Source organism: Cnephaeus nilssonii (genome assembly GCF_951640355.1).
Source record: "Cnephaeus nilssonii genome assembly, chromosome: 9".
Lineage (NCBI taxonomy): Eukaryota > Metazoa > Chordata > Mammalia > Chiroptera > Vespertilionidae > Cnephaeus > Cnephaeus nilssonii.
Window position 1 is genome coordinate 74,645,999 of NC_137080.1, and position 72,089 is coordinate 74,718,087.

At 37.4% G+C, this 72,089-nt stretch overlaps 1 protein-coding gene across 1 annotated transcript; it reads right to left on the reverse strand.

Moving 5' to 3' along the window:
- Positions 1-2,937: 2,937 nt before the first annotated feature.
- GFRAL (GDNF family receptor alpha like) lies at positions 2,938-58,570 on the reverse strand (the record flags this gene model as incomplete). Its single annotated transcript, XM_079781622.1, has 8 exons — positions 2,938-3,010; positions 5,407-5,479; positions 5,567-5,662; positions 39,732-39,982; positions 47,519-47,849; positions 48,679-48,735; positions 55,625-55,777; positions 58,438-58,570. The coding sequence occupies 8 exons, from the start codon at positions 58,568-58,570 to the stop codon at positions 2,938-2,940; spliced, it is 1,167 nt and encodes a 388-aa protein (XP_079637748.1).
- Positions 58,571-72,089: the final 13,519 nt, after the last annotated feature.

Here is a 72,089-nt window from a genome sequence, read left to right on the forward strand (position 1 = left end):
ACTCACAGAAACAGTGCCATTCTGTGCAGGGAAACACCAGCCCAAGGTGGGCCCTCCTGGAGGGACTGAGGGGAATATACCCCCATCTCCTGCCATTTCTCACCATTGGCTGAACCCACTGGAAGCCAGAGGAAAAGGGAGCCTATATTTCAGATTGGTCAGCCTCCTGGGATGTGTGAGAAGTAGATACAGGTGGGAACGGATCTGAAGCTAAGTGGCATGCTGCCCTTTTGCATTCCAAGTTCATCCCCCTCCTGTCGGAGCCAGTTTTCTAAGTAGCACCATAGTTCGCCTCCCGCCGTAAATCAGAAGCCTACTCTTCATCTCTGCTGCTGCATGGCCCTTACAACACAATTTCTCTGCAAACATGTAATCCCAAATCCCCATCCCTTCTGTTTATGACAAATTTATGTTCATTCCCTACTCATATCACCACCAGTTCTCTTCACAAGACTCTACTGCCACTCCTCCTACCTTTTCTTAGCAGCCTCTATCGTGTTCAGAAATTATTTTTTTTTTTACTTCTTTGTTTTTTGAATCTCCAAGAGGACTCTGTTCAGTACGCTATCTCCAGAACCTAGTACAGCGGCTGGCACATACAGTGGCTAAATAAATGTGTCGAACAAATGAATTAACGCAGGCTTTCACTACTGGTTAGCTAAACATTACAGTACATTTGTAGGCAGTCTCCTCACCATCAGTTTTGTCATCTTAGGTCCATCGCTTACATGTCTGTCAGCATGCTTTTTCTCATTCATAAATCTGATGATGTCACTTCCTTGTTTAAAATGTTTTTTGGCATACAAGTGAAGCAATCCATTCATTGAGCAATTTTTATTGAACTTACCCTATGTGTACAGGAATGGAAATCAGAGATGAGCCAACAGATTCAGAGTGCTTATAAATTGCAGCGAGGTGTAGTAATACATGGTACAGACAGTGCTGAGCAAGGATACCTGACCTCTGGGTGGGGGAAGGCTGTTAGAAAAGGGCTCCCAGAGGACAGAACAGTAAAAGGTGCAAGCCAAGTCCTGAAGAGGTTCACAAACCAGATTTAGAATGTCCCAACTCCTTAGCATCATGTTTAAGAAACTTTACTGTCTCGGTCCTGATGCATGTCTTATATTTTATGTTTTATATCCCATATTATTTTAATTCTTTTCCACTGATTTTTAGAGAGAGTGGAAGGGAGGGAGGAGGAGGAGGAGGAGGAGGAGGAGGAGGAGGAGAGAGAGAGAGAGAGAGAGAGAGCGAGACATCGATGTGAGAAAGACACATCGATTGGTTGCCTCTTGCACTCAACCCAATCTGGGCCTGGGATCAAACCTGCATCCCAGGTATGTGCCCTTGACCAGGAATCGAACCCATGACCCTTTGGTTCGTGGGCCGACACTCTAACCACTGGACACCACCGGCTAGGGCTTTCCCATATTATTTTAATTTGCACTCCTTGCTCTAGAGACAGCTGCCCATTTAGAATTCTCTAAATACTTCATGCTGATTCCTGTTTCTGCAGTTCTGCCCAGAATGGCTTGCTCACTCTTGCTAGCCTAGGAGACAAGATTGTTTCTAAGGGAGTCCTTCTCCTTCATGCTCTGTCCTTCCCTTCTCTGCTCAACGCAAACATATTTCTAAAAGCAACTTGATTTCTTTCCTCAGCTTTCCAGAGAGGAGTTCACGTTTTCCCAGGTGTTAGCAAGCCAAATTAAATGTCAGTTTTGGAGATGGAAATGCCCACATTCTCTTCACTTAAGAGTGTTAACAGCCACTGGAATGTGGAGAACTCCTTGAGGGAGATTTATAACTCACCAAGTTATTCCTTCCTGTTTTAAAAGATAAAGGATGGTTTTTTTAATTACTCTGAGTAAACATAGCCAAATGTTAACTTCAAATGTAATTTCATGTAGATAATTTGATCTGAAGTGTAGTGAACAGCAATAGATGACATCAAACAGAGAGAAAATGTTTGACCTTTAATTGTAAATACAGAATGTTACTAATTATTTGTGTGCATGGGTTATTGACTATCTGTGCCTCTGTTGATAAAAAACACACACAATACCTCAGTTATTCTTATCAATGGATCCAAATATGATTGCAGACAGAAAGCGTATATACATCAAAAACGTAATAAACATCTTTTCCATTTTTTTTATCACAATTATACTCTGATGTCAAACCAAGCCAAAAGTCACAATTTGGAAACAATAAAGTAACAAGTATCATGTTACCTTGTTATTGCAGTTCATAATTAGCATAGAAAAAATTAAATTCATAAATAAATAAAATATATTATTAAGATGCACAGATGTTTCAACCAATTAGTTGCTTTACAGCTTTATGAATAAAAAATATAGATATCAAGTTAAAAAGTAAAGTTTAACAGTATTAAATTTTAAAAAACCCAAGATACCACTTTCAATTTTTAAGACTAGTCATCTAAATAAATATGCTTAGGAATTTAAAGTCAATGCTAATAATTTATCTAATTTGTATATAAGATATACAAACACATACTAGATATTTTATTAGCATTTTTTAGGCAAGTTAATGGGGATTTTTAAAATTGATCAGAAAAAAATCCTGCTAACCATGTCATATTATGACATAGCTAATTACCATTTTGTGGATTCAAATTTATCACACAATAAATCATGTAGACTGTAATTTAAGCTAACACTTTTTGCCTTCAAGGGCAATTCTGTAATTCTGTATTGATCTCATAAAAGATACCACTATTTATTTATAGTTAATAATTTCTAAAGAAAAAATAAATCAAACACCTGTCATATTATTATACCTTACATTATTATCCTTAATGATACAATATTATTAAATCCTTCTCAACATTTTCTTTATTGATGACGAACAGGATATTCTGTTGACTGGCTAGAAAGACTTGATTGAAAGGAAGTGATTGTTAATGATCCCAGATTCTTAATGAACCATGAGTCCTCCAGGTATTTGGCTTGGTGATGGATCTCTGGTTTGAGTTGATATTCTGAAGGTTCTACATAAAAGTAAAAGCAAAAGTTAACAATATGCCAATTTAAGGATTTTAAAAATGTATGTGTGCTTATATTTTTAGGTAGATTCTGTGCCTGGAAGGAAAAATGAATCAGCTTCCTGAATGTAAAGACCCAATAGTAGAAGGTTCTATGATTTTTCTAAGAGGTCCTAGCATTGAACTATGATTTCCAAGTAATCATTTGCAAAAAGAAAAAGAGCCATTTCTTTTCTCAAATATTTGTGTTTTAAGTTATTGGGTTCTCTGCAAATTTCTTTGAAGACTTAGGGCTGTTTTAATTTAGCATAACATGAAGCAAATGCAGCCATGTTAATCTTTGCTGCGGAAAGGTGTTCACATGGATGAGATGTGACGACCAGGTGAATGGCACTCAGCCTTCTTTCACTGAGAAAGCCTTATTTATCTGCAGATGTGCGGTAACACGGGTTTGGTTGTTAATGATGCTTTTGTTTTACTTTATTCTTCCTTGCTATGATGACTTTTACTTTTATCATTTTCTTGACCCAGAGTGTGGACCATTCGGATTACAGGTAGGAATCAATTTTAACTTGTATGGAAAATAATTTGTAATTAAATGTAATATACTTAACAATATGAATGAGTTGCTTTAAAAATACATATTGGAGTACATTAAGATTTTTGTCTATAACACTTTACTGCCATTGTCATGCAGTAAAGGGATATGCCTATTTATGTAGGCAAGAAAAGAGGTAAAGTTACAGCTGATACACAGGGAATTTTAAGTGACCATCACCTTATTTATCTGTGGCACAACAGTACAACAGTAATCTGTGAAAACCCATGGGCCTGTGTGGCAGATGTGAACTTGATACATTATATGTGAGGCTAAAAAATAAAGATTGAGAACCATTTAAAGTAAGAGTTTTGCTAGAGAACCATTTGTGCTAGAGAACCAACAATGTCTGTGATGGACTATCTAGGCAGGCCCGGTGTCTGAACAGTGCTCTCAAATATTTTAAACCACATAAAGAAAAGTTGAATAAATTCCCAATTCTATTTTCCCCTTGAAACGGACTCTAATTATTTGGCCTTTAAACTTACCTTAGAATCCAAGGAATATCTTCTCATACAAATACGACTTTTCAGGCATTGGAGGAAAGCAGTTTGTTTTGGTACTGGTATTGTTAAGCATCAAATTAAATGTTTAGAGAAGGTGGATTAATTAGGTGGATATGTTTAGCTGGCATTGCTGTTAAAAATAAATATTGAATGTCCATAGGCAAAGCATACATTCTTCATGTGCCTGCCCCTTGGTATAGCCACATTCCTTCCCACTTTCATTTTATCTGCTATTATGTGAAGCACTAGAAGTCTGAGGTTTCTGGAGGAGCAATATATGTACATGCATGACATAGTTCACTCTGTCTCCCCCTCTGGATGTCATGAGATGAGAGATGCCCATTGTCTCACTAATTGCTAGCCCTAATTTTACTGATCCATGTATTTTATGTTTGTTTATACACACACACACACACACACACACACACACACACACACACACATACACATATATATAATTTCTTCATTAACATTTATGATACTCAAATTATATACAATGATATACATAGGTATATGAATTAGCAAATCGACATCAATAATATTTAAATATGAGGTTATTTTTTAATTAAAGTAAGCAACTGCACACCAATTTATATCTATTTGTGAGTGGTCAATAAACTGAAGATTTTTAAACCCTAAACATTTAGAAATCCAGAGACAGCTGTGACTCTAATCTTCAATCTCACATGCCTCCGGAATCATTACTGCATTTGAGCAACAAAGGCAGCCAAGAAAAAGGATTTGGAAAGAGTGAATTAAAATGTCAGTCAGAAGTAATGTCTTCCTAATGTGAGGAAGTAATGTCTTCCTCCTTGTGAGGCCTCCAATTATACTGGCCTGGATGCTTGCATATTAAAACATGTATAAAATTCATTAGCATGTAAGAGATGTGAATGAAGAGGACACCTTTAGGTAAATATAAACTGTAGGAAGTACCCAACAGGTCCATTATGTAAGCTGATTAATCCTGCAAGTGATCTGAAGCAGGAAGACAGCAAAGTTCAATTTGGATTTCAAAAGAAAACCCGGGAAAAGATTGATAACACTTTAAATGGGGGAACAATACATATGCGTTTGTAAAATGCAAGGTAAAAAATTCCCTTATGATCACATTTCCCTTACATATGATGACTGAGAATAACGTTTCCATGGACCCAGCCCACATTAAATGTTGATTTAGTAGGTCTTAATGGAGAAACTTGCATTCTCGGGCCCTGTGTGAGCTCTGCCATGGTGAAGTGTGTTTTAACAGGGCTGATTCACTTCCAGCCCTTCCCTTCTGAGTTGTATCCAGTTACCTCAGCTTGAACAAAACCACGAGAAGGATTCCACAGGTGACTGTCATGCACATGACGGCATAAATCACTTCTCCTAGAAACAAGATTAAAGGAAAATTACTGGATTTCTACAGAGAATAAATAATAAAAAAATAGTACAGAGGTTTGATGTTTAACTGACCGTTGAAGGGGGAATGAAATGCATTTAGAGTTATTTCCTTTGTTTGTTTTCTTTTTTGCAATGCAATGCCTTTGACATTAGACAGAGCTGAATAATCTGAAAGAAAATAATGAAAATAAGATTAAAGCATAAAGGAAAAGCATTATTTTTATCCCATGGGTTGTAATTTGCTTTATATTATAAGGCAGCAACTTATTTCTTTTTTTTAAATAAATCTTTATTGTTCAGATTATTACAGGTGTTCCTCTTCCCCCCCCCCCCCCCCTAGCTCCCCTCCACCTGATTCCCCACCTGATTCCCCATGTCCTTACCCCCAGCCACTGTCTTCATCCATAGGTGTAAAACTTTTGTCCAATCTCTTCCCACACTCCTCAGACCCCCTTCCCCCTGAGAATTGTCAGTCCACTCCCTTTCTATGTCCCTGATTCCATTATATTCACCAGTCCATTCTGTTCTTCAGCCTTTTTATTCATTTGATTTTTAGATTCACTTGTTGGTAGGTATGTATTTGATGTCTTTTTGTTGTTCATAATTTTTATCTTTACCTTTTTCTTCTTCGTCCTCTTCTTAAAGAATACCCGGCAGCATTTCATGTAATCCTGGTTTGGTGGTGATGAGCTCCTTTAGCTTTTTCTTGTCTGTGAAGCTCTTTGTCTGACCTTCAATTCTGAATGATAGCTTTGCAGGGTAGAGTAATCTTGGTTGTAGGTTCTTGCTGTTCATCACTTTGAATATTTCTTGCCATTCCCTTCTGGCCTGCATAGTTTCTGTTGAGAAATCAGCTGACATTCGTATGGGTACTCCCTTGTAGGTAACTAACTGTTTTTCTCTTGCTGCTTTCAAGATTCCCTCTTTGTCTTTTGCCCTTGGCATTTTAATTATGATGTGTCTTGGTGTGGTCCTCTTTGGATTCCTCTTGTTTGGGGTTCTGTGCGCTTCCTGAACTTGTAAGTCTATTTCTTTCACCAGGTGGGAAAAGTTTTCTGTCATTATTTCTTCTAATAGGTTTTCAATATTTTACTCTCTCTCTTCTTCTGGCACCCCAAAAATTCGGATGTTGGTACGCTTAAAGTTGTCCCAGAGGTTCCTTACATTATCTTCATATTTTTGGATCCTTTTTTCTTTTTGTTTTTCAGGTTGGTTGTTTTTTGTTTCCTCATATTTCAGATCTTTGGTTTGATTCTTGGGGCACATTGATCTACAGTTCAGTTTCTGTATATTCTTTATTTCAGACAGTGTATGCTTAATTTCTGACTGGTCCTTTTCCATTTTTTTGGCATTCTCATTAAGGTACCTGAAGGTCTCATCAAGTGTCTCAGCAGTTTTTAGAAGATTCTTGAGTAACCTTTAAATGTGGTCCTGAACTCCATGTCGTCCCGTAGTTTGCTTTCCTCCATTGCCCCCTTTTGTGACATGCCTCTGTGTCTCCACATTTTGGCTGCTTCCCTGTGTTGATGGAGTGGCATTGTGTGGTAGGTGACCCACAGGGGCCAGTAGCTCAGCCTCCCCAATCACCTGAGGTGGACGGTCTTGGTACACCCCTTTGTGGGCTGAGTGCAAAGTCTGGGTGTAGTTAAGCCTTGATTGCTGTTGGTACCCTGGGAGGAATTGTCCTCCAGGTAAACTGGCTGTGGGGACCTGCTGTGTTTATAATGGAAGAACTGCTGTGCTGGAGACATGCTTATTATGGTGAACTTGTTTCAGTGGGGCTTTGGTGCTCACTGAGTCTGCCTGTTGAATGTGTCACTTATGGATGTGAGGAGTTGAAATCTGTGTCTCACACTGACCAGTAGGTACATTGGCTTCTGGATCTCCAGTGGGGTGCAGGTCAGCTACTGTCTGAGGTCACCCTGCAGGAGCTACAGCAAGAACTACAGTCCTCTCCTCCCTGCTTGGGTTTTGTAGATTATGGAGCTGTCTGAACAGGTTTGCAAGTTAGCAGCGATAGTGAAGGCCATTCATATGCAAAAGCCACTGTTTGGAGCTTGGGTGAGTTTGTAGGTTGTGCGGGGCGGGGTCTCAGGGCGTCACTAGGCTAGGGCATGGCAAACAGCAATGGCTGCAAGTCAGCCATCCCGTGTCTCCAGCCGCGTCCCAGCGTCTCGTGCCCCAGCACAGCAAACAATTATTCTTCCACGTCTCATACCCCAGCGCAGCAAACAATTATTCCTCCGCGCAGCTCCGCAAGCAAGCCACCTTCACTTTCCGACCCAATGGCAGACAGTCCGAGAGCTTCTCCCCGTAGGAGTTTGTGTCTCATGTGTCTCCCCTTCGGGTTGAAGAAAGCAACACCTGCCGCCAGCCAGGATCCGCCGCTAGCCCATATAGCGCACTCGCCCCCGTACCTCAGCTTTTCAGTGTTTGTGCACTGAATGCTCCTCACTCTTTCCATCTGGTTGTAGAACTTCCACTCAGCCAGCCCTCCCGTGGCTCTGGGTGATAGACGTTTTGTCTTTTAGTTGTAGTTTTGAAATTGTTGTGCACGGCCACAGTTTAGGTGTGTTTACCTACACCACCATCTTGGGTTCTCACAGGCAGCAACTTATTTCTATGTTACTATTTAATAAAATATAATAGACTAGAAGCCCGGTGCACGAAATTCGTGCACGGCAGGGGGTTGTCCCTCAGCCCAGCCTGTACCCTCTCCAATCTGGGACTCCTAGAGGGATGTCCGACTGCCCGTTTAGGCCCGATCTTGGTGGGATCGGGCCTAAACGGGCAGTCGGACATCCCTCTCACAATCCAAGACTGCTGGCTCCCAACTGCTTGCCTGCCTGCCTTCCTGATTGCCCCTAACTGCTTCTGCCTGCCAGCCTGATCACCCCCTAACCACTCTGCTGCCAGCCTGGTTGATGCTTAACTGCTCCCCTGCCAGCCTGTTTGCCCCCAACTTCCCTCCTCTGCCAGCCTGGTCACCCCTAACTGCCCTCTCCTGCAGGGTTGATCACCTCAAACTGCCCTCCCTTGCAAGCCTGGTCCCTCGCAACTGCCCTCCCTTGCAGGTCAGGTGCCTCCCAACTGCCCTCTCCTGCTGGCCATCTTGTGGTGGCCATCTTGTGTCCACATGGGGGCAGGATCTTTGACCACATGGGGGCAGCTATATTGTGTGTTGCAGTGATGATCAATCTGTATATTATTCTTTTATTAGATAGGATAGAGGCCTGGTGCACGGGTGGGGGCCAGCTGGTTTGCCCTGAAGGGTGTCACAGACAAGGGTGGGGGTTCCCTTGGAGTGTGGGGCGGCCTGAGCGAGGGGCCTGTGGTGGTTTGCAGGCCAGCCACGCCCCCTGGCAACCCAAAGGGAGGCCCTGGTATCTGGAATTTATTTTCCTTCTACAATTGAAACTTTGTAGCCTGGAGCGGAGCCAAGCCTGGGGCTCCGGCAGCCATTTCTGTGGCAGTTAATTCACCTTCTACAATTGAAACTTTGTTGCCTTAAGCTGGTGGGCCCGGCCTGGGTGTGCGGAAAGCTTTGCTTCCCCTGTTGCCACCGGCAACCCTGGCCTGCTCTCTCAAGCTCCATTCTGCCACCATTTGTTTGAATTTGTTTACCTTCTATAATTGAAAGTTTGTAGCTTGAGTGGAGGCTTAGGCCTGCAACGGCTATGGAAAGCTTGGCTTGCTCTGTTACCTGGGAAACCTTGCTCTCTGTGGCTGTAGCCATCTTGGATTGGGGTTAATTTGCATACTCGCCCTGATTGGCTGGTGGGTGTGGCTTGGCTGGTGGGCGTGGCTTATGTAGCGGAGACTTTTATGTACAAAGTTTCAATTGTAGAAGGTGAATTAACTGCCACAGAAATGGCTGCCGCCCCAGAAATGGCTGTCGCCCCAGGCTACAAAGTTTCAATTGTAGAAGGAAAATAAATTCCAGATACCAGGGCCTCCCCTTGGGTTGCCAGGAGGCGTGGCCGGCCTGAAAACCACCACAGGCCCCTCGCTCAGGCTGCCCCACACCCCAAGGGAACCCCCACCCTTATCTGTGACACCCTTCAGGGCAAACCAGCTGGCCCCCACCCCTGTACCAGCCCTCTATCCTATCTAATAAAAGAGTACTATGCAGATTGATCATCACTGCAACACACAATATAGCTGCCCCCATGTGGTCAAAGATCCTGCCCCCATGTGGACATAAGATGGCCACTACAAGATGGCCAGTATGAGAGGGCAGTTGGGAGGCACCCGGCCTGCAAGGGAGGGCAGTTGGGAGGGACCCGGCCTGCAAGGGAGGGCAGTTGAGAGGGACCAGGCTTGCAAGGGAGGGCAGTTGGAGGTGATCAACCCTGCAGGAGAGGGCAGTTAGGGGTGACCAGGCTGGCAGAGGAGGGAAGTTGGGGGCAAACAGGCTGGCAGGGGAGCAGTTAAGCATCAACCAGGCTGGCAGCGGAGTGGTTAGGGGGTGATCAGGCTGGCAGGCAGAAGCGGTTAGGGGCAATCAGGAAGGCAGGCAGGCAAGCAGTTGGGAGCCAGCAGTCCTGGATTGTGAGAGGGATGTCCGACTGCCCGTTTAGGCCCGATCCCACCAGGATCGGGCCTAAACGGGCAGTCGGACATCCCTCCAGGATTCCCAGATTGGAGAGGGTACAGGCTGGGCTGAGGGACACCCACCCACCGTGCACGAATTTCGTGCACCGGGTTTCTAGTTTCCTTATAAAAAACCCTTTTTTCAAAGCATAATTAGAAAAAACAATCACATTTTATAAGATAGTTATATATGTAAACTAGGGGGGAAAAAGACAGTAACTTTAGGCTGCCATTGGGATATTGAAAAATATTCCTTCTTTACATGAGTGATGGTTTTAATATGCTTTTAATGATATTTTATTTCCCTAAGATCCAGTGTATTTATGAATTCTTACAAAGGAGAGCCCTTAAACCAATCACCCTGTTCACTTCTCTACTCTGATATTTCAATATCTAGCTTGACTTATTCCCATTATTCTGTTTCCCTTTTTTAACCCCTTCAGTTTCTATTATCACCTATTTTCTACTCACTTAAGGGCACCTCTTGGCCACTCTGTGATCCTAGTCTTCATAGCCATGTTTTGCAAAACACATTTTTACCTTACTTCACAAAACACAAGATGAAAAGATGCAAACCTTAAAATTAATTGATAAAGCTATTTTAGATGACTTTTATTAATAACTTTGAAGTGAAATCACCCCTAGTCTTGAGTCAGTTCAACACAAATACTGCCACACATACCAATAATCCAATTTCTTTGATGATGATGATCCAGATGAGTTTTGATGCATAAAAAAATAAGATAAAGCCTTCACTTGCAGGAGGTTTTGCTATCATCTGTCATACATGCTTTGTGCATTTTGAGACCTGGAAGTCCAAGTATGGGTAGATAGTTTTTTGCAGAAATGAGTGTATCAAGTAGCAGGATAGTATGTCCCACGACAACTAGTGACGGTAGGCTCTGAGCGTGAAGGGAGATGAGAAGATACATTACCATCAGTTACATTTAGTCCATTCTCTACCCAGGAATGCTGCTGTTCAGAGGCCAGCTCTTTGGAAACCAAGGTTTGAGGTCTATATTTTGGATAATTGGTAGAAAGCACAGGATACAGCCTGTTTCATGTTTCATATCAGTTACCAAACTCTCAGGGTGGGTCCAGGAGAAGCAGCCCAATGTAAGAGCTAGAGAAGTAACTGAGGATTTTGTCATTAGAAAACCCATTCCCAATGAGTTTAAACTCTAATACAGTTAAGACATTTTTTGTTCAAGATTTTTAAATCCCCAACTCACATATTGGGTTATCATGTAATGTTCATAGAAGTTTGACCTTCTTAGAAACTAAAATATCAACTTCTGAATGTGAAAGTGGTAGAATTAGATAAGGCTTGTAAAAAATGTCCACTTTTATGGTTATAAAATAAATTTTGTCATACACTATAAAGTTGAAATGGAAAATTTGAGCTATTTCAAATAATACCATTTTTATAATAGCAGTCCTTTTAGGAAGAATTAGTTTTATTCAAATTAAGCATACAGATTTTTAAATGAATTATTATAATAAAATTATATTTGAGTTAATTATGAATATGAAGGATAAATTATTTTGCTTTTTTAAAATTCAGTGGCATTTTGTGATCTTTTAGACAGATCCATGGCCTAAATGTAAGTGTATATAATTTATATTGATTATTCAAATGGTGCTATAGTTTTCCTTTATGAAATTCTATCTCTAAGTACATTTGGTCTAGTTAGGTATCATGATTTACCTTTGCATAAGATAAAAGGTATTATTTTGACAAATTAGACTATCTTTTATATATATGACTGCCTAAAGTAACTGTTAAACATTTCACCTAACAAAGTTTAGAAAGAATCATCTCATTCACTAAATTTCACTCACATGGAACTCATTAACAAGGTTATAATAGATCAACGACAGAAATGCTAGCTAATGATCCCAGTGAAAATTTTAAAGTGTCTAGCAATCACTCCACAATCTTTAATATTGCACCCTAGGAGGATACCAAATATCAGTTAGAGAGATTAATGTTACAGAGGGTTTCTTGGCTACTGAAGCCCATTGGAGATTCTTCCCCAACCTTTTATAAACAGTGAGGTTTACAGTGTTTTATAACCATGAAATTAAAGTCGTCAGACTTAATAACCAACCTCAGTCCCACACCATCTGCTATATTTATAGATAAACACTGTCAGTGACTTGTTTATCTTAACTTGCTCCCTAGAGGAATTAAACACTGTTATGAACTATATTGTAAAATCCCTGTACATTTGATGGGAAATCAAGATTAATTTCAGCTGTACATTAAGAACAAATTTAAATAGTATTCTTCCCAAATGAGCCACAGAGATGTCATTATTTCTATTCTTTTCTTCCAAAATCCTTGTGCAGAAGTGGCTGATGGAGACCAAAACTCTATTTATATGAAATGGTAAATGTAATGTAAACAATGTGGTGGATCACATATGAAATAATGACTTAAAAATAAATGTCAGAATACTTGAAATAGAAATTAAATATATCATAAACTGCAAATGTGTAAATCTTCAATTAAAATTTTAATTTAAATATAACCTAGAAGGGTCTGCTTGGAAGAACTATTTGATAAAATGAAAATTTTCATAGAATAATTTAAAAATATATTTTGTAATTCAAGGATTACCTTCTTGCATATCCAAGGGTTGGTGCCCTTTATTAGTGTTAATATATTACATTTCTAATATGGTCAAGATTGTTTTTTCTGAAGGTATATAAATTCCCAAATAGAAAATGAGGTTTGAGTTATTTTATCTAATGATCAGGAATGAAATTTCATATATAATGGACTATTTTGATCATTGTTGTCTGAAAGCCCCCTTCTAAAATGTACCCCAGAAGCATTGATATTGGGACAAAAGGAAAATATATAAGCATCTTTTTAAATTTGAAAAATATAATACATTAGTAATATGATAAACCAAAGTATAAACACAGATAATGAGGATTCAATACCACTACTGCTAGAACTTACATTGTAGAACTAAACCAACAGATAATATGCTTGCCTAAACAATCATGATCTGCATCAATAAGGCATGCTCATTTATTTAATTCACAAACTTCAAAGGAGACAAAACCATGTCTTAGGTTTATTTTCTACACTATGGCTAAACACATGGTGGTTATCAATCAGGGGCTGCAGGAAGGGGAAACCTGGAGGTATTAGTCAAAGGGTACAATGTTTTAGTTATACAAGATGAATAAATCCTAAAGATGTACTGTACACTGTGATGCCTGTTGTTAGCAATATTGAATTGTACACTTAAAAACTGGCAGGGAGGGTAGACCTCATTTTAAGTATTCTTATCATACACATACAAAAATAATAAATACAGAGAATGGAAGGAAAGTTTGGAGCTGATAAATATGCTTACGGTATAGATTTTAGTGATGGTTTCATTGTGTGTACTTATCTTCAAACTTATCAAGCTGCATACATCAAATATGGACAGCTTTTCATATATCAACAAAAACAAAACAAAACAAAACCCACATAAATGAGTATGTATGCACTCCAGAACATTCATCTTGAGTTTTGACCTGAGCCAAAGAGCTCAGAGTTAGTAAATGATTATACTGATGGTCCCTGGCGTCTGATGGTTTGACTTAAGCTTTTTTGACTTTATGAATGTGCAAAGTGATACACGTTTAGTAGAAACTGTGCTTGCAATATCCTGGGCTAGTAATAAGTGGTATGATACTCTCCTGAACTGGGCAGTGGCCACAAGATGGATTTGCCCAATTGTAGGTTAATAAGTATTCTGATCACACCTAAGGTAGACTAGGCTGTGAAGTAGGTTGGGTATATTAAATGCATGTTCAACTTATGATATTTTCAATTTATGATGGGTTTGTCAGGACATAACCCCATCCTAAGTCTAGGCGCATCTATTGACAAGCCTGGCTCTTTGATCCTTGGTTGAATGACAGTTTTGTTCACGTCTTGTAGATTTGTTTGCTGATTATATATATATATAAATATATAAGATGTAACAGGTAACATGTAACAATATAACATATAACATATAATAGTATATAATATACATATATATAACTGTACTAATAAAATCTCCCAAATGTTCTGCATTCTTCTTAATAGTTTCTGCAAATAATGAAATAGTCACTGAGGTAGCAATGGGAATGTAAATTATGGTATTTCTAATAACTCACACTAGATTAGATCAATAAAGTATTATGGTTTTAGAAAGAAATAATTTTACACCTTAGAATTAAAAAACACACACCTGTCACCTGTAGCTTTGGGTTCATACAAAACATACGTAAAGATACTGATAGAGCCTAACCAGTGTGGCTCTGTGGTTGAGCATTGACCTATGAATAAGGAGGTCACAGTTTGATTCCAGGCAATGCCCCAGTTGCAGGTTTGATCCTCAGTAGGGGACTTGCAGGAGGCAGCTGATTGATGATTTTTCTCTCATCATTGATCTTTCTTTTTCTCTCTCCCTCTCCCTTCCTCTCTCTGAAATAAATAAAAACATATATATTTTTAAAAAATATATTGATAGAAAGTAGGAATAGAAGATTTCTGGCTAGAGCATCCTATATAATAAAAGACTAATATGCAAATAGACCAAATGGCAGAACAACCAGTGGGCGGGGGGGTGGGGCTGGTGAGCGGGTGGTGCCAGGCCAGCTAAGGCAGATGCCAACAGGCAGAGGGAGGGGTCAGCGATCGGGGGGGGGGGGGCAGCAGGATGATGGGGGATGGGTCCAGCCACTCACCAGCCGGTGCCATCCCCCTGATTGTCCTGCCAGTCTCCTTCCACAGAGGGAGGCCACTGGCAGCAGCAGCAATTGGCCCTCTGGTCACCTCCTGCAGAGGGAGGCCAGACTGAGGCTTAGGCTCGCTCCCCGGGGGAAGCAGGCCTAAGCCATCAGTTGGACATCCCCCAAGGGCTCACAGACTGCTAGAGGGCTCAGGCCAGGCTAAGGGAGCCCCCCCTCCACCACGAGTGCACAAATTTTTGTGCACCAGGCCTCTAGTATATCTATAAATACACAACTGTAGTAGAATTACAAAATTGGGTGGGACTTCTTAGATTATCTAATTCAAATTTTATTGTAATAATCCATTCCTCCTCATTCTTGACAAATAGTCATTACCATTCCAGGAATGAGCCATTTAAAACCTTTTACCTTTCTACTATTACTGATGGTCTGTTCTAGTTAAAATAGAAAATATTTTGCTAGATTAGTCTTTTATGGACTCAAAATGATAAATATCCTTTCTTTTTTTGTATCGCTGTCTAGCTCTTGGGCTGCTTCATGTATGTGTGTGTTTGTGCAGAGAGAGAGAGAGAATGAATCACACTGTAAGTATTCCACATAACTCAACAATTTCAAATTAGAATATGAATCTTCTGTTTATTTTTAAATGCCAATTTTTATTTAGTAGGGCTGGAATAAAGCAGGTGATGCTGCTGCTGCTGCAAGAATATATATATATATATATATATATATATATATATATATATACATATACATGTATATATATATATATATATATATATATATATATATTTATTTATAACTATATATTTGTATATATGTCCATAGAATGGAAGAGAAAAATGCATGTACATACACACGCAACACATAATGCTTTAGTTCTATACATATGGTGCTTAATGCTTTACAAGGCACTCTGACAAACACTTTAATTTTAGAGCTAGTCAAATAAGAGGAATTATTAATAAAGAATAAAGAATATCAGACTCAGACTAGTTAGTTGTCTTGTTCAAGATCACAAACTTGGTAAGTAGGGGAGATGTGACTTACAGCAAAATATCCTACCAATGATATGTAATATACCTCCTAGAAACCATAAAAAAAAGTAAAATACTTTTAGCTTTTCCAACGTGGCAGACAATTGGACTAGGCAATACATTTGAAAAAATAATAGGAACAAGTTGTATTTGATAGTGTTGTACAATAAGAAGCACGTAATAGTACTATCTGATTGCAAATGTTCATGATTATATATGTTTCTGTTGCTGAAATTCACAATAGAAGTAACATTACAAATGTAACTAAAGCATCTGAAATGCCTCACATACACCTGTAGGACATTTTAACCTGCACACACCTCTGACATTACATCATTTTCAATGTAAGCAGACAACTCAAACACTTTAATTTTAGGATTTAACAGAAATATAAAAAATTAATGCTGCAATTCTTAACATGGGTTATCTTAGACCGGGATGGGGGATGTCCAGCTTGTGGGCCATATTAGGCCTAGTGAAATCATTTGGTCTGGCATTAGGGGTGAGTTAGTTAAATGACTGACCAAATATAGCAGGATGATTTTTAAGTTGATAATTTTTATGGCCTGTGAATGATGTTATAAATATCCAAATGGCTCTTGGCAGAAAAAAAGACTGATATCAAAATGAGCATTTTCTCTTTTTACAGATGTAGAGTTGGGACCAGATAAATCTTTTCAGCATATTCATCAGGCAAAGGACATACAAAGAATAATTCACAAAAAATCAGTGTAACTGCTTAAAAACAGACTTGGCTATATTTTTGGTTACTATAATCTATATCTACATTGATACAACTTGAGTAATAACTCCCCTGTTTAAAACTATCTATGTCTAGAATGAGTTTATTGGAAAAAAATGTATTCCCAAAACTGAAGTCATTTTTACTTTAAATTATATTATGTAAGCACTAAGAGAGCTTGGAATAAAACAAATGTCAGATAAAAATTGGACTATTTTACACTATATTTTAATGATTTCATAAGTTTATGTTTTCATATGTGGAGCTTTTGTAACATACAAAATTTTTATGAAAAAAGTATCTATGACAATAACATTAATTGTCTACATAGTTTCCTGATGTCTCCATTTGGAATTGAATGATTTACTAATGTGTACCCTTTTGGAAATATATAAGACTTTACCTGGTTGGCTTATGTAATTTTTTAAAGGCTGATTAAAAACACCAAAGAAAAGGAGAGAAGTAAAATAAGTAAAAGGGAAACATTTTGGAAAGCCTTCATAGTCATTTGGAATGATAAGAATTCAGAAACTCTCTTTCCTGTACATAAATTAGCAAATATTCAGAAAAAAGCTGAAAGTATGATATATGTTGTTAATTCTCCTTAGACAGCAACCTTCTTGAGAATTGACACCACAACTATCTAATTTACAGTATAATGTGGCTACCGCAATGCCATTCCCATGTGATTACCTAATGGCCAAAAAAGTATATATTAGCAACTTGCACATTTGGAATAGCACATCTGTCACTGTATGGTGACATACACTGTGTAGTATATAATTATATACCAGTCGTTCTCATCTTAAATGCCATCAGCCAAGAGTCGTCACATTAAGTGCCAACACTTTTCATATATTATTACCATTTCTTAAAATATAAATCTAATGTCCCAACTGCAATGCATATGGTTTCCTAATCCATTAAAATGTGCCTAACTATTTTTTCCTGGGCATTAATTCTAAGAATCTAGTTTGTTTACTCTTTGCCCATTAGTAAACAAACTTTACTAATGCTCTAAGAGTAAGCATCTTCTTCATTGGATTAGGAGATGTCTAAGTGGACACAGTAAATTCACAATTTGTTAGAAGAGGCAAAATTATCTAAACTGTATCCTGTAAAATACTAGTTGGTTCTGTAGAATACCTTTATACTTTTATGTGTTAGACAAATAAAAGATCCCATGGGTAAACATAAGTAAATGATTTTTAAAATTCTAGATTAAACAAAATGAGTTGTATACATTTACTTGCATCAAGTGTTTCTAGTTTTCTGTGTGTTTTTTTTACTATGGTAGATGGACATACTTTACCTAAATGTATTTTCCCCATGGGATATATCTTGGAATCTATTTAAAAATCTTGGAAAATATGGGTATATGTGGTTGATAGACAGATATTTATATATTTTGGGTGGGCATAAGGTATTTTTTGAGGATTCTTATCTTAATCAACAGAAAGTCAGAAAACACAATACATGTAGGTATTCATTTATAATACTTTACTAAGCACGCACATTCACAAGGACCTGACACCACAATTTTTCTTATTCTCTATTCCTAGGAGTCAAACAAATTTTTTACCCTGTGGTTTGGGAGATTCCTTACTTCCCAAATACTACTCCTATTGCCCCTTGGAGAGGCTGGTGTGATGCAACATTAATTCCATGCTTGCTGCCAGTTAATCTTTCATTCTTCAATGTCTTAACTTGTCCTCAGGGGATATGGCAAATTTAGCATTTTCCCTCTGCTTTGGTGACCTATTCCAGCAGAACTAGAAGGAGTTCATGGATCATTTATACCCAGTCACCCATAAATGTCTACAGGACCATGTGGCAGAAACCACCCTATTTGTACCCAAGTACAGATGTTCCAGTTAAGTAATCACTTCCCACTTCAAAGGTAGCACTATGATAATCGGTATGGGGCACATTTGTAGGGTAATACAAGACCCTGCCCTCATGAAGTTCTCGATTTAGTTTCAGGTAAAGGGACTAATATGAATAAAGTGAGGTGGGAATAAATGAGGGGCAACTAAGCACACATACCCAGAACACATACCAGCCTTATTTCCTACCATTCCTCAAATGTGTGCCTTTCATGGGTCATTTATACCTAGTCACATTTGGTACACATTTGAGACATGGTGGGGAATAAGACTGGTGTGTGTTCTGGGTGTCCTTGGAAATCAGAGGAGGGAGTTTAGATGTGAAAACAGGATCCAAGGAGAACAAGAGCTGCCTTTTTGCACACAGAAATAACGTGGTCAAGGCACAATTTGGTAATGAGTCTACTCATGGTAGACAGACTGGTTTGGTGGGAAGATCTAACTAGGAAGCTACAGTAGCAGTTTAGGTATCAGAAAATGAAAACTAAAAATAGGTGGTGGAAGCCAGAGCAGAGAACAAAACAAATATAAGTGCACATTTAAAATAGAGAACTTTTTGTTGGAAAGCATAATGGTACAGAATATCATACCACAAGCATGTGAACAGAGATGGATTAAAACCAGCTCTGCCTCACTCCAGCTCTGTCATTTTAAGCCATGTACTGAGACTCTGTCCTCTTATCTTTAAAATGGGATAATGTCTACCACAAAATGTATTGCTAAAAATCAAATATGACAATATATAAAGAGATTTTGGACCTGTGTTTGGTACAAAATACGTGCTCAATAAATGATATCATTAATAAATATTATATTAACTTGTATTTGATATTGAATATGCAGAGGTAAATCAAAGATGACTCCGGTTCTTGGAGGGACATGATGTTTGAATAGCTTTGGCATGAAGATGAAAGAATAATAGAGGAGAGAGCTACAATGTCCTTCTCCCCATTTTTCAAACTGAATGCACAGAGAGAACATTGACTTTTAGAGTCAGAAAGACTCCATCATTCTCTTAGTTGTGTCATTCATTAGCCTTGGACAAGCTAATTCAACCTCTGAGTCTCATGCTTCTCATATGTAGAAGGGGAATTGAGATTGATTGTATTATTTTGCACAAGGATTCACTCCTCTTTCACTGTAATGAATTACATACCCACTGCCTGATGCCACATGACTTAAAGCATCAATTTTTGTGGGAGGAGTACATTTACTAACCCACTGACATTGGGCTTGAACTTGACTTGAGTTATTAAAAAAATGTGATCAGCAATGATGTATGTTATGTTCAAGCAGAAGCTTAAGAACAATTGGATGGCTTGCCTTTTTTTAAACTGTGCTATAAAAATGGCACATTCCAAATAGTGGTGACACCTTTAACCTGAGTCTAGAAATGGGTCACAGAACCTCAGCTGTCAACCCACAGCTGCCTGCAGGCGCCATGACCTAGAAATCAAGATGCTGAAGTTTGGAGAGTGTATGGAACTTCATAACCCAGCAACAGCAGCCTAATCTATTAGGACCACATTATTTTTACTCATACACACCTTTAGGTTGCAATACAAGATATTAGGCCATTGTAAATATGAATTTTCCAGGTGTTTTGTCACTTTAAGTAAATCCCCAAAGGCATAATGAGAATTAGAAACAAAATAATTTTCTAGTAAATAGCATGAATGAGTGAATATAGTAAGTATAGTCAAGAGAGGCCAACCTTTGGCTTCAAGCCACAGATTCAAGTCCTCACTCTAAAATTTGCTAACTATATTACCTGAAGTATTTCAAAACAAACAAACAACAACCAAAAACCCTCAACAAAAGACTCTCTGGTCCTAGCTGGTTTGGCTCAGTGGATAGAGCGTCGGCCTGAGGACTAAAGGGTCCTGGGTTCGATTCTAGTCAAGGGCACATTCCAGGGTTATGGGCTCCATCCCCAGTAGGGGCATGTAGGAGGCAGCTGATCAACGATTCTCTCTCATCATTGATGTTTCTATCTCTCTCTCCCTTTCCCTTCCTCTCTGAAATCAATAAAAATATATTTTTAAAATGACTCTCTGTGCCCCAGTTTCCTATTATATTAAATGAAGAAAATAATATTTATCAACTCATTGTCAGGATTAAATGAGACGAAACATAAAATATCCTGTAGATGATAGACATACAATAAAAGTTATTACTTAAGTTAGAAAGGTATATTTCATTATGGTTGCATATCAGTATTAACTATGCAGCATTAAAAATGAAAGAGTTCTAGGACTTATCACTATAATTTTTTAATTTAATAGGTCAAAGGATAAGTGGGGATAAAGTGCTGGATGCTGGACATTCATAATTTCAAAAAGCTGTTTATACCATTTCGATGCATGGTTGGGATGGAGAACCATTGGTAGAGAATGGAAAATTCATGATGTTGGAGGTGAAAGAGAGAGAAACCAGATTTCAAACCACATTGTGGTAGGATAATGGCATACAAGTACTTAATGAGAGAGAGAAGAGGTCAGGGATTTCTGTTTAATAGATAAAGGCTTTTGAAAAAATCAGCAACTGGTGGAGAATAACCAGATGTAGGGATAGTAACTCTTAAGCCAGTTTTACCAATTAGAGAAAAATTTATTTGGTTCAGTAAGAGATCTTTCCACCTCAAAACTTCCCTTTCAGCTACCTGGCAGCATTAAAAGAACAAAAACAATTAAAAGCAACAATATTTCCATTGTAGAGGAGTGGTGCTGGAATGGAAGTTAGGGCCAGAGAACAGTGAGAGAAGTGGACTGGGTCGGGGCAGCCGTGTAGAAGTGTTGGAAGGCACAATTAGGGTTGTAGACATATGCTCAGTGTACATTTTCAATGTAATAACTACCATATGTACTTAAAACAAAATGCCATTGTATGTTGCAGCCTGTCTGTTACCCGAGGAAGAGTGAGTGAATAGAGATGCAGGTAGTGACTCATGGCTGGCATGGAAACTTAAAACATCAGCAGCAGCATCTTCCTACACAGACCCCGGTGGCACACAGCAGTATATCATTAAGTTGCCCTTTGAAAAAAGCCCTAAAATCTGATTTATATGGTCTCCCACTTTTCAGATTGCCTTGACCCCCAACTGAAATGGACATACAACCAGGAGCCCGTGAGCTCTGGCCTCTTCTTGCCGTTGGATTGCTTTGAAATCCCCCATCTTATACTGACAATGAGTGTCTGGCCACCCAAGGCAGGGGCTAACATCATAATGACACCTCAGTCCCATAGTTCTGGCAAACTCAAAGCGTATTAGGAATTGGGAATTCTCAGACTCCAGCCTCAGTGGCAAACAAAGGAAGCCATTCCACCCTAAACTGGAAGCTGGCAGAAGAGAAAGAGACAATGAGGAATAGTTTCTGTCTCAGAGACATACTCTCAAAACATCAGCAGGCACTCCCTCTACCTCACACAGCATTCACTCTGCATTCTTTTATCTAGTTTGAAAACCAACTTGTTTACTGTAATCGGTACCATAGGAGCCAAGTAAATGCTTTCGAAAGAATAATAGATAAGAAGAATAAAAATTATGTTGTTCCCACTCTTACAGTTTACTAGATATCAACATGATGTTAGAGCATTCTTATAACTTGGAGACTGAGAGACTATTTGCTGGTGTTTGCCATGCTGTAAAGGGTTTCCTTGAACCCATGCAAAGAACTCTAGAAGATGCTTTGAGACAATCTGATACTAATGGAAGATAAACTGTCATTATCAATGGGTTCTTAATAAATCTGTACTCCTTGCTCACCTATCTCATTTTTTTGGTCTAAGTACCAAATGTTCTTTTTTTTTCAAAGGAGTCCCCCTTTAAGATAATATCCCAGCATGTAGGTGCCAGAGCAATAACTATTAAGTGCCCACATATGGTGTTTTATGGGAATACATCTGATGCCATTATATTGTTGTCACAAGAATACTTGGCTCTTTAAGCCAGGAATACACATGCTCATAATAAATGATTTTATGACTTCACATACACAATCATGATGCACAGAAAGTATAAAGGAAAGGCTGCTTATTTTATGCAGCTTTGGCAGCAACTCCAGCCCCAATTATAGGCAACAAGGGGATTGATGAAGCCAGTGAAAGCATAAGGGTGGAAAAATGGAAAAGATAACACTATGCTTTCACAGACTGAAGCCTTTTATTGTTTGGATTGTAACAGTATTGTTTTGTTGTTTTATTTCCTTCCATGATCTTAAATGCTCCTTCCTTCTCTAGTGATTCCAAAATGTGAGTTGTCTCGCTCATCAATGGCAACTCTTTAATCTTTTCTTTTGGCTCAGAACAAACAACAAAGGTAGTCATGGATGATTCATTCCATCTTTCATGCTCAGTGGCAGACTCTTTCCCCTCCCTTAACAACACCTAAGCCTGTAAGATGGAGTTGGGAGAAAGTGAAGGTAGGAGACAGCTGTTCTCCTGTTGTTTCTACTGAGGGTATGTACACTGCAGTATTTCCAGATTACAGTCGTGTGAAGCATTTTCTGCAAAATAGGAAGCCAAGCCAAATTTGCTGGCTTTCAGGTCTGCAGACAAAATGTAAACCAGCTGGATTTTATTGGGAACTTTTGCGCACAAGTAAACCTAGCGGTGAAACTGAAGCCAACGTTTGCCTCCAATGGAATGGGCTGTGTCTTTAGGGGATACCCCCACCCCCATGTCTCTTCCCTTGAGGGAGTGTTGAATTTTGAAATGTCCTGGAGAAACCTGCCAGGTGATTTCTTAGAGGGTCTGATTGGCATATTAGCCAGTGAAGGTGGATGGTGCAACCAGATCAGGTGCCGCTCTTCAGAGTGGTTAAGAGGAAGCAGGGTCTCCCCCTGAAATCTGATTTTAAATTACCCCAGTTAAAGCAGCTAATGTTTCCTTATACACATGTACTTATAAAAACAAAAGCCAGCCGAAACCGGTTTGGCTCAGTGGATAGAGCGTCGGCCTGCGGACTCAAGGGTCCCAGGTTCGATTCCGGTCAAGGGCATGTACGTTGGTTGCGGGCACATCCCCAGTAGGGGATGTGCAAGAGGCAGCTGATCGATGTTTCTCTCTCATCGATGTTTCTAACTCTCTATCCCTCTCTCTTCCTCTCTGTAAAAAAATCAATAAAATATATTTTAAAAAAAAGCCAACACACACACACACACACACACACACACACACACACATACACACACACACATTCACTGAATCTCTTTCACACATGCCTGGTCAAAGTGCCAAATAATGGCCAAATTATTGGTTTGGTATACAGAAGTTCCATACCATATTTTGAGTATGCCTTATGTGAAAATTTTCATGTTCCTTCCTTAGGAACATGCCATTTTATAGATTTAAGCATATAAGTAGTAGAAGCAAAGAAACATGCCCTACTGTGATTATTTAGTGAGCCTCAGACACATTATTTATAAAGCTATTTGGAGTTTGGAAAACAACGAGAGAAAAACCTTTTACTCCAAATCTCAATTTAGAATTCTGAAAGAATGAGTATTTTTTCAAGGGCAAAGAAAGAACTGAAAAGCCTCTCTTAAATTTTTGGTATAATCATAGGAAGGAAAAGTTCTTGGCAGACTACCGGTCTTTTGGCATTTAAAAACAAAACAAAACAAAATACAACTACTACAGAGCTGGCCCTGTACACAGGCAGTGTGGATGTTTGTTGAAAATTTACTGGCCTCAAATACATCTTCAGCCACCGAATAGTAGGTCATGACTAACATCAGAGATAACCTATTTTTGTTAAACTATTATCAAAATTTAAAATTTAACATGTAAGAAACCTGTATTTTAAGGTAAGGGTACCTGATTTCCTCTGTACCACCTAGTATATTTAGACATCAAACTTATTTCCCAGACTCTTGCCTTTTTTTTAATCTTCACCTGAGGATATGCTTTTTTAAATTTTTTTTTAGAGAGAGAGGAAAAGAGATAGAGGGGAAAAAAACGATGTGAGAAACATCTATCTCTTGCCTCCCCTACTTGCCCCACCCAGCGATCTAACCTGAAACCTTTTGGTGTATGGGAAGATGCCCCACCAACTGAGCCACCTGGCCAGGGCAGGCTCTTGGTTTTATATTACAACATACTGTCTTCCATCAAACCCATTTTCAAGGATTCTCTCTTCTTATACACACACATGTTCCCTGGAAGATATAACATTTATAATAAACTGATAATTGTAAATTTTAAATCATTAGATGAGAAGACTATACAGGCAGTTCTCGGGTTACGTCAGACTTGACATATGTCATTTCATGGTTATGTTGCCATCTCCCATTTATTTATTAAAAAAAAAAGTTCCATCATTTCGACGTATATACATATGTGCTTTAGGTTTTTTTTATTATTTATTTACCACAAGTAAAGGTCAGGAATTGTTATCTTTATTTTAGATTTTTTTTACTGTTTCACTTCATTACTGCTGTGTATGTGCTCCATGTGAGTGACGTAGGTGCTTATGTAGGTGGGTTCGGACTCACAGCGAAAATCACGTTACGTCACACCGTAGGAACGGATCTCCGATGTAACCTGAGGACCTACTGTATTATGGTTGTTAAAATCAGTTTTTGGTGCTCAAACATGCCATGTTTAAATTCTGCCTCTATTGCCTTCTGTGTGATCTGAGATAAATTACTAACTTCTAAATATTAGTTTCCTCTTGGATTAAAAAAAAAAAGAGCACCTGCTTCATATATTGCTTGTGAAAATGAATCAAAACATATAAAATGAATAATGTTAAACACATAGCACTCAAGTAGGTTACAGGACTCTGAGTCAACAAAAGACAAGTAAGCTAGCCTTCATAGCCAGGGTATAGCTTGAAACTGGCAAGCAACATCTTTATATGTTTATTAAACCTTAATTTGAAGGCATTATATCTTATATAGCTTCAGTTTCTTCCATGTTATTTTGCAATGCTGAGATGAGTTTGCAAGCAGATCTTTTAAAATGTTCCTTGCCGTTTTTCAAACAGTGGGATTATTTTCAAGCATCTGTCCAGAGCTTGCTACCATTAATATTAATGCAGTGTTTTAAAGAGCTGCTTCTGGCTATTAGTCATTCAATCTATCTGAAGTTTCTTTGAGGTGATAACATGCTCAAAGCGTACCAGCACCTGATAGTCCCTGCTTTCCAAAAGAAATGATTTCAAAGAAAAGCTAACTGCACCAAAGAACATCTATAGGCTCTACCTCTCTATTCTAAAGACTGGCACCTTCCAAGACAGCCCCAACTACAGCATCATAGAGGTTACACCATTCCTCATGGTCTAACCTGGCTACTGAGTCTGACTGCTATCCTTGGGAGGTTAGGCAAACCTCGGGGAAATTCAAGGGTTCTGCGATTTTTCTACGTGTGAAGTTCTGATGAGATGCCAAGACAAAGTGTTCCTTAAAATTGCAAAAGTTAGCATGAAAAATAGGATTTGCCCCAATACATTTAGGTTTCATTTTGGAGGTTCAAATGAGTAACTTTATCTAACAACTGATTTTCCTCCTCACCCTTTTTTTGTTCTTTACCTTGGAGCCTTGGTATGGAGCTCACATTCTGCATTTCTAGCTGAATACCCTGTGTTGCATGATGAAGCTCCAGTGAGGATACTGTTCTGTTTTCTGACGCATGACTTTTATCCGTCACAATCATTGGTTATCCATGTGGACAGTAAAACTGTGGGGACAATGAAAGTTCTCCCGGTGATCCATGTTTACTTTTTCATGTTTGTAACATAACAATCTTGGTACTAATGCATCTGGGCTATATTAATAATTTATTTATACATAACAAAAAGCAGACATCACCTCACTATTCTTTAATCAAATCCAGTGCCTCTCTGTTGACTCTGGGGATGTTTTATTGCGTGGGATAAATGGGAGGTGATGAGATCTGTTGCTCCACTGACTTGGTAAGCAAATTGAAACACATTGAAGAATCATGGTTCTAGGGATGGTGTCTCTTTTGGAGTTCTGAGACCAATTCTAATGTGTGTGTGTATGGGGGGGTCGTTTTCCCCACAACAAGCAATTTTAGAGATACCACCTGGTGTCCTACAATTCAATCCAATTCTGACACTACCTACCCAGAAGTAACCATATTCCACAGTTCTTCAAGGCCATTCCTTCCCCCCTCATCCCCCGAAAGACACCAGTTGCAATTTCAGGTTTTTACTTATACTTCTGACCAACTGGCTATAAATCAGTTTCCAACAACCCCTCCAAATCAGGATGCCAACTGCATGTCCAAGTTATCTGTACTTCAGACTGGCTATAAATGAGAGGTTTTCATGACCTCCTCCTCAGATTTGATTAATTTGCTAGAATGGCACACAGAACTCAGAGAAACATTTTACTTACCAGATCACCAGCTTATTATGAAAGGATATAACTCAGGGACAGCCAGACTGAAGAGATATACAGGGCAAGGAGCTTTTATGCTCTCTCCAGGCACGCCCTCTCCCAGCACCTCCACATGTTCATGGACCAGAAAGTTCTCTGAACCCATTCATTTTGGGTTTTTATGGAGGCTTATTACATAGAGGTGGTTGATTAAATCACTGACCAGCCCCTCCTTTTCTCTGAAGGTTGAGGGATGGGTACTAAAAGTTTCCTCTAATCACTTAGTGGGTTTCCCCTGGCAACCAACCTACATCCTTAGGTTACCTAAGAGTTTCCAAAGGTCACCTCGTTAACATAACAAAAGACACCCTTATTGCTCTAACCACAAGAAATAATAGGAACTCTATGCCAGGAATAGAGTGGAAAACCAAATGTCTTTTTCTTAGTATAAGTCACAATATCTCAAAACAACCAATGCTGAAATTTCTTCAATGAAGGCACAGAAGTATGTGCTTGTATTGATGATTCAAGTAAAGAATTCAGGAAAAGAATCAATTGATTCCAGGAAAGAATCAATCTTTTCTCTAAGCCAGTAGTTCCCAAAGTGTAGTACCTGGACAAACAGTATTTGCAACACCTGGGAACTTGTTAGAAATGCAGATGCCCAAGTTCATCTCAGACCTGCTCTAAGCCACTATTACAGGAAATTATAAGGACATGCTTGAACTTTTTCATGACACCAAGAAACCTAGTGTCCATAAAAACGGATTATTATATTGACACCATGTATCCAGTTGATTAGGTTGATCAATTTCTCAGCAGTAGACAGAGATATAAATTATTTAATATATCTTAAATGGTCCTTAAGAGGTTATCTAGGTCCACACTATTCAAAGGGTGATTCCTGGACCAACAGCATCACCTGGGAGCTCATTAGAAATGCAAATCTCAGGCCCAATTCCACAACTACTATATCAGAATCTGCATTCTTACCGGAAACCACTTTATTCTTAAACACTTTAAAGTCTAAGACCAGTTGTGGAAGTTCACCATCTACCTAACATCACTCAAAGATATATTTAAGAAGTCACTCATCCTGAGAAAATATACCTTAGATCTTCCAGAAATGAGTCTGTCTCCAGTACCATCTGTATGACATCATAATACTATGCAAATATTATTTATTTGCATGATTTTCCATTTCCTCAAAATCTGTAGTAAGAGTTTCTATTTACTTAATTTTACTATGTTCTAGCTATTTATTTACATACATTGACATACATTAACATATCAAACCTTTTTACCAGCATTCTGGTTTAGGATTGATTATATTTTTCACTTCACAGACACAAAATTGAGGCAAAGAGAGTCTCTTGTTTATAGTTACTTATCTTGTAAAAGGCAAGACATTATTTGAATCCAGACATGCTAGTGCCATATTGTGTTCTTAGGGCTATGATCTCTAATAAAATCTATTAACACTTTCAAACATTGCATCTGATTATTAGAGTAATTGTTACTGATCATGGTTTTTACCAAAATTCATGTGGAGCTGAGGAAAAAGGGAGGAGGAAGGGGCCCTGTTTATATTTTAGGTTTGAAAGCTAATAAAGGTTAAATATATTAATTTATTCATGAGGCCCAAACCCAAAGAAATGTCCCAATCTCTAAGTTTATAAATTAAATAGCATAAAAGCAAAACATTACAGAATTTACTATGGATTTAAATTTTTACATTGGGTGGTAACTAAAGTCATTCTAAAGAAATGGTTTATTTTTTTATTCTTCTCCTTATTGGTAACTTACAACACACATGCCTATTTTTTAAAGAATTCTGAAGAGTTTTCATATAATAAAAAACAAGATCCTAAAGGAATAATCACTAATTTCTAAGAGGAAAAACATACATTTATAAGTGAGTGTCTATGAATTTGATGAACTACAAATTCACCATGGAGCCACTTTAATTCAGAAAATGCAAAATACTGGACTATTTAGAGGCTATGTTATAAATATGAATACAGAGCAGGGAAATTCTGTTGACTGTTTCTTGGAAAATCAAGAGACTTTTTTAGCACCTGGACTGAATTTGAAGGATACTGGACTTGAATTAAAGTTTTGTGTAGAAACCAAGAAAAAGTCAGTGGTTTTGGCGAGGTGAAGTGATTTATTTAAAGCCAGAATTTAACACAAAGCTCCTGGAATACTAACCTACATGAATTGGCTATAAGGGAAAGTGGCGTGTGTGTGTGTGTGTGTGTGTATGTGTGTGTGTGTGTGTATGTTTAGAAGAGAGAGAGAGACAGACAGAGACAAAGACAGAGCAAAATTTTTGTAATGGAAATGTCTTTCACAATTCACTTAGCTGTTTTATTTGTAGTCTATAATCTTCTCAGTTAGTGATCAGCCGACAATAAAAATTCAACCAAGAATTTACAAAAGTGAGTTTGAGCTTTCATTAATCATTTTTTGTACAATCTTTAAAGTATTATACTAAAAATACTTGTAAAATTTTATGTAGGTTAGAAAAAATGTATAAAAGTATGCATTATGCACCTTCATATATATGGGCATGTTTAAAGAACTTTATATAAAAATGTTCACTAATAGAATGTTATTTTAGATCAAGACCTTCACTGGGAATAGATAGTTGAAATGTTGCAAGGCAAGATGAAATGCAGCCAAATAATCTATCCATTGAATGCAGACAAGTAAGATAAATAAAACAGTCTTGCTAGCAATCTTGGTATGTAAGATGAGGCTTTAATAAACAGACGGGGGAGAAATAGGACTACACAAAAAAAGAAATTAATGATAGAAACAGGTACTAATACCAAGGGCTCCTTTCTTTAGCCTCTTAAAGTACTATATACATTTTTAGGATTTTTTTTTATATTAAAATTTCACAAAAGCCAATTCGTTTGCAAATCTTTTGGGGATACACTTCTTTTACCCTTATTATTAACAGACAGAGCTACCCATATTTTATAGTTTGTTAAGGATATACAATTATTTAAGAGCAAATATATGTTTGGATCAATTACTCATTTATGTGTTGATACCTTCCAAGCATCAATTGTAAAATAGTTGCCTACTACTCAGACTTTTTGAAAGTTGATCTATAAAGAGGAAAATTGTTAGAAAATAGAAGGAACTTGAAATGTTTTTATTAAAGTGGGCAGCAGCAGCTTGGTCTTGTTAATTCCTGATTCCTTTGCTCAAATATTTGAATTGAAAATTCCAGTGTAAGTAGAAACACAAATGAGTGAGGCTCTTAATAGGGAAGCTGTATTATAAGGGGAGTTCTAATAAAAGAAAGAAAAACAAATGGTGTTCAGAAGACAGTACTGCTATCGAGATATAGTAGACATTGGTTCATTCGTTCATTCATTCATTCACTATTTATTGAGTGGCTAATGTGTACCAACTGTTTTTAGGCCATGGGGTGAAGTAGGCCACCTTGAGAGCTGCAGAGTATTAGCCTAGCCTTTCTGTGCACAGACGTTTCTCATTCCCTGAGAGGTGTGAGTGAAAAGAGGCTCTGGGACCTATGGCCGGTGACTGGGTGTTTCCCACATGTGGATTAGAGCAATGGTTCCCAAACTTCCCACACTTGATTGAAAATCAGAACCACCTGGGGTGGTGTGTGTGTGTGTGTGTGTGTGTGTGTGTGTGTGTCTTGATATTGAGTTCTGAGCTATATATATTTTAAACTAATCATCATCTGGATATTTCTAAGTGTTAACAGGTTTGAGAATCAAAAATTTAATGTCCATCTTTCTCAATACTTTGTGGTGGTTTCTGCGATCATCAGGTTCTTAATTAATAATGGAAAGATTTTTCCTAATAAGAGTTATGGAACCAGTTGGCTTTAGCGAAACAGACACCCAATGGTTCAGTTCTCAATCCAGAACCCCAAACAACTGCTTAGAGTGACAAGCAATTAAAATGTATAGGACATTTGTTATGTAACAGGCACTTTATAAACAATCTCATTCACACTCTCTGGATGAATGCGGAGCCTCTGTCATGCCCTAATAGGAGAGTTATAGCAGAGACCCCCCGAGTTCTGGAGCTAGGCTATGCCACCTGCAGTGGAGGACTATTTGGCATTTGAAATATAGCTCCTAACATGCTCCTAACTGGGTATCATCAAATCCATTAAGTCATTGGTTCCCAGAAAGGTGAATAGAGACTATCAGTGCTAACTGTAAAAGGGCAGCTGCCACAGCACAAATCCATGAGAGGTGGCTTTATAGGACAGTGGTGAAGGGAAATCCTCCCCAGAGGCAGTGCTTGAACAGTACTCTTTCTCTTTTTTAATCCTCAGCTGAGGATATTTTTAAAATTAATTTTGAGAGAGAAATATTGACGGGGATGGAACCTGCAACCTAGGTGCCTTAACCAATAATTGAGCCCGAAAACTTTTGGTGTACGGGATGAAACTCCAACTAAGTGAGCAACCCAGCCAGGGTTAAGTACTACCCTTAATTGTCACTTTGTAGAGAAAGTGGGTAGAAGTTAAAACTGATGGACAGCGGTAAATTGCTTGATTAGAGAAATGAAAAGAGCAAACTTAAAAGATTGTAGATAAGGAAATCAGATGAAGAGGCAGGTGGAAGGACCCATAATAGTGGCACAAACTAGGCACATCTTTATATTCGTGTTAATGTCTCGCTGAGAGTACTCACCAGAGAGTAGGCCCTTAACAATTAGGTAAATCTGTGACCTACCCCGTGGAGGCCAACCAGGCCTGTGCAGTGAGCATGAAGAGAGTAACTATGGTGAAAGGATGGTGCAGTGTCTGGGCACCACAGAATGGACTCCCTCTTCCTAGAGCTGATCCATCAAAGTTTCAGCAATCCCAAATGCCACACCTCCCAGCAATAGCAGAAACCAATACCAAACCCTCAATTTGGCAGTTTGGTGGTAGATGGATGATTTCATAATCCTTCTACCCTGAAGAAGGCAGTGATGCATTCCTACTAGAATTCATCCCTACTTTGGATATGAATATGCCTTTGTTCATTGCCATCAAAATGCTTCCTCAAATACCTAATCTTTGTGCAAGTGCAACATGACAGTCATTCACCTTATCCCATACCTCCTTCCTTCCTATCCAGTGCTTTTCTGCCACTGTGGCTCCACTCAGCAGTCATAAATATAGTATATTCAATTTCTAGAGAATCAAGGCTCATGAGAGGTGGGGGACAGGTTCCAAAGGATAAATGCTTGCCCCTTTCTTCTGACATGAAGACAGTTCTACAATGCACTTCTCAAAGCACTTTGGAAGGACCCCAAAAGAGCAAGACAACCCCAAAAGAGTTAAAGTGACAGTTTGAGTTAATTATTCTTGACTTCATTGTGCAGAGTTTTACAATAAGGATATGAGTTCAGGTAGAAACTGGCTGGTTTTCAAGTAGAAATCAGAGAGATTAAAATGAGGGTTCTATAACATTGAAAGCTGACTGCTTCTACAACCCAAATAGCAAGAAGCAAGACTGAAAAGATTTCCAGTTATAAAAGGCCTAAGACTGAAAAAGATTTCTAATTATTTCCGAGTCAAACAAATTGACTCAACTAGGCAGCAAAAAACAGATTAAGGGTATTACATGTTCACCCAAGTCCATTGTTTAGATTAGTTTAAATCATTAAATTAATTTAAATCATTAAGTTGGAGTGAGGAAGCAAGGAAATAAGGCAGACTTGGGAAATAAGGCAGATTTGGGAACTAAGTCAAGAAAACTCTTTTTTTTATTATGGGTACTGGCCAATGTAACTGACTAAAAGCAAATAGATGAGAAATCTAACACATTTTAAAGAGATTATAATGCCAAACAAGTCACCAGTCTGCTTGTAAAAAGTGTGTGACTCCAAAACAGCTTTCAGTCCCTCAAACTGTTATGATCTATGAGAGCACCATATTCCTAGGGAGGGCACACTCCCCCAGACCTAATTTGGGGGAGTGTGCCCAAATTAGGCACATATATGGCTATAAAGGAAGATGGACAGGGAAGAACTCCCAGAGGGTAAAAATTACAGCCACATAAAGTGGTCCTTCCCAGGTGGCCAAAAATATCCACAATGCCAACGAAGCTTCATAAGGCCTGTCAAGAAGGATCCCATTACTAACTTTCCCACATTTCCTTATTTTGAATGAGAATTTTTATTGAGGTTACAAGGTCTCTGTTACAGTATATAATGTATGTGTGGGTTGGGGGAGGGAGTGTTGGTGTTCTTATTGGGGGAGATAGCAGGGAATAATAACTAATCTCTCTAGTTTATAGGTTGCCTGTCTCCTACAAGGCACCATAAAATCTGGATTGCACATCATCCAAGATCTACTCCAATCTTACATTTAAAAAAATAAAATAGGTAGGCAGATAATTTTCAGAAGCATAGAAAAGAGGTCTTCCCTAAAGACTGTAAATCAACATAAGGGATAATGATGTTGTGGCCATGGCTGAGATCTCCCAGGGGCAGATTACAGAACAGGCGTCCTCAAACTATGGCCCATGGGCCACATGCGGGTGTTTTTGCCGTTTTGTTTTTTCACTTCAAAATAAGATATGTGCAGTGTGCATAGGAATTTGTTCATAGTTTTTTTTAAACTATAGTCTGGCCCTCCAACGGTCTGAGGGACAGTGAACTGGCCCCCTGTTTAAAAAGTTTGAGGACCCCTGTTATAGAGTGACTCTAGTAGAGGCCCTATAGCTGAACCTTAAGCAACACAAATATTAATTATCCAACTGGATAAGCCTACAATGTAGGACTCACAGAAGCATTCAGTGAGCAGAGGAATAAGAGCCAAGAGAGTAAAATATATACATATTAGAGGCCTGATGCACAAATTTCATGCAAGGGGCTCGGCCCTCACAGCCCCGACTTCATCTGGAAGGTTGTCCTGAAGGACGTCCAGAAGGTCGTTCAGCTGTCTGGTCTAATTAGCATATTATGCTTTTATTATTATAGATAAAGGGTATTAAATTATTCTTCAAGGTGACTTAAAATTCCAGTAACTCAAGGACTTCTGAAATCTCACATGGATGTGGTTGGTAACCTGTGGGAAAACTACTTTTGTGAGGGGGTCTACACCATGAGGCCAGACTGGAGTGGGTTGGTCAGTATATAAAGATGAAGAAATTGAAGTAAGGAGCACAGACAACTCTTTAGGAAAATTTGGCTGTGAAGAATAGGAAATAGAGTGTCAATCAGGAAGGGTTTTTGTTTTGTTTTGTTTTGTTTTTTCCATTTTCATACAAATGGAGATCCTTGAGTGTATTTAGAAATTAATAGAGCACTTCTTTCTGGTAGAATGAAAACATTGCCACTATGACCAATCACTTTTGCCCAAGAAAGTACTAAAATTTTTCAAATGTAGAAAATCATTTACTAAAATTTAACATTTTTTTTACAGGAGAGCTTCTTAATACAGAGTACCTACAGAAAACCTATGACAAACATTATACTTAATGGTAAAATGGTGAAAGAATGCCCTTTAGGACCAGGAACAAGACAAGTGTGATCACTATCACCATTTATATTTAACATTTTTCTGTGGGTCCTAGAAGTGCTGGTGGGGAAGACAAAAAAAGAAAGGAAAGGTATGAGCACTAAACAGAGAAAACAAAACTCTAATTATTGAAGAGCATATGATTATCTACGTTGGAACTACAAAATAACTCAATAAATTGCTAAATTTTAAGAGTATTTAACAATCTTGCTGTATATAAAATAATGTATAAAAATCAATTAAATATATCGAGGTCAACTACAAAGAGTCTAAAATATAATCTTAAAATGATGATTTATAGTAACAATTATAATATTTAACATCTACAAATAATTATAGTCAAAGCTATTTAAGAAAATGATCATTGTAATTTTTATTAAGAAAATGAAAACCAATTAAAAGATATAAAAAATTACGGCCATATATCATAAAGCTCAGTATCATTTTTTTTTAAAAAAAGGCAACTGTCTGGTGGCAGGTGAAGGGCAAGGGAATAGAAGGGTCCTGAATGGGGCCCAGGTACCAAAACGTGGGGTAGGCAGCTGAGAACCTGCCTGTCCCAGGAAAGTGGCAAGAGGCAGGAATGCATATGAACTAAGGGTCCAAGTTCCTCACATATGCCCCACTGGACTTCATTTACAACACACAAAGGTAAAGATAAAATCATTAAGAATTCAAAGATGATGACTGCAGAATATGAAGCCCCAAGTTCAGGCCGTTCTGAGTACCTGTGTGACTACACTGGCCACATGGCCATAAAATTGGCCCTGCTGATGCCTAGGTCCTGCCTCTCTATGATATAATTGTATTAGCTTATTGTACATCAGAGATTTTATGCTCTCAGTGATTCTTCAGTAGTGGTTGAGAACCACTACCCTAGACAATATCATGCATATGTGTATCACTTATGTATCATGTGTGTGGGTTTCAGTGTATCAAGATTACCTCTGAAGTGGGGGGAGAAAAAGATGTAAAATGAAGGGTCACTTAAAAAATAAAGGCAATGTTCTGTATGTTAAAGTGAATGGTAGATACCATTATTCTTCATAGTTGTTTTATATTAAATGTTTTCTTTGGTAAATCATGTAAAAATATTTTTTTAAATGTCAACAGTAAGTATCTAATTGAGGAAGAATGCTTGGCTATTCAAGAAGCAGTGAAAAATATTTCCCCTTTACATAGCCCAGAAAACACATGCAGGGTCAGTATATGAGCCTAAGGCTGTACCCGGTCATCACTTTGCTGTAAGGGACCATGGATTCAGGATCATTGTAAGAGACATGCAGCTTAGTGAGCTGTCACATATATCAGTACAGACATCTGATGTAGGCTACAAAAGTGACATTACTGGTACTAAAAGAAGAAGATATTTTAAGTAAGGCATCTGACTAAGTAAAAAGTAGACCGCTCAAAAGATGCTCAGTGTCATTTATAATTAAAAGGAAAATTAAAACAATACTTTTTTTTTTACCAAGAATGTAATTGAAACAAACTTTTTTCTAGTTTCTACAAAATTTAAAAATGCAAAAATCCTGTGATCTAGTAACCTCACTGTTCAAAATCTATTCTATTGAAATGGCAGCTAACATGTGCAATAAGATTACAACAATGCCTATATTGATAAACAATCATATTCTATTCATAGAGTAATTAAATTATTGTATGTATGTATATACATACATACACACAAATACTGTAGAATACTATGCAAACTTTACAAAGAATTAAGCCATCATATATGTACATACTTGCAAATGTGTCTATCATATATTTTTAAGTTAAGAAGCGAGCTCTAAAGCAGAATGTATGGTATTATTACATTAAAAATATGTGTGTATGTGTGTCAGGATGAGGAAGGCTCCCGTTTGGATGTATACAAGGTAGTCAAGCTATGTATGTATTTAAAAGGTTCAAAGTAAAAAAAAAAGGTGTGTGTGTGTGTGTGTGTGAAAGAATGTACATCAAGCTTCCGAAAGTTGACTTTCTAGAGAATGGAATAGGGGGAAGATTTATTTTTATTTCTGTACTCCTTTAAATTAAGTCTCAGCTTATATCTATCATACGTGTATTGCTATGCCTTCTATTCCCTGTAGGATTGAATAAGCATGTAGTCTCTTTTCATTTTTATTTTTAAAAATAATTCTTCAAAAAAAGGAACTGAATCTTTATGGGCAGAATAGGGATATTCCCATATCTCTTTTAGAGTTGGCAAGAAAAAAGGCAATTTAAGCAATGTGACAAGAGCACCTTCCTGTCAGTGACTGAATCCCTCAGAGTAGCTGAGCAACACAATAGTCATCCTTTAACTTTTCTATCTCTGTGGTCCTCTCTGTACTAACCAATGTGTCTCTGTTCCATTTCCTTCATCTTTCTGTCAGCTCTACCTGCCACAGCTTTGCTCTGAGCTGCAGGACACCGGGAGAAAGTCAGTCTGTGCGGATCCAGCAGTTAGTGGTTAAGGGGAAGTTGGTGGCTGAATACATACACTTTGTTCAGGATGCTCCTTGCCTAAGTCTGGTCCTGCAGGGGAGGTGGGCTCTTCGGCACATTTGCAAAGCTTAATTCTGCGACCAGAACTAAGAGGTTCTGCCTGAGAAGACTTTGTAGCACACTGTAGGGACACAAGCTTGCTGTCTGCTGTTTCCAGACAGGAGGACACAGTGGGCTGCCAGTCAGCATCCTGAATCCACTGCACTCGGGGTACAGAACCCTGAGCAAGACATTTAATCTCTTAGCTTCCTTTATCTTGTGTGTGAAACGAAGGAAATAATAGCTTCTAGCTCATGAAATTATTAGGATTAAGTAAGAAAATGTGACCAGAATTAAGCACTCACTAAACTTTATAATTATAATATTAAAAGATGGACTTGGTCACATTCATGTAGATTGTTTCCAGCTGAATTCAGGCTCCAAGCAAGTGTTCTTCAAACTTCAGAGAGAAACACATTAGTGAGTTATAAAATCCATTTAGTGGGTAGTAGTCAACATTGAAAATAATTAATGGAATAGAAAAACAATAATTAAAAACACACACACAAGAGAAGACATTGCATATAAAAAGCTAATGGAAAATTCATTGCGTACTGTGGTCTCAGGTTAAGTGAGTTTGAAAAACAATGCTTTAAGCCAAACAAATGTGCAAAACAGAAACTCTTCCCCAATTGTCTTCTCAATTCTACTCATTTCTGCCTCTTTCAAGTACAGTGCGCCAAAGCTCGAGGGCTTTGGAAGCGTGCTGTAGTGATAGATCTTTTAGATAATGCAGGAACATGCTGGGGTGATGTGAGAAATCAGGAGGCAATGGTGAGAGAGCAAGTTCATTCAAACATGTGCTTTTGCTACGTCCCAAGCATATGGGACAGGGATAAAGACGTTTAGAACTAGCCAGGCCTCAGAATTTGGTTCTTATTTTTGTTTGAAACTTTTCCTCTTAATTCAACTATGGAGACTGTGACGGAAGGCCTGTAAGGTTCTTTTAAGTCTATAAACCTGTCACTTAAAATTCCTGCTTTTAGTAGGTAATGTTTGAGGAGCAAAGCTCATAAAGTTTAGTGAGTGAAGAAAGTGAAGCAGTTTTAGATTTTTTTTTACATTGTTACTACTACTTCAATGTTTATGGATTTTTAAATTCTATTTCTACTGTTTCTCTAAAAATAATTTTTGCTCTGTACAGGTTAGAGTAGCTAAACACGTGGAAGTAAAATATGACAGTAATTAAAAATACATGGAAGGAAACCAGGCTTAGAACTAGAATTAGGTTGCTGGGACTGACATTTTGAGGGAACTTATGCCCAGGAACAGAGTTATCTCTAACCTGTAGAATCTACCTTTTTTTTTTTTTTTTTTCCTGACTATCATTTAATATGGAGAAACCAAGTAAAAATAACCATGATAATGTAACTATATGTTATCAGTCTCAATTATTTTATTTGCTATTTCCTTCTATAATGTTATGAGCCGTTCATTATAAATACATTTACTTGCAACAGAATTAGCCACCTAATATTAATCAGAGAGCATGATTATTTAGAAACTAAGACTCAACATATACCATGCTGCATTTTTCCTCTTTATATCATGTTTCAATTGAAATATGTCCCTAGTGCTAATTATAAAAATTGTAGATATTCCACAGAGGACTCTGTTGGAATCAAAACCATACACCGAATTGTATGTCTATTACCTAATACACAACAAATCATAATTATAATCACATTAGTATCTGTAAAGAAATATAGAAAAATTAAAAATGTGTGTGTACCTGTATATAGTTAACTACGTCAATGTATAGGTATAGATATAGATACATATGCGGTTGTATCTCTCAAATATTTTTCATAAACATAAAGGTTTGGTTTGCCATGAAACATCTGTTATTTCCTCCCAGGAATGGTGTTTGCAGGTTTGGTGGTTTCAACTAGGGGCCTAGGGGTCTGGGGATGTTTTGAAATTTGAGTGGTTGCATGGACTGACCCTGAATATGGACAGTGGAGAGGCCTTGAATTAGTATATGACCATTTCCTGAGGTTCTTTCTATAAGACTCATAGACAAATCCCTCTCAACCACTTGCTTACTTGAAGACGCTGGGCAAATTATTTAAATTCCTAAATTTCAGTTTTCTTCTTTCCAAAATTAAGTAAATAATAACTTTAGAAAGTATGTTTTCCATCTCGTCATTACAGCTAGGTCAACAGACATATTAAACCCAAGGGGAGCCTGGCTGGCGTGGCTCAGTGGTTGAGTGTCGACCTATGAACCAGGAGATCACAGTGTGATTCCTGTTTAGGACACATGCCTCGGTTGCAGCTCAATCTCCAGTGTGGGGCATGCAAGAGGCAGCTGATCAACGATTCTCTCTCACCATTGATGTTTCTCTCTCTCTCCCTTCCTTTCTGAAATCAATAAAAATGCCATCTTGCATTGCCCAGCCTCTGTTGAGCCACCAGATGACCGTAGCTATACGAGTGACCCCAGATCATCATCAGAACCACCCAACTGAGCCAAGCCCAGTGTGAAGAATTGTGAGTACATATATGGTTATTTCTAGTCCCTACATTTTGGGGTGGTTTGTTACTTACAATAAATACCTAATACATTCAGCCATCTGGTAGGATAAATATTTTATGCTGTTAATATTGAAATCAATAAATAATATCTAAGAATGACCAATCATATAAGTTAAAAACATATAACACATGTAGACAAATGAGGAAAATACCAAATGCACAAAACATAATCAGAAAATAGATTTTAAGAAAATGGAATAGCAGACAAAGTTATCTCTGTGCACAAATTTTCTGTGCTGGATTACTACTTGGTGCTGTTCAAGAAATATATATTATATATAACTTACTGAATGTGTATAACTTACTGAAACATGATCTTCTGTGAAGCATATGCTGGAAAATCTTGCACAAAGATTCTTCGCTTTGTGTAATGGTCCTACAGGTGCACTGCACTTGAAGCACCGTCCCAAGGGTGCCCATGTACGCTGCTTTGCAGTCATCGCTTCCTGAGCAAGTGAGGTCCCGCGTGCCCAAGGTACCGATGCAAGTCTCATCTTCATGGCACTTTCTAGGCACAGGCTGCCAGCATTTGGACTGAAATGCCCTGTAGCGCCTCCTATAAAGAGTCAAGAAATGGACTTCATCTCTGAATAATATTCTCTCACATTAGCATGCGGTGCTTCCTCAGCTAATGAAAGACTGACATAAAGCACAATGCCTCCTAGATGCCGGCACATAGCTGAAAACTACGTTTGTACATTTAAATATCCCAATAGAGAATGTGGAAGAAAAAGTAGAGGAACCTTGTGAATTTCCTCGTGTGATGAAAGACAGAGGCTAAGTTTACGATTCCCTGGATGAATTTTCCTTCATTACTAATTTTCTTTCAATGGCTGATGATTTGCAGTCTGAACTCCATGGGAGATTTATTAGCAGTGTTTTTTTGAAGCAGAATGTGGTTTTGGTTGACTAGCAGTTGGCCACTGTTTCACACCAAGTGATTTTAGATAAGGCTCTTGACCTTTCCAGCCCGTTTTCCCACAGGATGGGAGGTACTATATTCTTTCTTAACATTTCTAAGCAGGCCAATTAGAATTTTTAAAATGCTTTGAGCGTCTCTGGCTGCAAGAGCTAATTTAAAGCAAAAATTTATGAGTTTATTTAATTGCCAACATAATCCATTAGAACCACATCCATTCATAACTTTCCTGACCATGTATTCATGCTGTACTAGCAGTGAATAAAAATCTCAGTAATGTACAATAATTTCATATTTGAAATTTTCACAGTAACAGGATATTCCTCTCAGTGGAACCAAGGATATTAATCTTCCTACTTAATATTTATCACCTAAAATTACTTTTTACCCTTTATTGAATAGGTCACCATTAAATCTGTATGAAAACCCTCTGAATACATATTTGTCATAAGCTTATTTGTCCACATAGTGCTACTCTGCTAAAACCATAAACCACATTATTTTCAATAATCTCATATTTTAAGTCACCTTAAAAAAATCAGCTTTTCAATACATTGGCAAAATTAATTTATACACAAAGAAATACAATAGAAAGTTTGAGTATATAATTTTGATGCCAAAAGAACAAATATATTCCTTTAATGCAATTATGGGTTATTCATAAGATGTTATCTAAATATTGCCCTGGCTGGTTTGGCTCAGTGGATAGAGCTTCAGCCTGCGGACTGAAGGGTCCCAGGTTTGATTCCAGTCAAGGGCACATGCCTGGGTTGCGGGCTCGATCCCCAGTAGGGTGCATGCAGGAGGTAGCCTATCAATGATTCTCTCTCATCATTGATGCTTCTATCTCTCTCTCCCTCTCCCTTCCTCTGTGAAATCAATAAAAATATTTTAAAAAATTAAATGTAAGTATTGATAGTGTTGATTATCATTAATGATTTGAATGAGAATAAATTTGTATCTAGGTGCCATTAAAAAATATGTGTTTTTCTAAGTTTCAGTTGCATGAAGCCCTGGGTGAGTAGCTCAGTTAGTTAGAGCATTGACCCCATATGCCAATGTTGTAGGTTCAATCCCAGTCATGGTACATACAATAAGCAACCAATGGGTGGATGAATGGGTGGAGCAACAAATCCGTGTCCCTCTCTCTCTCTCTAAAATCAATTAAACATTATTTAAGTTGCATAATTTATCTATCACAACAGTTATTCATTCAGTAAATTAGTTATAAAAATGTGTAAACATGATGAATAATGGATATTTAATTAAATATTAAAAATCATAAAAAATACTTTGGTACACAAGTTACCTAAATCATTTGAAAGAAATTGTATAACAAAAATTATATTATAGAAATTTTGTTCCGAGTTTGAAATTTTGTAATGTATAGTGTTTTATTTATCCTTATTTTCTTGATATTCTCCAATTTCCCATTTTTATTTATTGTTCAAACCATTAAGTGATTAAAATAATTTCTAAGTGAAGTTGATTATTTTATTTTTGCTATTGATTTCCAGTTACATTGTAAAATATAAAATAATGTGGTCTGTGTAAATTTGTGAACTAATATATAATCAAATTTTATAAATGTTTTATGACACTTAAAATAAATGTGCATATTGTGAAGTTTTACTTTTAAAAAGTAGACAATTACAACACTAAAAAATAAGATACCTAGAAATAAACTTAACCAAGGAGGTAAAGGACCTATACTCCAAAAACTATAGGACATTGAAAAAAGAAATAAAGGAAAATACAAACAAGTGGAAGCATATACCATGTTCATGGATTGGAAGAATTAACATCATTAAAATGTTCATACTACCTAAAGAAATCTATAGATTCAACACAATCCCTATTAAAATACCAACAATGGCATATTTCACAGATCTAGAACAAATATTCTAAAAATCCATATGGAATCAGAAAAGACCCCAAATAGTTCAGGAATCTTGAGAAAGAAAAAAAAAACAGTTAGAGGGATCACAATACTGGATATCAAACTATACTATAAAGCCATTGTAATAAAAACAATCTGGTTCTGGCAAAAGAACAGGCAATGGAACAAAACAGAGACCCCATAAATCAACTCACACCATTACAGTCAATTAATGTTTGACAAAGGAGGCAAGAGCATACAATGGAGTAAAGACAGTCCCTTCAATAAATGATTCTGGAAAAAACTGGACAGGGACATGAAAATAATGAAACTAGAAAATCAATTTACACCATGCACAAGAATAAACTCAAAATGGAAAAAAAAATACTTAAATGTAAGTCATGTCACAGAATACTAAAAATCCTGGAAGAAAACAAGCAGCAAAATCTCAGATATCTCATGTAGCAGAATTTTCACTGATATATCTCCTAGGATAAGAGAAACAAAGGAAAATATAAACAAGTGGGACTACATCAAACTAAAAAGTTAAAAACAAACAAACAACAGTTTCTACACAGCAAAATAAACCGTCATCAAAATGAAAAGGGAACACATTGTATGGGAGAACATATTTGCCAATAATACATCTGATAAGGGGTTAATTTCCAAAATATATAAAGAACTTATACAACTCAACAAAAGGAAGACAAACAATCCAATTAAAAATTGAGCAAAGATCCTGAATAGAAACTTTTCCAAGGAGGACATATAGATGGCCAATAGACATATGAAAAAATACTCTAAGTCACTAATCATCAGAGAAATGCAAATTAAAACTACAGCGAGGTAGTAGTAGTTTCACACATGCCAAAATGCCTATCATTAGTAAATCAACAGACAACAACTGCTGGCAAGTATGTGAAGAAAAGGGAAGCCTAGTACACTGCTGGTAGGAATGCACACTGGTGCAGCCACTGTGGAAAACAGAATGGAGTTTCCTCAAAAAACTAAAAAATGCAACTGCCATTTGATCCAGTGATCCCACTTCTAGCAATATATGCTAAGAATCCTGAAACACTAATCAGAAAGAATATATTCACCCCTATGTTCATAGCAGCACTATTTACAATAGCTGAGATCTGGAAATAGCCTAAATGCTTATTGATGAGTGGATAAAAAAACTGTGGTACATTTACATAATGGAATACTATGCAGCTATAAAAAAGAAGGATATTTTACCCTTTGGGACAGTGTGGAGGGACCTGGAGATTATTATTCTAAGGGAAATAAGCCAGTCAGAGACAGATCTCAATGATATCACTTAGATGTGGAATCTAATGAACAAAATAACTAATGAACAAAATAGGTCCAGATATATGGATGCATGGAACAGACTGACAGATCTCAGAGGAGAGGGGCATGGTAGAGACAGGAAGAGATTAACCAAAGAACTTATATACATATATGCATAGCCCATGCACACAGACAGTAGTGTGGTGAAGGCCTGGAGTGGGGCAGGGACTGTGTGGAGGAGGGTAAGTGGGGGGGGGGGGGGGGGGAGGAATGGGGGACATCTGTAATACTGTCAATTTTTTTTTTTTAAGTTGTTAGAGCCCTAGCTGGTTTGGCTCAGTGTATAGAGAGTCAGCCTGTGGACTGAAGGGTCCTGGGTTTGATTCCAGCCAAGGGCACATGCCCAGGTTGTGCACTCAATCCCCAGTAGGGGGCGTGCAGGAGGCAGCCAATCAGTGATTCTCTCTCATCATTGATGTTTCTCTCTCTCTCTCTTCCTCTCCCTTCCTCTCTGAAATCAATAAAAATACATTAATTTTTTTTAAATTTGTTAGATTTTTTTCTAAGCTAATTCCTTTTTCCCTACTATTTTATTGAGTTAATAAATACAAATCTATAATGCATTCTAATTTTCTGTATGTTCCTAAATGTTTATAATTGGCAAAACATAATCTCAACTCCCAGTATATATTTGTGTTGGACAAAATTAATTGAAAAATAGTCTTTATATTGACTCCTTTGGCTCATTTAAATAAATAAAGGAGTTTCAAATCTATTATGTATTGAAGAATTTGGAACAGGAACAGAAGTATTATTTTCAAACCCAAGTGCTCTCCTTTGCCCCATATACAGCCTCTTCAGCCAATGAAGGAAGTGATAAAGGGCTTAATATCTACACTGAAGAAATAGTTTTTCTCTGGGAGATTTTTTTTCATCTGAATTACATTAACAAAAATTTAATATAAATGCTGGAAATCTCTCTAAGGCAAAATTTACTTGAGAAAACGACAAGATTTGTCTTTTCACCTTGACTACTAATACTGTATAATATTTCCATCACTTCTATAAAGTATTCATTAAGGGATTATTTGCACATGGTGAAAAGAAATTGATAACACACAGCCTTACTCTAAACTAATCTATGAAAGATAGAAATTACATAAGAGGAGATATGTATATAAATAAATTATTAAAAAAAGTGTAAGATATTAAAAAATAGAGGAAAACATATGACTTTTGAGTGTCTTTTGTGTCCTGGACCCTGAACCAAGCACTTTGGAAAGGTGATGAAACCCGGGATTCCTTGTGGAGGAAATTTAACAAAAAAATGTACCAATCTGATGCCAAGGCGAGTTTATTTCAAAAGTGTGTGCTTCAGAATCCATCACGGGACTTCTCAAGGACTATAACAGAAGACCCCATTACTTGCCATTAAAATATTTAATTTGATAGGGAAGCTTAGATATGCCATTCTTTGAAGGTTGAATGCAAGTATTTTAGGATAATGAGATAGCATATCTAGAGTCCTTGCAGTGGTATCAGGTAAAACTGGGTGCCCATCCATGTAGACATCTGGTATTCTTATAGGGATTGATTTAAAAATGATAACAATAACATATCCCCTGGCTGCTTAAAATGTTGTTAGGTTTCATTTTTAGTGTACATGGATGATAGAGAATTGATAGGTAGATGGTAATACTCTATTTGTAAAATATGAGAAAATAGTATAATCAAACATTTTAAACATATTTCATTGAATGGAGGAGATATCATTGCTTTACTATAACTGAAATCATTTGTTGGCAGTTAAATTATTGTTATAACTTATTAAATGTTTTCTGGTCATTGAGCTAAAGACTCATCCCAAAATGTTAGAGATATTAAAATGTATAAAAATTATGTCTTAGAATCAATAAAATATAATATGTTACTAAAAAAGAACTTGGGAGATATAAATGAATTTGAAAAATCTAAATTGCATTATAAAATATTTTTATCAGTAATATTATTTTTAACCCAAGAGAAGTTATTAATATACCTTAAAATAACTGGTAAAACAATTACATGACAAAATCCTTAAATAAAATTTTCTGAAGAACTTTGGCATTCTATACAAGTTGAAGCAAAAAAATATGTGAATGTCCTAGCATTCTGTGTAGATCTTTACCCTTTATCTTACCGAATGTGTATTATAGGGAAGCAGTTGTCTTTTTTGACAAATGTTTACAAGATCTGGAGCTACTTTTCAAGTTAGAATGACTGAGAGAAAAGGAGGTAAGATGGTTGACAGTTATCGTTTGACAAGGCCAAAAGAACACAGTTTACCAAGAACCAAGCCCTTGAGAAAGTTATCATTAAATCTTTTAGTTCATTTGCCAGTGGTTGAAGCAAGGTGACAAATGGGCTAGATCTTGCTCTGAGCTATCATATGCCGAGCTAATCCTCCATACTAAATATTTATCTTGACATTTAAATGAATTTGCTATATATGAAGTTTTATCCATTTGAATAAAATTAAATATAACAGCCCCTGATAAATGCCCCAGCCAAACAAATTAATATAAAGTCTTACTCAAAAGAGAAGCAAAAGTAGAATTCAAAAATTATATAATTTAGTGCTGGTTGTTGCAAACCATTTGTTTTGACCCATCAGATTTACTTAGTATTTTCATATTTCCCTCCATCTTCTTCCTTTTGTCCAAAGAGGCCAATTTGACTTCTGATTCTTTACCACACAAAAGATAAATTCATCTTGAATATACAAGGAAATGTGTTAATGACCATAGTAAGGAAAATAGTCACGGTGTTGGATTAGAGTTATGGTTCCCAGGAGCAGTTATCTGTAAAAGTATAACCTAGTCTCAACTAACAGCAAGAGTTGAAGTTTAAACAAGTGAGCCAGATCATTCATACCTCCGCTCAAAATCCTCCAGTACTTCTCCATTTGACTTGGAGTAAAAACCCAAGTTGATGGTGGCCCTCAAGTCCCTGTGTGATCTGGCCCCACTCCCCCTGCAGTTAAAGCTCTAACTACTTCTCCATTGCTCTCCCCCTGCACTCTCTGCCCTCATTACCTTTGTAACAGGCCACACACATTTCTTTCTCAGCACTGGCTGGTCTGTTTAGTATCTCTTCTTTCAGATATTTACTGATGGAGGCTCATTACCTCCCTCACTTTTTCTCTGGTAAATGCTCTCTCCTGGGACCACCCCATTTACATTACTACTCTTTCCAGCCATATACAACCCCTCTTAATTTTGTTGTGCTGCTGTTGTTGTTAATATCCAGAGCACTCATTATCTTACAACATAGTACAATATAATATACATTTTTCTTATGCATTGTCTGTATCCCCCACTAGAATATAAGCTCCACAGGGCAGGCATTTTTGTCTCTTGTACACTGATGCCAAGGTGCTTGACATGACTTGTTTGAATAGACAAATAAATGACTAACATTATCCCCTTCAGACTCAAAGGTATAAAGTTGGAAAGAGAATAGGTGTTTCTGACATTGTGGCATGGATATCCAAAATTGTGCTGGGGATATCCAAACTGGAGTCAAGCTACTTCTCCTTTCTGATTTTCAGACAAAGACCGAAAGGATTTATTTTGAAGTTTGATGAGTAAGCTTGTCAAAATTATATGACATTTAACAGCCCTATATGATTATGCCAAGAAGAAAATTAAAAACTGACATACAAGATAGGTTCATTATCCATTAGTCTAATTTGAATATATAATTTCAATAATGCTATTTCATGGTGATCAAAACCTGACTTAAATTGATTTTTTTTATTCCAAACATGTTCCACATTTGAATTTCAAAGAAGATACTACACATGTACCACAGATTCAAAAATATGAATTGTCTGGCTTTGTTTACATCATGTTGGGTAATGGTGGGAACTCTAGCTAATGTAATGAGATCAAGTGTTAGGACTGGACTGTAACAAATAAGGTGCCGAAATAAGAAAGTAAGGTATGCGTGTTTTTACTCACCTGCATAATTCATCATTTCGGCAGCTGCGAATTACATTGAGGCAAGTAGGGGGTGGAACTATGTTCACTGCACATGGCTTGCTGTGAAGAGCTTCTTTGGACTGCTGACAAGGTATATCAGATGGAGCACAGTCACAGAAAGCCAACATCTGGGCAATATTAAAAGGCATATTTTGATAGAAGAACCGTATGGCTGCTTGGCAGTGTTTCACATCACACAGATTTCCATTTGCTGAGCAAGCTTTAAGGTACAGGGCCAAGTGTGCATTACAGACCGCGTCCCCTACACACATCTCTGCCACTTCCAAACAGGACCGGATCCCTTTCATTCCTGAAAGCAATGACATGCCCAGGTCGTGAAAATGTAAACATAAAGCTGTCTTTACAGAATCTGCAAAGCACTGTGAGATATCTAGAAGCAAAATACAACTTTGTACCAATGTTCTATTTTGAGCAAACATTTCATTTCTTTATAGAGGTAATATGAATTCACTGAGACCTGAGTAGTGGACTATGTGAATCATCTTTCATCTCTACTGGATACGTATTGTGATCCATAAGAGATGAGGAGTGTGTAGGGCCAAGACTGAGCTGAAGGAAAAATCCTTGAGTCCAAGTTTCTCAAATGTAAACAATAAATCAGAAATTTCATTTGAGCAGTATAGTTTATGATGAGTTCATCGGCTCAAATGAACATGATTCTTATTCTGTCACACTTTTTATTCTGGAGGGAAATCTTGACTGAAGACTCCACATAGTTATTCCAACATATAAAGATGCTCACATTCTAGAAAACACAGGACCATGTGAACCCTCGCCCCCAACACAAACGAACATATACACATAAATGGTTGGCCTAAAACAATTTCATGTATGGGATAAAAATATCCATAAAATTTAACCAAGATCTAGTCTTTGGTTTTAATTGTAAAGTATTCCTCAGCACAACCGGAAATAGACGATAAATAGGCAAATCAGTTGCTTTGATACATTAGTGTAAGAAATGCAATGATTTTGAGAATTTTGTAATATGTAAACTGTCAAAGAGCAGCACAATTTATTTTGTGTTGAAATATTTTAAAGGAGCTTTGTAACTACATTTTAAATTATATTACCCAGGTTTTAGAATGCTGATCAAAATTACAAATTATAAACATTACCATGATAGGAAAGAGTGGTTAGATTCCACTTGAATTTATTACCCTCTTTCATGTTATCTAGAAGGAAAACAAAGACTTTCATTAGTGAATAATTTTCTAAATTTAATAGGAAAATGTGGGCTACATTTATGAGTAATTAAACAAAAATACATGCAAGCTCATGTAATACTTGCTTAACCCTTAATACTCAAAATTAGCAAGGAACAGATGAAGAAAAATAAACCCCAGAAATATCATTCAAGTGAGTTAAACAGCCCTGCTGTGAGGATTCAGTTACTTGAAGGTTTAAACAAATGCTAACGACTAGGCCATGTGCACTGAAGTAAACAAAGAATCTGTCTGGGGAGAAAAAACAGAGGGAATATTGTCTGAACAAAAAAACACTTCCCAGTAGGGTCTTAATTAGATTGAAATGCAATTTGAAGACTATTTCCACCTCTCATTATTTGACTTTCATAGAGTTCTTAGGAATTAAAATTATAGAATCGGAGGATCTTATGGATGGAAGTAAACTGAGTAGGCTTTAACTCTAAAATCTTCAAGAAGCATTGGTTGGGTTCCTACGATGTATCAGGTGCCACATCAAAGATACACATCTGCAATCCCTGTCCCAGAGCCTCCCCAGCCTGGCAGGAAACACAGATATATAAACAGAAAAGATATACACACAATGACAAAAAACAAAGTGACAGGGAAATAGTATGATTTGATTTTTATATAAAACTAGAGGCCCAGTGCATGAAATTCGTCCTTGTGGGGGAGGTCCCTCAGCCCGGCCAGCACCCTCTCACAATCCAGGACCCCTCGGGGGATGTCTGACTGCCCTGTGGGATCAGGCCTAAACCTGCAGTCGGATATCCCTCTCACAATCCGGGACCGCTGACTCCTAACTGCTCGCCTACCTGCCTGCCTTATAGCCCCTAACCACTCTGTCTGCCTGCCTCATTGCCCTTAACCACTCTGCCTGCCTGCCTCATCACCCCTAACCACTCTGTAAGCCTGCCTGATTGCCCCTAACCACTCTGCTTGCCTGCCTGATCATCCCTAACCACCTCTGCTTCAGCCCCCGGCACCGCCCCTTCAGCCGGAAGGACATCCAGAATGATGTCTGGAAGGTCATTCGGCTGTCTAGTCTAATTAGCATATTATGCTTTTATTATTATAGATTATTATAGATAAAAATTCAATTTTCCCATTGGTTGCTGATATATTGACTTCTGTTATGGCACAAATGTCATTTCATAATGCTGTTTGTCCCTACTTGAGTTGTCTGTCCAAACTTTCTGCCTGCCTATCTATTACACATACATGATGGTATAGTCACGAGAAAATTATTTTTACCCCCATGTGTCACAGCCTTTCCAGATTCCTTGTTTTATTCTGTCTGTTCTCACTATACAGTTTTTCATTTTTCTACTGATTAAATTGCAGCTCGAGGACCACTGAGCTGAGACTTAATCTCTTCAGGACTCCACTCTCCTATGTCTCCAAAGAAGCCTGGAATGTTTCTTCTTCTCTGCTAGCATCCCATATTGAATAAATTCCAATAAGCAAACCTCAGAGAGTCATAGAGCTTTTCTAAAGACACAAAAGCCTAGGCAAATCCTTCTATTATAGATTAATACCTCTGCTTTGGAATTGATTGCCACTGACTAAAACAGACTCAGGAAACTATCATTGAAACCTAAATAAATATTGAACTTACCGACTGAATGTATGTGGCCCTCCAAATGTCATGTGTTGAAGTCCTAACACCTAGTGTGGCTGTCTTTGGAGATGATATCGCTAAGGAAGTAATTAAGGTGAAATGAGGTCGCAAGCATGGTAAGCTAATCTGAAGATTAGTGTTCTGTTAAGAAGGAACATTAGAGACCGTATTCCCTTTTCCCTATCCATGCACACACAACATGTGATTTCATATTAGGACATAACAAGAAACCAGGAAGTTTATAAGTTGGCAAGAGAGCTCTCACCAGAAACCAACCCTGATGGACCTTGATCAGGAACTATCAGTCTTCAAAACTTTGAGAAAATAAATTTTTGTTATTTAAACCACCATCTGATGGTATTTTGTTATGGCAACCCTAGCAGAGTAACATATTCACTATATGTATAATTATTACAAATACAGCAGAACAGTTATTTTGGCATGGGAAAATAAATCTATCTTGGATGTACACAATATTATGCTATGAGGAATGTATTATGTAAATTATCTGTACATTAAATTATAATTTCATATGATACATACACATTTTCCCCAGAGGACATTTTAAACTCTAGCTTAATTACTGCAGAGGAGCTGAAGGGCAACATGTCATGGAAATAAAGAGAATCATGCAACAGACAGATTTAAATCAGTTATAAGATCATATACATAAAAAAATACACAGTTTCTTCTTATTGATCCACTAACAGCAAAATATATCCAGAATCAGATATCTTCTCACTCTGCTCTCACTCTGGTTTAAGACACCATGCATTTTTTTCAATTGACCACCTCTAGTCCTATGGTCTTATTATCTGTAAGTAAATGACACTCCAATTTTTATGTACTGAATAGATCTCACTTTTTATGTCATGCATAGAATTTAGATATCAACTGCCTATTCATATCTTCACTTGAATATCTAATAAACATTTCACACTTAACACATCCAAAACTCACTTCTCACCTTTCCTCTGCCCCCCACTAAAGACTCATTTTCCTGTAGTTAAAAAAAAAAAAATAATGGTGATCATGTCTTCCTAATTACTCGGCACAAAAACTTTGGGGTCAAATCCCCTATTTTCCCCTTGCATTCCCATATGACCCACAACTATCAAAATATATCCAGAATCTGACAAGTTCCTACATGAATCCATCATCCTATTTTATTTTTTTTCTGGATCATTATAAAAGCTTCTACCTGGTCTTCCCACTAGGGCCTTTCCTTCTCTTCAGTGAGTTGTCAACATAAAAAAAGAGGATTAACATGCTAAGATATAAATCAGGTCCTATCACTCCCCTGATCAAAATCCTTCAGTGGTTTCCTATATCACTCAAAGTAGAGCCAACCATTTTGAAATGACCTACAATGCCCTTCCTGATCTTGACCCCTGTTTTTATATCAGATCTCATCTCCTACACCTTTTGCACTTGCTCTCTCAGCTCTAGCTCATGTCCTCTTTGCTTTTCTTCAAACCTCCAGGCATAATGAAACTAAGGTTCAACTTCCTGACACCACGAAAGCCAAACTTGTGAGACAGGTATTGGTTAAAAAGGAAAGAGGTTTATTCAAATTCTGGCATCTCAAGAAGATGAGCAACTCTTATCCAAAGCCCATCTCAACATCTCAGTGTAGGCAAAGGTTTTTATAAGGAGGGAGAGGTAAAGCAGAACAAAGAAATAAACAAAAAGTTCTCTATGTAAAGGCCATCACAGTCCATTCTGATAAGGACCTCAAAACCTTTCAAGTGATGGTCTGGTGTGCATCATCCCGGTCTTTGTCATCTTGGTTCTATGGTTAAAGGTCAGTAAATCTCCTGGAACTAGGATGACTAAAGGTCACAGTCTATATCTTCTGGAGGTTAGTTCCTGGGATTTTTATACAAACATGCTGTTTCTCTACAAGCTACATATTTGACAGAGTCAGCATTTACAGAAACAATGTCAAAAGAATGGTGGGGTGGGTTACTATTTCCCACTGTTACAATATTCCCAGCTCAGGACTTTTAACTAGCTGCTTCTTCTGCCTTAAATGCTCTTTCCCAAGATATCCACAAGACTCATTCCCTTGCCACTTGCAATCTTTACTCAAACATTTGTTTTTTCACAACAACTTTCTGGCCATTCTATAAAAATTACAAACCACTTAGACCAATTTATTTCTTCTACCTCTATTTGTTTTCTCTTTAACACTTACAGTGTTTGAAATATATATCTCAAGCCTGGCTGGCATGGCTCAGCGGTTGAGCATCAACCAATGAACAAGGAGGTCACAGTTCGATTCTGGGGGTCAGAGCACATGCCCAGGTGTCGGGCTCAATCCCCAGTGTGGGGCATGCAGGAAGCAACTAATCAATGATTATCTCTCATCATTGATGTTTCTATCTCTCTCTCCCTCTCTCTTCCTCTCTGAAATCAATAAAAAATAAATTATACTATATACTAGTGTATATACTGTGTGTGTGTGTGTATACACACACACACACACACACACACACACACACACATATATATATATATATATATATATATATATATATATATATATATATCTATCTTAAGGTCATTTATCTTGTTAATTTCCTCTTTGTTCCAATACTGAATGCTGTGGATCACTACTTAGATCTCCTCTTTGATGATCCATGTGCAAGTTTCCCCAGCTGTTGGGAGTATTTTGGGTGCTGGGTCACACTAGTGCTTTTCCTGGCATTGCTCTAATCTAAAGAAAGCTGCCACACCCAAGGTTACAGACTTACTTAGATTACAGCTCATATCTCAGGACTAATCCATTTGATCAGTTCAAGAATCAGGGATGAGGAAGCTCGCTTGCCTCAATGGGTATGATATCTCTGAAAAACTATTCCAGGCCCAAGCTTCTTGTGGAATCAACTAAATTTGCTATGGCCATTGTGTTGCATTTCAACTTCTTCCTCTACCTAATCCTGTTTTCCTCTCTTCATTATTGCTTTTGTTACTGAGCTGGAAGCCCATTATCTGTGTGCAAACCTCTATCAGAGTCTGATTCTAGGGATTTTTGTTTTGTTTGCTGCTGTATCCCATCTTAGAATATGGCCTAGGGCATGGTAAGCACTCAAAACAAATATCTATTAAATAAATAAATCATCATCACTTTCCACGATGATCTATTGCTTTAAGTTTTTAAATTCCCTAAAAAACCAATAATCTCCTATGAAGGATATAGAGTTGTTGTTGTTTTTTTAATCCTGTTGCACAGGGACTAGCACATTGTACTAGTTCATAAGTATTTGTTCAATAAATGAATGGCTTAACCTTTTGCTAAAACCTTTTAGCATTTGCCTCTTTGTTCATAATCACTTCGGACATAGTCATAGTATAAAGTTTTTAAATTTTAATTTCCTAGGAGAAATACAGGCAGAAACGACAGAGCTGGAATCAGAAATTAAATATTCTTTAGTTAACTCATATTTGTGATTATACTTAATGTTCCTAAATTCTTTTAAATACCAACCGGAAACAATGCCCTGGCTGAATCCATTTTCATCGTCTTCACTGAAGGCTGGAACTTGATTCATTTGAGCATCCTGCACACAATTGTCTTCAAACAAACTCTTCCAAATTGCAATGCACTCTACTTTTGAAGGGTCATTACACTGACAAGTCCATAAGATTGTTTCTTTCAGGCTTTCTGTTAATGCTGCACACAGGTGGCTTCCATCAAGGGTCTTACATTGTTCTGATTCCCTCCCACAGATTTTCTTAAAATTCTCGTACAAAAAAGTGCAATGTTCAGATTCCTGGCAGATTTTTGCTGCTATGTCACAGTCACTCATTTTTTCAGCCATTAGCGATGTATCTTTCTGATGGAACCATTTTGTGATATTTAATTGTGATGCCAAATCTGAGGATATTGCTGATTCTTCTATGAATAAAGTAAAAGTGAAAAAAATAATTAGCCTATGACATTTTAATGTTTTCTAAAAGGAATATACACATATCCTTAATAAATATTTCATTATCTACAGTCTTTCAAAAGTCATTAAAGTTATTTCCAGAGTGCTATGACAAATAATCTTAAACTGTTAAAAAATGAGATATCAAACACTAGTTTGTGTAACCAAATAATGGGCATTTTAAAAATATTTGTCCTCATTATATACTTTTGTCTTTTCATTATATTTTGACAATGATTGGTACCTATACTAAAGTGTTTCTCAAACTTTTTCATTATTTCCCCCTTAAGCCTTTTTAGAGTTTTTTCTTAATTAATCCTCTACTTTCTCTTGAAAATTTAATTCCATAGATATACTATATATCTGTTTAGGGGGAATATATATATATATATATATATATATATATATATATATATATGCTTTAAGCATAATAATTTTTTAATGGGCAAAATTTTGAAGAGATACTTACAAATCATATATAGAGAGGCATACAAGCACTTGAAAATATACTCAATGTTATTATTTTTTAAATGCAAATCAAAACCATAGTTTGGCACCACTAAATATGTATTGAGATGGGAAAAAGTGAAATGCTCTGAGAATGTGGAGCAACTAGAATTTTTATATACTGATGGTTAAACCAAATTTGAAATGTTGTTTGGAAGCTTTTTATAAAAGTTAAAAATAAACTTTATCATATGACCAACAATTTCTTACCCAAGAGAAATAAAAACTTATATTTGTACAAATCTTATCTGTGAATATGTATAGCAGCTTTATTTATATTCCTAAAAATGCAAGTGACTCTTAATGGTGAACCAATCTGTGGTCTAACATAGATTGGAATACTACTCCTCAAAAAAGGGAACAAACTTATACATGAAACAATGATGAATTGCAAATGAATTATGGTAAGTAGAAGAAATAGGGCTGAAAAGGTTCCATGTTATATAATTCCCTTCATATGAAATTCTGTAAAAGGCATAATTATAGATAAGAAAAGTGTTGAATGAGGTCACCATGCATGATTAGAGGAGTTGGACAGTGGGACCATTCAAGATAGAGGAGAAGAAAGCCTATTGTTTATAGGGTGGGAGAAGGTTGCTTGTGAAAGAAGAGGTGAGTACTTTAGTGTAATTACAGAAATATGTTTTGCAGATATTGAGATGTACAACTCACAGAATCTTAAGTTGCTTGAAGACAATCAAATTATTTAAAAGTTCATAAAATTTATTAGATGCAATTAATTTTAAAATTGTACTTTTCTTTTTCATGACTTTAAATATTCCATATAACAATATATTACCTGATTCATTGATGCATTTTTTCCCAAGCAATTTGTTAACAGTGCAATAGAAGTCATCAGTACAGAGACAATCTTTAAATTGGAAACTGGTTTCCACTAAGGATTGGATGCCCAGGATACAGCTTGATGAATTCTTCATCCTGCAGGGATCACCTGGATTTCACAGTCAAACATATAGCACTCCAGATATTAATTTGAATATAATTTTATCCAAAGTGCTTTTAACATTAATCTGAATGATTTATTATTATTATTATTATTATTATTATTATTATTATTATACATAGTCCTCACCCACGGATATGTTTTATTGATTTTAGAGAAGAAGGGAGAGGGAGAGAGAGAGAGAGAGAGACATTGATAAGTTGCTTTCCATATATACTCTGATGGGGTATCAAACCCATAACCCAGGTATGTGCTCTAATTAGGAATCGAACCTGAAATCCTTTGGTGCATGGAACAATACTCCAACAAACTGAGCCACCAGTCCAGGGCTGAATCATTCATTATTATATTAAGATTTTCTGAGTTTGCTATATCATGTTCATAAGTTACTTTTAAGCTATATATATTGAAGAGATACTTACAAATCATATATAGAGAGGCATACAAGCACTATATATATTACTGTTGTTTCCCAAAATATTAATCCCTAAAGTAAATTAAAATTTTCCACATTTTTAAATAGCATTGCTCCACTTAGAATGCCAATTTTTGCTCCAATCATAATCACAACTGCCCTTGTTATGAGGTGACCAGAATACTCTTTTGTCAGTTTAGCTATTTCAGGAGCTAATTAGTATTAATCTGCAATTTTATTTTACATCATTCTAAGATTATAACAAGAGATGTGTAGGTGGCTCTAAAGTTATCATGGAAAATGAAGTGGTCCTGACACTCAGAAAGCACTCAATAAATATTATTAAATAACAAGTCTTTCATAATTACCAATAATTCATTTTCTGCTTTAATTTAAAAAGCCATATTCATATACCCAACAATTTTCTCTCTTTTTTTCATCTTTCTGAATAAAACTACTTGATATCATTTTATTTGTGGATTTGAGAATATTTCTATTTCAGCTTCATGCATGGGATAATTATGCAAACATTGCAATTTGCTGCTATTTGTACACTGAAATAAACACCACACTGAATGTGATATTTTAAATTGCCATATAAAATGTAACAGGAGCTTCATCATCAAAACAAATAACAGATGGTTTTTTGTCATTATCCTCTATTCTCACTTAAAAATATTGTGTCACTTTGCGCAAATTATGCCTTTGAAAACCTTTTCCTAAACAGTAATAAGAATGTTTGGATTAGAGAACTATATCTTTCTTTGGAGTATGAACAGCCCATGACCTCCCTTCAAGTACAGGGAAGAGAAGGAAATCTCTCTCCCTCTGCTGCACGCTGTGTAATTCCTGCAGCTCTGCTGTTGGGAACCGAACACTTTGACATTGTCAGAACTACAGGTCGCTGCCTCTTAACCCAGCACACTCCACCTGACATCTTTTGGGTGATAGAAGAAGCAGGTAGAAGGCAAGAGTTATGAGCTGTACAGAATTTACTCTTTCTGAAATGGATGGAGAAATACTGGTAAAGTGATTCAGGGAGAATATACACTGAGTGGCCAGATTATTATGATCTCTGAACACATAATAATCTGGCCACTCAGTGTATATCCTATATAATAAAAGGCTAATATGCAAATTGTCCCCTTGACCAGGAGTTCGACCAGCAGGCAGGCTGGCCAACCACCCATGTCCCCTCCCCCTGGCCAGGCTGGCCGGGCCCCACCCATGCACAAATTCATGCACCAGGCCTCTTATACACATACACACACACACACACACACACACACACACACACACACACTCACACACACACTGAGTGGCCAGATTATTATGCATTCAGAGATCATCATAATCAGGCCACTCAGTGTATTTTTATTTTCCCTTTCGGATTTCTTTTATTGAATATTCCAGAAAGCTGATCAGGTTTTATTGTATTACGTATTCACTATACAGGATGATACAATTATCATTATGTTAGAATATGATATTTTGAAAAGTTTTGTCATAATACTATTAGGGCAATGTCCTACTACATAACCAGATTATCTAAAAATTGAGTCTTCCTATAATGTCTCACTCAATATTTATTCAGCTACTTGATATATTTAGAACGTACTTTTCTGTTTTTGTTTTAAATAAGTAACAGTGATCCTCTAATCTCTACATTCTCTACCCTTTGGGCCTCTCCTCAAATATTTGGTACGTATAACAAGTTATAAATAATAATATATTTTAACATGCTATTGATACAGTTGGAATGAAAAATAGTGTATATGTTGTGAAAATATAGAATGCATGTTATACACTTACAAATAAATGATAATGCCTTTGATCTTCACAAACATTATTATTTCCCTATTTTGTCATTGATATATTAGCATGTAAGCAGAAAAAATTTGATTTGAAAATTTGTTGTTACGCTTCTGAGAAGCATACATATAATTGTGACATTATACATAATGAGATAAGTAAAAAAAGATAGGCTGAAACATTGCATAATGCTGCCCCTGGTGCCAATACATTTAGGGCCCTTGAGTAATTTAAGAATATCATTTTATAATTATAATTCACTAATAAGCAATTGTAGGCGAATCACTTGAATACCACATTTGAGTAAAGTATTTAGAGCAAAACTAACTTAGCTCACCAGATAGTGAAAGAAAATATCAAATCCTAGTCTTATCTCAGTAAAAGAAAATCATTTGAATGTATTTCAAACAATTTGTTTTACCTGAAACACTGCAGGCATCTTCCATTATTCTCCAGGCATGTTTACATCCATTCACATCACTTAGGCATTGGTCTCTCAAATATGTGCAGTCAATGGTTTGGGAAGTGGATTCATTTTCTGAGCACAGCCCCATAGCTTGAATCACAACAATCACAGGACCAAAAAAAACACAAGTTTGAGATATTACAGTATGGCACTTATTTACCTCAGATCTAAGTCATTAATGATAAAGAGCATAATTATGGAAAATAAAATGTGATGATACCATTCAAGATTGGAATGGATCTTTACCTCCCCTCTAGCTTTAGTCTATATTTCTCCTATATAAGATTCTTCAATGAATAATCTGCATTTGCTCTCTCTTTCTTACTGCCTATTTATTTCTCAACTTATAATTTATTGTTATGACTATTACTCCATTGACACTGGTATTTAAAATGTCCTAATCATTTTTATAACATCAAATTTTAATAGTTTTAAGACTTCATCTTGTATACTTTTATCATTGGGCATTTTGTAATTGAAACTCTCCCTTCTCTTCTAGTTCTCTTGATACTTGTGACTGTGTATTTAACCCAGGAGTGTTCAGTGAAAAACAAGTTCTATTTTAAAATTAATATGATGAAGAATGTTACACATTATATTTACCTTCTTAAAGATGTAAAAGGCTCACTAGGATATTAAATACTCTTTTAATAATTCACTATGTCCCACATTTCCTTGGACTTTCCCACAAGACCTATTTAGATAATGTTAAGCATTTTGAAGAACGAACTTTGGTAAATACTGGTTAAGACTATCAAATAGTACTATTTTAACCCTGTGAGTATTGGAAATTATTTCTCTCCTTCATGCAACCTCGTGTCAAGGTTATCTAGAAGTAAAAGTTGAAAACAGGAGGCCACCATTGCCTTTTCAACGGGGGCCATAATGAGGTTGTAATATATTTTGTGTTTTTTTATATGGCTACCTGATCTACAAAAGTTAAACTCTCCTAGATTCTCTTTATAATAAAGAATAGAAATAAGAAATTACTATTGTTAGAAATAAATACAAGAAGCAAATTTTTGGAACACTGAAAACTATTACTTAAACCTAAGAAAAACTAAAAACATGTTAAAAATGCTTTCCCTTCTTGCCTTAATTTCTTTGACTTGGTTTATTTTAACTATCCTTTTGTGCTTAACATAATTTGAAATAGACTTTTCTCTTTCTTTCCCACAATTATGTCTTTATTTATCAAAATTTATTAGTGTAGCATAAGCTGAAAATATACTGGCTTTGGTGTAATGAGTAGATTGTTAATATTCAGCTATCATCATAAATATCCCTTTTATTTTAAATTCATTTTATATATTCTACTAAATGCTAAAGAAAATATAACTTCTCCAATAACACATATGTCAAATAGAGCTCATGAATTCTACTTTAAGTAGAATTATTTTTTCACCAACATCTTACAATAGATCTACACTACCCAATATAAAAGAGGTATATCCATACTTTATCTCTAGGTCACAGAAACTGACTGAAAGGTTAAGCATTTGCTTTGGTGTTATTTTATTCTATAAGTGACTCCTACCTTTTAAATATAAACACCTTAAAAGTAAAACGGTATGGTTTAAATTAATTTCATTTTTATTTAATTTTAAAGAAAAATAGACAACAATTTGAAATTTGTCATCTTATAACCTGTAAATAAATACTGGAAGGTTTTATTTCTAAAAGGTTCTAGTATATATGTGAGTTCCATAAGTCCTAATAAATAACTCAAAGTAACTGGATATATCTTATACATTAAAACAGAAGCAACCCAAGTAATTAATGCAATTCTCACATTATGTATCTTCTGTAATTATAAATGAGCAAAAGTAAGTGTAAATTTTTGCACAAGTCATAAACCATGCTAAAATAAAAAAATTATAATTTATACTTCACATTATAAACCCCTACTAGCTTAATCAAGCGTTAAGTTACATAGGAAAGCATTCAGTGCCCAAAGAATTGGTGTTGTGAATTCAGATAAACCAGAGCATAATTCACTTACTCAGGAAAAGGAAGACTATCATGCTGGACGACTTGGGCTGTTCACCTGGAAGAAAGGCAGATGTACTTTCTCCAACCACCTTCTTCACAGCAACTGTCCAGAATAAGCCTTCAGCCCCTGCTCTTGCTTCCTAAAAGCATTACAGATTCAGACAAATCATCTACCTAGGTCACCATTTCCTCACCGATCTTTTCTGAGCTGTGAACTTTCCTTATTATGTCCAAATTCAATTATTTTGTTTTGAGTGTACTGACCTCAGATATTATTCTTCCAAGAAAGCTCACAAGCCAGATACTAAAAAATGATACATACCCTTCACATTCATGGAAAATTCTTTTTTTTTCCTACAACTAGAATATGGAATTGTGTAAAAGACTGCCAACTATAACACAAAATTTTCCTAAACACTTGAGCATGCTCAGTTTCCACTTGCTTAATTCACCTCATTAAGGCAACTTTATGTTATTTGAGAAGATTAAAAAGGAGAAAAGGCATCAAAGCAGCTCAGAAAAATGTCTGGGGAATTCAAGATCCACTACTATCAAACTGGTGTACGTCATCTTCCCAAGCAGGAAATGCTCTCTCCATGTGCCACAACTCCAGTATGCTTAAAAGTTCAGCATCCTTCAGCTACAGTTCCTCAAAGCCTCTGACACAGTGACAGTGTAAGAAACGACTCCTCACCACAATGCAGAAAATCTTCTTCATTGGAAATGGAATCATCATTTGACAACTATTTTCCTCCTGGCTTCAATGGGAAGCATTGCTATGGTCTAAATAAATATGTGTCCTCCTATAATTCATATGTTAAAATCCTAAACTCTAAAGGTGAGGAGGGGTGAGTAGGCAGAGCAGTTGGGAGATGCTTGTGACTGTGAAACCCCCGCGAATTGGATTATTGCCTTAAAAAGGAGGCTCTGGAGAGATCCCTTGCTCCTTCCACCTTGTGGGGACATAGCAAGAAGTGCCAGCTCTGAACCAGGAAGAACACCCTCATGAGAATGTGACTTTGGAGGTGCCTTGACATTGGACTTCAGTTTCCAGAACTGTGAGAAATAAATTGCCATTGTTTTATAAGCCTCCTAGTCTGTAATAGTTTGTTATAGCAAAAATGCAAGGTCTGGACTAGAAGGCATTATTTATTTCATTGTACTTAAAAAAAAAATGATTTCAGAGAGGAAGGGAGAGGGAGAGAGAGCTAGAAACATCAATGATGAGAGAGAATCATTGATTGGCCTCCTCCTGCATGCCCCACACTGGGGACCAAGACCGAAACCTGGGCATGTGCTTTGTTTGGGAATCAAACCAGGACCTCCTGATTCATAGGTTGACACTCAACCACTGAGCCATGTCGGTCAGGCTCATTGTTCTTTGTTTGTGTTCTTCTTCGCAAGAACCCAGAACACATCATCTCCCGTGGGGCATCATGAAGCTTCCACTTTTAATACCCGGCCCCCCGACCTTTCTGTAATGGATGCTGAGAAATATAAAATGCCACTTTGATAAGAAATTAGAAAAAGATAGGTTTAGATAATCAACTATTGATATGGGAAAGAAGCATTTGTGTGTACACAGTTCTACAATGAGAGAATTGTTGATTGCAATTGTCCATGTTTATTTTATACTAAGAGAGAAGTTATATTTTGTTTTGAGAATGCATAATGAAAAAACAAGTCTCTGGAGTCCAAAAATCCAAACGAGTAACACTGCATTTCCTCTATAAATGTAGGAAGTTATATATACTTATTCCTCTGTAATAATGGGCTAATTGTATTCATGGTTGCTATAAATACTAAGTATATAGATCAGGTTTATATCATAGAGATCAACAAATGCCAGTTTTTTTCACCCATGGACTTAATTATTATTATATTAAATAATTATAATGTCATAAAATTAATTAATTGTTTCCTTTTAAAGGTACCAAGTCACTAAACTTGTATTATAATTTTACCATGATAATTATTCTTTTATATAGAAGCCAACTAAAAATGCCTTAAGCTAGACAGGGCTTTGGTGGCTCTGTTGCTTCACAAACTGGCTCCTGTACATGGGGCAAGGAGAGACCCAAAAGAAGCAGGCACTCCAGACTGGTCGGTGACAGAGTTACTATGCAAGGGAACTGACCTATGATGCGGCTTGTCTTGGGTGATGGAAAGATTACCTATTGTTGAGCCCATATTCAGCCTATATGGGCTCAACAATACATTATTCTCTCATGGTTGTGTCCATGAAACAGCTTCCACTGTGGGAACTGTGAACAGAGCATACATTCCAAGGACAGGAGAGGGGGTGAGGAACCTCCAATTGCTGAGTCCAGCTTGAGGGTCAATAGGCAGTCACGTCCTTTCTTGACCTCCTCCAATAGGCTCCCATAGCTGAAGAGTCCAGGTGTAGAATTGCCTTCAGGCATGTTTTAAACCTTGTCTTTTGGGCCTGAGGGTTTCCCTTCTCCTGTCTCTGAGTGCTTTCTTCTGTGTCAGCTTCATTCTCAGGCAGTTGCTTTTCTTCCGTGGGAAGGTAGTTGTCATGGCCTGGGTATGCGCCTCTCTCTTAGAAGCCAGAGTAAGAAATGTGACTCTTTTCCTATTAAAATTCCAGAATTGAGTCACCTGAGTTCTACATGTGTCCCATGCCCATCCATTGAAACTGATCCCAGTTGGTGCCCAGCATCACAGACATAGGTGGAGTTGACCCTGTTCAAACCACAGGTGCCCGTGGTGGGAGATGAGTGCATAGCCAAGGAAAATCATTGTATTAAAAGAAGCATGTGAAAGGATCCTGGGAAGGTGAAAAAATACTCAGTAAAGCATCTAAAAAAGGGTAGATTTATGCAGGGCTACCACAAGCAAAATAAATTGATGAAACAAAGGAAAAGAATACCAAAACACAATTTCCTGTTCACGAAGGTGATATAGTTATGACTTTCTTGAGTACAGTGATATGCAGAACCTGAACTTATGACACTGGGTGAAAGAGGCTAATCGTTACCAAATAGGTACAGCTGCTGAGGTCTATCATTGACAGGTATAGAAAGTATCTGTGGTCTTATAGCTGCTTATTCCAAAACAATAATTATCAGCTGTGTCACCATCTAAATCAGGACATTTTTAGCACCTCATTGTGCCATTAGCACTCTTTCTCTCTATATATTTTTCTAGTATCCTTTTTATTTTATTCAAATTACTAGTATTCATATACCTATTCCAGAATATGTTTTTACTTAAATTTCCTTTTTGTTTTAAACTTTTAATTTTATTTTAAAATTTATTGCTGAAAGTATTACATATGTCCCCTCATTTTATCCCATTGACCTCATCCAGCCCGCTCCCATGCCCCCATCCTGGGCCTTCACCACCCTATTGTCTGTATCCATGGGTTATATGAATGTAAGTTCATTGGTTGATCTCCCCCCACCCGTAAACCCTCCCTTGCTTTCCCACTGAGATTCAACAGTCTGTTTGTTGCTTCCATATCTCTGGATTTATTTTTGTTCAGCAGTTTATTTTGTTCATTAGATTCCATAAATGAATTAGATCATGTGATACCTATCTTTCTCTGACAGTCCTATTTTGCTTAGCATAATGCTCTCCAAGCCCTTTCTATATGTTTTTATGACTATTTTCAAGGTACAATTTTAAGAGGATTATGGAGAAAATTAAACATATTAAAATATATTTATCAAATAAATTTCTGAGAAAGAAATATATATGGTACTTTATCCAGGGAGGACTAAATAACACTGTCATTTCAGTATAGTGATTGATGACCATAAATGCTAATCCTATCTAATAAAAGGGTAATATGCAAATTAACCATCACTCCACGACAAAAATGGCGGCGCCCAGTCCTCTTAGCCCCGAGCCCCAGTGGAGTCCCTAAGTCTGCCCAGCAGTGGCAGTCCAGGGTGTCTAGCTGGATGGCGCCCACCCCACACACAGCAATTCCTGCCCAATGGCAGCAGTCCGGGGTGTCCAGCTGGTCGCCTCTGAGCCGCGCATGATCAGGGGCGAAGCGGGCCGCGGGGCTTTTGGCCGGGGTGTCAGGGCATCGACCCGCCCCTGAGCCGCGCGCGATCCGGGGCGAAGCAGGCCGTGGGGCCGGGGTGTCAGGCCGGCATCGACCCACCCCCGAGCCGCGCGCGATCTGGGGCGAAGCGGGCCATGGGGCTTGGGGCCGGGGTGTCAGGCCGGCATCGACCCACCCCCGAGCCGCGCGCGATCTGGGGCGAAGCGGGCCATGGGGCTTGGGGCTGGGGTGTCAGGCCGGCAGCGCAGTGCACCACCCAATGCGCGATCTTCAGGCCAGGGAAGGCACCCACCGGGCTATCCGCAGCCAGGCTGAGATGGGGTGTCATCTGGGTGGGCTGAGGTGGCAGCCTTGGGCTGGGGTCTCAGCCTGGCCAGGGCCAGAACCCCTCCAGCGGTGGCAGCCTGGGGTCTCAACCATTGAGTCACACCAGCCAGGCAGATATGGAGGAATCTTAAATGTTTATATTTTTATAATATATATTTTATTGATTTTTTACAGAGAGGAAGGGAAAGGGATAGAGAGCTAGAAACATCTATGAGAAAGAAACATCGATCAACTGCCTCCTGCAAACTCCCGACTGGGTATGTGCCCCCAACCAAGGTACATGCCCTTGACCAGAATCGAACCTAGGACCCTTGAATCTGCAGGCCAGTGCTCCATCCACTGAGCCAAACCAGTTAGGACTGTCCAATATGCTAAAGAAAAAACCCTATCTAATAAAGAGGGAATATGCAAGGGAGGGCATTTGGGGGTGACCAGGGTGTCAGAGGAGGGCAGTTAGGCATTGATCAGGCTGGCAGGGGAGTGGTTAGGGGGTGATCAGGCTGGCAGGCAGAGCGGTTAGGAGCAATCAGGAAGGCAGGCAGGCGAGTAGTTGGGAACCAGCAGTCCTAGATTGTGAAAGGGATGTTTGACTGCCTGTTTAGGCCCGATGGATCGGGCCTAAACAGGCAGTCAGACATCCCCCAAGGGGTCCGAGATTGGAGAGGGTGCAGGTTGGGCTGAAAGACACCCCTCCCCCTGCCCCGTGCACGAATTTCGTGCACCGGGCTTCTAGTTTGGGATAATTGCCACAAATTCAGTATCATGTAAAAATGTCTGTAATTTCTATTGCTGACAATGACAGCACAAGGAGTACTGAATTTCAATTGGAGTTTAGTACAAATAGAATACAATTTTGCTCTGGGCAAATATACAGAGACCTCAAATTAATAAACCTTATTCTAACCTCAACAAAAAAGTAATTTTAACTCGATTACTTACTCAAATGAAAATCAGCCATTGAAGCAGAACATTTTAGAGGTGAGAGGAAATGATAAAATCTTTAGTTACAATAGTTTACAATGACCAACAGTGTGAGATTTTAAAATATATCTATGTTTTGAATAGCACGCTACTGATAAATGAATAAAAGAGGAAAACAGCATTGATTTAGCTGAAATCTATGTGGGAATCCCAACCTCTGTTCATTGGCTTTGCCATCACCATCCACAGCTGCCACTGAGGCATCCACAGTTTACAGAACTCCTATTCAAAATTCACTGACCTCATTTGATTGTTTTAATTTTTTCACATAAAGAATCCATTTTCATAACAGATAAGTGAAATGCACAAGACCTTATACCTTGTCACTGGGCTAAAGACATTAGGGTTTTTATTCAACAAATGTTTACTAAAAGCCTGCTATACCCAAGCCTCTGTGCAAAAATGAGGGATGGTCCCTTGTTTCACAGATCAGATGAAACTACACATAAGAAAAGAAAATTGTTGAAAAATGAAAACAATAGTCAATCAGTGAAACACCTATTTCAAGAAAACATTTTCTTTTGGAATGAACACAAGGAAACTACTTGGTGACAACGAGAGCACTTCTTCTCCAACTACCCCTGCATTGATACTATCTGGAGGGGAGAAATACAATTTAATCAGCCTCAAATTTAGAGTCAACCTAAAATTGACAGCTCTAGAATGAAATAGAAATATATAGAAATATATAGATATAGATATAGATATAGATATAGATATAGATATAGATATATAGATATAGATATAGATATAGATATAGATATAGATATAGATATAGTTATAGATATAGATATATCTTGACTATAAGGTCTCTAAACGTTCTAGGACAGTAGTAAAGGAAGACATACAGTATTTTGGAGGGAAATAAGGGCTTCTCACTGTCTTTTACTGGATGGCCAATGTGATGGTGTATGTAATCAACTCATCATGAACAAACTGGTCTCCTCACTAACAAACTGATGGGAGATGGCTTTGCATGAGGGGACAGCCCAGCCAGGATTGGAAGAAAACAGGAAACAGCATAGAGACATGACTCTATCACATGTTCTGGGGACTTCAGAAGGACTAATATCACTGAAACTCACGGTGGGTGGAAAAAAAAGATAAATAACCATATTATGGGAAGTATTTTATACCTCACCAAGGAGACTAGTGCTTATCCACAGAGAAAAAGGAGGATATTAGTGAGTTTCAAGAGAAAACAATCAGGTTGGTGTTTTGAGAAACTGCTTGAGCAATGCTATGGAAGATGGTTTTGAAACAAAAATAATTACCAGTTCCGAGTCTATTTCAGTAGTTGAGGAGAGACATGGCAATGGCTAAACTAAGAAGTAGTGACAATGGAGAGGTTGGTAGATCCAAGATATTTACAGGACCTGGTGACCATCTGAGATAGAGACAGGATGGGGAGAAGGAGTCCAGGATGCATTCTTACTTGTGGTTTGTGTAACGTAGTGTCGACTGTTGTTATTTATTGAGTCACTTGTCTCACGGTTCAATGCTCTATATACAACACTAGTAGCCCGTTTGCACGAAGATTCGTGCAATAGACCTTCATTCACCTGGCTGCCTGCACCAGTTTTCTGCCGGCACCAGGGACCCAGGCCTTGGCTGTGTCCACCGCCTTCTGCCTTTTTCAGGGTGGGGGCTTGGCCCCGGGCGGTGGCCTTGGGCTCGGCGGCACCCAACATCCCTGCTAAGGATCACAGGAGTCGACCCCCAGTGGTTTCCTGCGATTGGTGCAGGCTCCCCGCTGGTGCCCAAGGCCCGGAAAGCCTCCGCCCCAGGCTTTCCTGGCCTTGAGCTTGGCTGCACCCAGCGTCCCTGCTACCGATCGCAGGAGCCGACCCCCAGTGCTTTCCTGCGATCGGTGCAGGCTGCCCACTGGTGCCCAAGGCCGGGAAAGCCTCCGCCCCGAGGCTTTCCCGGCCTTGGGCTCCGCCACGCCCCAAGGTCCCTGCAACGGTTTCCTGGTGGGCGTGGTTGGTGGGCGTGGCTTGGTTGGTGGGTGTGGCTTGGGTGTGGCGAAGGTGCGGTCAATTTGCATATTTGTCTATTATAAGGTAAGATAATATTATCCATTGAAGAACTTAAAAGTTAGAATGAAACAGCAGTTTCTATGGTCCATCTGTCACTGGGGAGGATAGGTTGGCTATCTCCAAGAGGATCAAAACAGCTCCCGAAGATAGCACTGCTGTGGGTGATTATTGTTGTACAAGGACTGCTTGCAATCTAATAGGATCAAGAATGGGTTTGTCCTTTCGGACCTCACTAACATTAAGAAAGATCATGGAAATGGAAATATTAATGATATTGCCAATTTATTTATTCATAAGAAGAAATCTAATTCCTTGCTAGTATATTTACTTCATGTAGGCATGCCAACAGGGGAAATAGATAAAAGATTTACATTAAGGAGGATTAGTCCTGAATATTTTTGGCATCAGGTTAGAATAGTCCCCAGATATCACCCTGTGTGACAATGGGTATATGACACCCTGTTGCTTTCTTTGGGTAAATTAATGTACTCAATCAGAGCAGCCCAAGACAATATTTCAGCTAAAATTGGACATCTCTCTCCGTGATTGTGGTTTGTTGGTTTTATAGTTTAAATTTTAGTCATTTTTCTTCCAAGCTCTCAAGAAATATTGCAACTCTAATGTGCTCATATCCTTTGCGTTGACACATAATTTAAATATTTATATAGTACAACATCATTTACAATTGGGCTAATTGTAAGAGTCAAATGTATGACAAAGTTTTGTCTATAAAACAGTTACTATTCCTAGCTGAAAAACCAGTTCTGTATACTGGTTTTGACTTTCTCTGGAATTTCTATTAGTCGGGTCTAATTTTTAGGAATTCATGACACCTCTAAAAACAGAATCAAAACCAACTGTTGAAAAAATTTTAATTCCTCTAAATTTTGTTTTCCTTACTCTGTTGTGCTATCTATTTCTATTTCATGTTAATACTAGGGTCTATTGGACATTCTAATCATCATGGCAGGAAGATTTTCTGTGTCTGCTGTTTTGGTAAGTTTATTACTAAATGGAGGCGGGACCACTAGATAACCTCAAAGTATCACATATTTATTTTTAAATTTAATATATTTTCTTCCCTTTATTATAAGATATAGCAGCTTTTGAAATGAGGTCATCTACGCATGGTGCATTGTCCTCCAGAGAAATAAATGGCTAGCAATAGGGAAAGTTTGCTGTTGAATTACAGACTGAACTCTTTTTATAAGATCAATTCTCCCAAGTATTGGAGAAAGGATCTGTACACCCCATGGAAGAGATGTCTGAAGTATTGGAGAAAGGATCTGTACACCCCATGGAAGAGATGTCTGACAATAACATACAGGAACGTGCTATTATTAATATGTTGTCAAAGCTACTGGAAGCAGATTATACTGTTTAAATTACCTTCTTATTCTTTTCAAAGTCAATTTTGTTTCCATTGTAAAATATTTGGTACTTAAGTATAGCTTTGGAAAAACCAAATGAAAATATTTACTTTTAAATTACTAAGAGATCCACTATTTACCTTTTGATTTATTTTCTTTAAATTGTTTTACTTATATTTTTATTACTTTTAAAAGATCATTATCATATTCATATACACATTTGTTCATTAAAATGATAAGATTGCCTGGCCGGCGTGGCTCAGTGGTTGAGCATCAACCTATGAACCAGGAGGTCACGGTTCAATTCCCAACCGAGCACATGCCCAGGTTAGGGGCTCGATCCCCAGTGTGGGGCATGCAGGAGGCAGGCGATCAATGATTCTCTTTCATCATTGATGTTTCTATCTCTCTCTTCCTCTGCCTTCCTCTCTGAAATCAATAAAAATATATTTTTAAATGATACAACCATCTTTTCTTCTGACTAATGTGAAGGAAAAAATCTCAATAATCCTATGACTTAAGGCCAACTAATGTACATTTTTTTTGTTTTTCTTCTAGTTCTTGTTACATATCTACATAGATATGTACTCTATAAACCATTTTTCAAAGTATAGATAGCACAGTATTACTCAAATAGATGAAAATAATGTGAAAAAAATGGTGAAAATTAGTATATATCCTGACTTTTCAGATATTTCCAGTAAATTCTACATTTAATTCTTGGATTTAATATATTAATTTTTTAAACCAGGTTTTCTAAATTCTAAATGTTAAAATAGAAATCCAAATTTCATGAGTAGAACATAAAATAACATTTGTCCACATAGTGTCTTTTTTTTCTGATGTGGAAATTACTCGTATGCATTTTGTAAACTTAACAAGTAAACTTAACATATTGTTAAAATCTTGAAAAATTCAGAAAATTATAAAACAGGAAATAAAGATACTATGTTATTCGGGTACAAGATAGGGATGCCCACTTTCACCACTCCTGTTCGACATCGTACTAGAAGTACTAGCCATAGTGATCAGACAATAAGAGCAAATAAAAGGCATCCAAATTGGAAAATAAGTAAAACTGTCATTATTTGCAGATGACATGATATTGTACATATAAAACCTTAAAGACTCCCCCAAAAAACTTACTAGACTTAATAAATGAATTTGGCAATGTAACAGGATACAAAAATAACACCCAGAAATCTTGGCTTGTTTATACACCCATAATGAACTTACAGAAAGAGAAATAAAATAAAATTAAAAAAAAAAAACAATCCCATTTACCATTGCACCAAGAAAATTAAGATACCTAGGAATAAACTTAACTAAGGAGGTAAGATACCTGTACTTGGAAAACTACAGGACAATGAAAAAAAGAGATAGAGGAAGACATAAACAAATGGAAGAATATACCGTGTTCATGGATTGGTAGGATCAACATCATTAAAAAATCCACACTACCCAAAGCAATCTATAGATTTAATGCAATCCCCATTAAAATACCAACGGCATATTTCAGAGACCTAGAACAAACTCTCTAAAAATTCATATGGAATAAAAAAAGACCCCGCATACCTGCAGCAATCCTGAGAAAGAAGAACAAAGTTGGAAGGACCACAATACCAGATATCAAGCTATATTGAAGCATCCATCTTATATAAAAACTGCTGTTTGAAATTTTAGCCTTGCTATTTGGCTTCTGTAAATGCTTGCTTGCTTAAATAATAAGGAAAATAAGACTACGCCCACTTCAGAGAGGCCATTAAACCTTCCCCGGACAAAATTATCAGTGCTGGCACCAGGCCAGGCCTTTGGTTGAGGTCTCAAGGCCCCAGCACATAGGGCTCTTTAAGAACTTGCAAAAGGGGCCGGAAACACCCCATATTTGGGAGACAAAGAAGGTAAAAACATACAAATAGGGAAAATTCCTCCATGTTGAGGCCCAGAATTAGAGAGACATTTTCCTCTGGACCTGCGCGTAATAAAGTGTGACTCCAAACACTCTGAGCATTTCTTGATTTATTCCGGTTCTCTGTAACAATATTACAAAGCCACTGTTCTCAATGTACTGGCATAAGAACAGACATGTAGACCAATAGAACAGAACAGGGAACCCAGAAATCGACCCAAGCCATTATGCTCAATTAATATTGGACAAAGGAGGCAAGAGCATACAATGGAGTCAAGACAGTCTTTTCAATAAACGGTGTTGGGAAAATTGGACAGATACATGAAAAAATAAAACTAGACCACCAACTTACACCATACACAAAAATAAACTCGAAATGGATAAAGGATTTATACCAGTATGTAAGATGGGAAAGCATAAAAATCTTAGAAGAATCAATAGGCAGCAAAATATCAGCCATATGTCCTAGCAATATCTTTTTATTTTTTTATTTTTTAGAGATACATGCCATTTTATTGGAAATTTTCCTTTTGTTTCTTCTGAAATATTACATTTGGGGTATTATTTCAGTGCTTTTGAAAGTACACATGTAGGCAGGTTATCAGTCTTGACTTTCATTTAAGGATAATTAGGGAGGCATAACAAAGTATGCTATCAAAGGAAATGAAGCTAATAACTGAGAACCAAGGTTGTAAGGCATTAGAGAAAGGATGCGGAGTACAGCTGAGCCCTCCTTAAAGATCACATAAGGAAACAGTTTTTCTATTTTGTGTGTTACCCTGGCCCCAGGACACACTGTTATATTTCTTCACTTAATAATTCACCTAAGCCGAAACCGGTTTGGCTCAGTGGATAGATCGTCGGCCTGCGGACTCAAGGGTCCCAGGTTCGATTCCAGTCAAGGGCATGTACCTTGGTTGTGGGCACATCCCCAGTAGGGGGTGTGCAAG